Here is a 60,948-nt window from a genome sequence, read left to right as displayed (position 1 = left end):
AAATTGGTAAAATTTTTAATATAGATTATATAGCGTTCTTCTTGGAAGGCACGTACTGCAAGCGTAAGACATATTTGGAAAAAGATTTCTTCATCTTGCCACTGATGCCAATTATGTTAATGTACATGGTCAGATAACAGAGTTATACGCTAATATATCCATAGAAACAATATTCTAGGGCAGCTTTAGTCAGCCACCCACCATTTATAGTCTGGCACTAGATGGTAGATGATTTTAATACTGAATAATCTTAAACCCATAACCTACTTTGGAAAATTATTCCCGAGGTAGGCACTGGTGGGCATCATGACTAAAACCTTAGGTCAAATTTATGTGTATTATCTAATTGGCATTACAAAATACACTAAAAAATATGCAGCTAACTACAATTCCACAACACTCTAAAACACTATTTTTTAATGAAAATTAAGCTATTACCTCCTCCTTCAAAATACACTATAATATTTTGCTATACGTATTAGTTTCGCGATGTTTTGAATATATTTACTTGCACTTAAAATATAGGTTGTACTCACAACAAAAAATATTAGTCAAATATTCCGATTTTGAAGCTATTCTTAAGAAGATCGCGTTCGAATGAAACAAATACTAATATATTTTTAAATAGGACCATGTCATAGCTGTCAGAGTTGCAAGATGTTGTACCAAAATTTTGACATTAATTTTTTTATTTTTGGCCAATCGGTGGATCCACTGTGCCATAAAAAGGAAGTCGTGAAGGATCCGATCTTTTCATCAGCATTTGAACCTATTCCATCGATCCAATAGAGATGAAATCACAACCAACGTTGTTAAAAGTCTCGTCGTAATGATAATGTCATTGCCATCTCCAAAATGTGCAGAAAAACGGTTTTTTAATACAAGGGAAGATCAATTGCAAAATTTTAGGTACTTGCTTTGAAATATGTGTGTTAGATAAAAAAATATAAGCATATGGCGAAAACCAAAAATGTTTTACAATCGATGAATCCGAGTTTCACCCATTCAGAATTCGCGAACTGTTAACATATTCTATATAGTATGACTGAAATTCTTTTAAATAAAGTGTTTTAGGAGGAAGTTTAGTACTACTTTAAATCGTATCAAGGATTAACCCTACGATCCGTAACCAGGTACCCGGGTACTTTTTTGAACTTTAAAGTGCTGCTGTTCCTTTATCAACATGAAACTCCGGATCATCAGAGATTTCGGCTAAACTTAGAGGCTGGATAAAAGTTGATCAAATTTGGTTAAATATATTAACTAAAAAACGAGTTTAAAGTTTTTGTATACGGGGGTCCATAACCAGGTACCCGGGTACTTTTTGAACTTTAAAGTGCTGCTGTTCCTTTATTATTGAAGATATCAACATGAAACTCCGGATCATCAGAGATTTCTGCTAAACTTAGAGACTGGAGAAAAATTTATCAATTTTGGTTAAATATATTAACTAAAAAATTCCTTTAAAGTTTTTGAATGCGGGGGTCCATGACATTTTCTACCTAAAAACACAAAACCAGTCCTTTTTTGTGAGCCTTTCTAGCCTAGAAAATGCTCATAGAAACCAATTTTATATTACAAACATGAAATTTGTACAGTTGAGATGTAAAAACTAAGCGATTTTAATAATTTGTACATATAAATATTAATTTATTTGAATATAAACGAAAAAACCTCCCTGGTTATGGACTCCCGTTCGTCCAGGTGGTTATGGATCGTAAAAGAGAGATAAAATAAAGCTTACTACTGCCGCACCGTTTATAGAAAACCACGGATATAACGAACAATTTGTCGCCATTACTTATTTTACTTGCAATGAAATTGTAAACAACAATATTTTTTTACATTTATTATTTATTTCCTCAAACCAAACTTCCACAATTTTAAGACTTTTTATTGAAAATTATCCTTATAAAATCTGATAAATATCAAAAAACGGGCAAAATTGGGTTTTGAAACCTAGTAATACCAATGCAAAAGACTTCCAGTAATGTGTTCTAGGTGGCAAAATCACGGCCAAACACGGCCAATTTAGTATAAATCTATATGAAGTGAGTTTAAGAAAAATTAAATATTTATTTCTGACTTTTTGTGTTTTCTGGTCGCTACACAAAACGTTTAAGCTATATTATGTATTAAATAAATTCCTCTCGGAATTGCCAATCTATTCCATTTTACATATATTTATATTTGGTTTATTTTTCAACAGTTGTTAACACACTGAAATATGCCTTATAATTAATGTTTTTTTAGTTTTTCGTCGAAATTCTCACTTTGACTGCAATTTAAACCGCGATAATGGCGCTATTTTGAAAAATGTCTTTCATATTAATAAATTTTGACATGTTCTTTTTTGAATGCCCACTAAAAAAATATTATTACTAAAAGTTGCAAAATCGACTTTTTGCGTCAAAAACTGGGAAAATTTCCTATAGTGCAATGTAGAACCAGTAAGGAAAGGATCAAAGTCGGGCAGGGCCAACTATATAATACCCTACACCACTGTGAATATGTAAAATATAAATCGGAGCTATATCAAGATCTTAACCGATTTTGATATAATTTGGCACATTTATTTCCAGACCGAATTCAGTCACACATTCCAAATATCATTGAAATCGGACTTATATATCGTGTTTGGTACAGAAAATACGTGAAATCGGCCGAAAATATATATGGGAGCTATATCCAAATCGGAACCGATTTCGATATAATTTGGAACACTTATTTCTAGACCGAATTCAGTCAAACATTGGTGCACAAATACGTGAAATCGGGCGAACATATATATGGGAGCTATATCCAAATCTGAACCGATTTCGATATAATTTGGCTCAATTTAAGTGGCGAAATTTCGTGGCCACTGGGAACCACATATGTAAAATTTCAGCTAGTACAAGCAAAAAATGTGGCTAAGATCCCTAAAATACCTTAAATCGGGAGGTATCGTTATATGGGGGGGACTATACCGAACCGTGGACCTATCTTGACAATTTTTAGTGGAGCAATTTCGCGGCCATTGGGAACCTCAAATGTAAAATTTCAGCTGGTTTGGACAACAAATGCGACTAAGATCCTTAAAATACCTTAAATCGGGAGGTATTGTTATATGGGGACTATACCGAACCGTGGACCTATCTCGACAATTTTTAGTGGAGCAATTTCGCGGCCATTGAGAACCTCAAATGTAAAATTTCAACTAGTTTGGGCAAAAAATGTGGCTAAGATCCATAAAATACCTTAAATCGGGAGGTATCGTTATATGGGGACTATACCAAAACTTGGACCGATATAGCCCATCTTCGAACTTGATCTTCCGACGGCTAAAAAATGGTATTCCCCAATTTTCAGCGAAATCGGTCAACAAATGCGACCTGTATGTTACGAACGGACGGACATGCATAAATCGACTCAGAAAGTTAATCTATGTATATCCCTAGAAGGAACTATGGGTCTATCTCGCTTCCTTTTGTATGTTACATACAAATGCACTAACACATAATACCCCTTACCACATAGTGGTGTAGGGTATAAAAATAGGTGTAATTGGGTTGAAGCCGACACGTTTTTTTTTATGCTCCCTTCCGATTTCTGACTTAACCTTACATTTTATAGACATATGCCCAAAGAAAGACTCAAAGAATATTTCATGGGCAATATGATACTAGTGTATCATTTTTCGATATATTCACTGCATTCACCTAAAATTGATGCTGACGTTTTGAAGCCGGAATTTCGGGTTTTTTCTAATTTTTTTTAATAATTCGGACGCGCAACAAGATTGATTTTACGTCGTTTAATGCATATCTTACGAGTGTGCTCTTTAGAGCATCCTAGTAATTGGAGTATAAAGGTCAATATTTGATGGGTGATTTTTTTTAAAAAAATATTTTTTGCGTTTAACATTTACAAGTGTCATTCAATTTCCTTTGTACCCCGCGTGAATTTAGTTTTTTTACGCGACGGTTCTAATGAGCTTTTCCGCGATCTAATCCATCCACTAAAACCGCGGATATAGATACCTTGAAAATCGGAAACTCAGCAAAAATATATTTTAACAAATCCGCGTACTAAACCGCGATTTTCTTTAAAATTTTTTACATAAATGGAATCCTTTACTCGCGATTATAATATTTGCGAAAACATGTGTCATAAAAAAGCAGAGTTACGCGAGTAATATGGGTGTTTTGCCAAAAATTGAATGTGGAGGCACATCCGCAGTTATTGAAGAATCTATTTGAAATAGGTGTATATTGACGTATTTTTGATCGGCGCTGATGAAACCGGATGCGCATCAAAATCGTATGCACATTGCGCGACTTTTACCAACTTTAAGGTTTTTTGCAGTGCATGATGCAACTGGCGGCACACAATGGCCGCTGAGTGAAACATAGAAATATGCATAACTTTAACTAATTCGCGAATTACAGGCTTTTTAATTTTCATATCTTTTAAATGATAGTAATTTCAATATTACTCTTAATTTCCTATCCTTATAAGTAATCAAAGTAAGCAGTTAAGCTTTCACGATGGTAAACCATATATTTTAGCAGAATACTTTAATTTGTGTATTAGATTTTAGCGAAATAGTTGGATAACTCTCAAATATTTTTTTCTAGTTTTTCGAAACAAACCAAAAAATATATTTGTAACAATATTTTCCAACAATGAGTTGTTTCTCTTTTGTTTATAATTTTGGTTCCCCTTCTTTTTACGCGTTGTCTAGTTTCTGTACGTATTTTTAATTTAGTTTTTAGAGGTTTATACGGACCTGAGTTAGTATAATTAGAATTTATTGCCAATTTTTTTTAATTTTTTGGATTTTCCGCGAAAATTAAAACACATTTTGGAAATTTTGGTACATCTACGGATGGATATCAAATGCTGTTACTGATACATGCTTACATTTTCTCAATACAAAAAATAATAAATTTTAAAATATTTTTTCTTTATAAGAGGATAAAAACCGCTATAACTTTTGCGCGCATCGGCCAATTTCGTGAACGCGAGCAGATTTGAAACCAGATTTTTTTCCTTTAACTCTAAACCAAAAATCGTAGATGTGCTCGCGAAAAAATTTTTAATTTTTTTCAAATGCAATTGCAAAGGAATTTTGTTATTTGCCATATACTCTCGTTAGCATAAAGGCTGAGAGTATAAATATATGTATGGGGAATTTTGAAAATATGAAAAATTTCACGAAAATCGAAATGTGCAGTCATTGACAAAAATTGATTTTAAACATTAAATCTAGAAAATTGCATTCAAGCCTATTGTGGTTTTGTAGTTTTTATAGAATTCGTCTTCTTCAAAGTGCGATAACTCCACAACCTTGGCCAAAAAAGATCTGAAAATGCACTGAAATGTTTTAAAAAATCAAAAAATAAACAAGATCAAAAACCACATTTTTTCTAAAGTGATCAGAATCCTCAACATACTCTGTAAGGGATTTTCTATGCGTAAAAAGTTTTCTTAAACACTGTACACTCAACGTACACAAAACCCATACGACAAATTGACATACATACATGCCATATCTGTACATGATTTGCCAATAGACAAACATACGGAAACAGACAGATACGAGTACATACAACACATGATGTGATGAGTTTTATTAGTGAATAATGGCAAATCATTTGCCAGTTGACACTTCTTTCTACGACCATTGTGTGGCTGCTTATGAGCAACATTAATGTGGGTCATTTCTCAGAGGAGAAAAGAGGCAGTCGCCGACATTGGATAAGACACGGAATACTCTAAGGAATTTCCTATACAATTAGCTTATTAAATTCGATAAATGGCACATCATTTTCGAAGATGGACATGCCTTCTGCTAAGCATCCTTCCCTTAATGTTTAATTATTCTACTTAACTTAACGAAATATTAAGCGTTTAAATCATGTATGAAGCTACATTCCACAATCAAGAAAAACTTCCGGTTTCTTGTCAGTCATTGCCATTTTTTGTGCTGAAAGCAAGAAGGTGTATTCATTGTGTGTGTGAGTGTATTTCCGTTGTTTCCATGCCAAGTGACGCCGGTTAATTTATGAGCTCATATGTAATTACATTTTTCATCTTTCAACTGTGGAGCGTTTCGTTGGCAAACACAAAGGCTAGCTAACCCCTTGACATATAATGTGTGTATGCTTTTCCAATTCCTTTTCCTAGACAAAGGATCATCTGTCCCTTAGTGCCATGGTTGTTGTTGTTTTTCTACAGTTTTCCATAAATTATGTTGGTGGCAACGCAGTAATTATTCAAAATTTACATTTTGTAATTAATTTATTAATTTGGCCGCTTGAAGGGTTTTTTTTTCATTTTTAAACATTTGCTAGATTAACAATTCAATTTTGTGTGAGTTTAAATCGACTGTCTTTTACAATACATGCATACGAATATGTATGTATATAGAAGAAATTATTCTTTGGGGATTGAAATATATTATTCGAGGAATTGAACTTATATATGGGCTTTATAAAAAAATGAAACATAAAAATGAATGAAATGAATTAGTTTCAAAAATTTTTTTTTAATGGAATATGTTTAATAATTTCAATCCTGATATTTTAAATTTTTCTCACGTTTCCAATATTGAGTTTTAATGTAAAACTTAAAAAAAATTGGCTTGGCCTAAGTTTTCTCAATGCTGTTCCCTTAAACAGACAGGCCTACAGGAAATCTTACACAATTTTAATACCACTATGCAACATTGAGAATGCTAACAACTTCTAGTATGCATTTTTTGAAAGTACATATTGTACTAGTATGGTTTTGTCCTGTCAGGTTCAGTTCGGCCTCCACTAAACCGGGCTAAAACTACAGTTTTTTGCATTTATCGGGCCTTTATCTCAGAAACGATTAGGAATTTGGCATTGCTGCTTTTGACGATATTGTAGCCCTAAACTAGTAGAACTTATCTTTGAAACAGGAAAACTCCATTTAGGGCGTCAAAATAGATAAAATATAGAAACTTTTACATAATTGCTGAAATTCTGGTCAGCATCAGCTAAACTATTGCGGGTTGAACCAAATAATCTTTTGCAAAAATCTTCCAAAGTTCTTAGCAATTCTTCAGAACATTCTGAAACACTAAAATGCTTACTTCATGTAGTTTCAGCGGTATTTTGCATCATATCTTTTACAACACCTATTTCAAACAATGTTCACACCAACAGTTTATTCTCGAAGTTCGGTTCTCACTACATTATTGACATATTTATTAAATGGTCGTTGAAAAATATACTGAAAACATCGTGATAGAGACATTTTACAACAATGGCATGTTCTGAAGAGTTGTGTATTATATTCCAGCAAATATTTTTCCAAAAGAAAACACTAAGAAAGAATTAACGGTTTTGGAGATATAGTGCGAAATGTATACAATTTATGGAAGCTTTCGATATTTTACAAAATTAAAGGCAATAAATGTAGCTTTTCGACTTCATTATTTCTCCAAATATGTTACTTTTGTCCTTATCTACAAATTCGCTTCAGTGGTCAAATGAAGATTCACATAGGTTTCAGAGATATAGCCCAGAATTGCTTTAAAAACTCAATATTTAATCATGTTTAGATGGGGCCATAAAATCCGAGCTGGATCTGACACAACAAACGCAACCATGGTATTTGTCGTTTGGGTCTATACTTTCAAAAAATTCTCAGCTCAAATTGTTTGCACAAATTTACCTTAAAAATGTTGCACAGTGTATTTTTACAGTGTTTTATTTAACATGCTTTTTTGTCTGCATGGTTCAAATCTAGTAAGTCATTTTACCAATCGAGCTAAAACTGTGCATACCACCGACGAAATGATTTTCGTTCCCATACCATATTAGCTTATGTTACACATTTTTTTCATTTTTGAATAAAATTTTAAAATGTTTTAGATTTTTAAAGAAATATGTAAAGTATTTGGGTCAACTACATTGGTTTGCTTATTGAAAGTATGAAATAATGAAGAAGTTAGGTTTTTTGAGCAATTTTCTGCGTAGTTGTTGGTATGTTTTAAGGTGTTGTTTAAGCGTTTAATAGTAATAGGTTGACTCTAAGTGTTGTTGAGTTCAGACCAAGATGTTTACTGGCTTGTAAACAATATCTAGAAAAAAAAACATTCTTGTGGTCCTTATTCTTTATTATGTTTCAAATTTGCAAAAAAAGAACTATACCAACCATTTTTTATGATAAAACTTCTGTTCCACCGCTGTCTCGTTCGTTGAGATTATTAGAAACTGGTCTATTGTTACAAATTAGTAAATGTCTATTGTACAAAAAAGGATTTTTCTGTCGTACTTTTATGTTTTGTTCTACCTTTCGAATGTTAATAAAACCAAGATTAATGAGCTTGAGGTCAATATTTATATTTTATTTATTGCATATTATTTTCAATATTTCGAAATTACATTGAATTTCAACTTCAGGGATTTTTTTCTGTCGATTACACTGTGCAACATTTTTGATGTGATCTTGTGCAAACAATTCGAACTGATAATTTTTTTAAAGTACAGACCCAAACGACAAGAAACCTTAGTTGGGGTTTTTTGTGCGAGATCCAGCTCGGATTTTATGGCCCCATCTAAACATTGTTAAATTTTGAGTTTTTAAAGAAATTCGGCGCTATATCTCTGAAACCAATGCGAAACTTCTTCTGACCTCTGAAGCAAATTTCTAGATAAGGACAAGAATAATTTATTTAGAGATATAATGAACTCGAAAAACTGCATTTATTGCCTCAAATTTCAAAATATATGCAAAAATTCCACAATTTTATACATTTCGCACCGTATCTCCACAACCGTTACTTTTTTCTGAATATTTTCTTTTGGAAAAATATGTCATTGTTGTAAAATGCCTCTATGCTGTTGTTTTCAGTACATTTTTCAACGACGATTTAATAAAAATATCAATAATGTAGTGAAATCCGAAATGCGAGAATAAGCTGTTGGTGTGAACTGTGTTTGAAATATGATACAAAATACTGCTGAAAAACATGAAACAAGCATTTTAGAGTTTCAGAATGTTCTAAAGAGCTGTTGAGAACTTTATTTGGAATTTTTGCAAAAGGTTACTTGGTCCAACTACCAATAGTTTAGCCCATACTGACCAGAATTTCAGCTGTTATGTAAAATTTTCTATATTTAATAGATTTTGATGACGTAGATGGAGTTTTTCTTATGTGGGGTTTTCAGAAGATAGGTTCTAGTAGTACAGGGCTACAATATTGCTAAAGACAGCAAGGAAAAATTCCTATTAGTTTCTGAGATAAAGGCCTTAAAATCCGAACTGGATCTAAAAGGACAAAACCGTACTAGGGTTTTTGTAGTCTAAATATGCATTTTCAAAAAATTCATACTAGAAGTTGTTTGCATTTTCAGTGTTGCATAGTGTTAGTCTTTGAATTGTATTTTGGGAACATTTGTAGAAATGTTCCTTTTTCCTGCTTTGACAAAGGACTTTGTGACGACAAACGAAATCAAAAAAAAAAAAGAAAAGAAAAAACTGTTCGGAAACAGATTCTCTTTTTCGTCAAAATCTCAACAAGAATCAGTCGGCTTTGCGGACAGGAATATACCCTGAGTCTGTGTGAACTGAAATTTTCATCTATGGACAGATTGAATAGCGGCCACACAACCAAAATCCTTTAACCCAAAGCTATGTATTAGGAGATTTTCAGAATTGTGTAGCCATTTTCGGACGTATGAACTTGGCGACAAAATGTGGATTATATCATTGATCACAAGTGTTGCGGAGAAGGTACCTGAAGAAATGGACCGGACCGACATAGTTCATTTTGGAAGTAGATTTTAGTTTGGAAGTCATTCCTTTTAAAAGATTTTGCTCCCACCAGTCATTTCAGTTCGTCACAGAATATTTTTCAGTGTTTTTTAGGAAATATGGACTTGCCCACGAAAAACACAATACCGTTCTAAACACAAGGAATACCTTCAGTAAACATTTCTAAGCATCCTCGAACAGACCTTAAACTGCATTTAACAACTATTTTGATCGTTTTTGAAGGATGAACCGCAGTATAAGGTTCGAAAGTTGTCGTGCTCACCAGTCACTACACATGACGGCCGTAGGTGTTTTTTACAGCTTTCGGGCCATTTTGTCTGAAAGTATGAACTTTCCCCTGAAACGGACAAACGTAGCTAAGTCGACTTCAAGTTTTCTGAAACAGATTTCTTCAAAACACACTAAAGGCTAAAGGCTGAGAGTATAAATAAAACCATTTAAAAATGTAGATTGGGAAACATTTTGTTCATGGATTTTTGCTAAAAGAATGTATACATGTATTGATCTTGGATTGGACGCCAGAATTTCATTTTAAAAGAATTCAAGACAGGTTGCCAGAGTTTTCCTAGTTACTGATCAATTTATGAGAAGATCCACGATCGGAAACCAGAATTTCTATAAGAGAAATCCGACGATTGGACGCCAAAATACTCTATTTACATGCACGATTGGGCAATAGAATTCGTCATTTACATACCCGCGATTAGGTGCTACCATTTCATGATTGATAGACTCACTATTGCTCAGAATATTTTTTTATCAAGAAAACCACTATCAGCCTTCAGAAATTCTTTGTGATAAGATCTACGATGGGACACCAAAATATCTTTAGGGAAATAACGATAGATGGTTTCCTTATGACAATAAAAACGATTGGACACCTGAACTTCCGAAATTGAGAAATTGACCATACTCTGGAGTGGAAAATTGAAGCCTGAAACAAGGGGAAATTGACCAAGAAATCTTATGCCATTTTAATTAAAAAAAGTAATGAAAATTATGTCATCAGTAAAATAAGCCTAAAATAAAGTTTAAATAATTGCTAAATAACAAATTTTCGCTAACATTAACTTTAAAAATTTTAGTCAGGTGGGCCCCCCCCCCCCGAAATGAAATCCTGGCTACGTCCCTGTTGGATACAATACATTAATATGAAGCCAAAATCAAGACGGGTCTATTTTTCCTATAGCCTATATATAGCGGTACCAACCGAATGATTTCAGTTCTTTTGAAGTTTTTATTTAAATTTTTAGAGCGAATTGACTGTAATTTGGCATTTGGAATTCCCAATGGTCCAGAAACCAAAATTGCATTTGGGGTCCCCAGCAGTCGGAAATCTCCTGCAGCAAAAATTGTCGAATAGATCCAGATCCATATAACGGTACTACCAGATTCAGATATTTTGAAGTTTGTATCTTCATTTTCGTTCTAATGGCTGTAATTGGTTATGGGGTTATGGTCAAACAAATTTATTCACTATAAAAATTAATTAAAATTAAGTTTTATTTATACATTTTTTTATTTATAAATTCATTAAAAAGTAGAAGATAATTTTTCTCTCAAATAAAACGCTTGCAACTTAATTTTGTCACCATTCTTAATTTAAATACAAGCAAAACAACAAAATTATTTTCAATTTTTAGTGCATTTATTTTTATTTTAATTAATTCTCTTTCGAGTTGAGCTGTAAGGCCTTTAGAGATACATTGAAAAATTAGGAGTCTACCGAAGTCCCACGCATCTAACTATTACGCTACGTTTTTCGGGTGGTAAAGCCGATCTTCAGGTGTATTAGGATGTTGTTGTTGTGGCAGACGAAGGCAAAGCTTGGAAACTAGTATATATATCGCACTTCATTGGATAAATGTATATGCGAAATTATGTCAGTTAATTGAAACTCCAAACTTTTCCTATAGTCTTGCTTGGTAATCCCATTTTTCAATGTTCACAAATACTACGGTAAGTTTTATTTCTACATCATTAGTAATTGCTCTTCTATATTAGAAGATTTTATTTGTTTGTTTTGACCATCAATTATTGTCTACTAAAGTTTTGACAAGTTGATGGTGGCTTAGAACGCTAAGACGCCGGCAACCTTGACACTCAGTTGTCGGAGACCCAGGTTCGAATCCCAGCCTGGCTCATGCTGAAATTATTTTTTATTTTTGCAAGACTATAGGAAAAGTTTGGAGTTTCAATTAACTGACATAATTTCGCATATACATTTATCTAATGAAGGTTCTAGTTTCCAAGCTTTGCCTTCGTCTGCCACAACAACAACATCCTAATACACCTGAAGGTCGGCTTTACCACCCGTGAAACGTAGTGTAATGGTTGGATGCGTTGGACTTCGGTAGACTCCTAATTTTTCAATGTATCTCTAAAGGCCTTACAGCTCAACTCGAAAGAGAATTAATTAAATGTCACTATTTTTATTTTAGTTTGTTTTATATTATTTTATTTTATATTATATTATATTATTTTATTTTATTTTATTTTATTTTATTTTATTTTATTTTATTTTATTTTATTTATTTTTATTTATATATTTAGTGAGTTTTAGTTTATCAAAACTCACTATTTTTTATGAAATTTCCTGACTTATTTATTTAATGGAAACTTGCTTGTGGGGAAAATCTCCCTTACAAATATTCGGGTAAACTCCCTTCTCTATTTTGGTGGAATAAATCAAACAATAAATAAATAAATCAACATTCAAAAAGACCAAACTTCTGTGTAAAATGGACGTAATTAACAAAAGACAAATGTAAAGGTTTTACCAAAATGTTGCTTTCATGTCCTTTCAGGGATATAGAAGAAATTCGGTCAGAAAATTTGGTTGAGGGAGGTTTGTTGTTTTGCATAACACATCTTGTAGACAATAAATCTTTGTTACTTCGTATGTGTGAAATAACAAAGGGACCATGATTCATTTCGGAGTCCCATAATCCGTAAGGGGTGAGGCAGACGACCGTTTTCAATAGACACCCATTTCATCGTCATTTCATCACAACCTGTTTTGCATAGCAAAGAAGCTGGAAACTCACATTTCCATGTGCTTTTCAAAAAATAATTCAAATCAATGTTTGTTTGTGTCCCTTAATGTACAAAAATGTTAGAAATTTCAATAATATGTTCAACATTTTTAGTTTGTGTTGCAGGAATTGTTTGGTCTACATTTGAGTAAAGCCTGGAGTGAGGACTGGACTGGCCGAAAATGTCCCACCACATTAAAGGTAACTATACAAATATTTGTGGCAACAACATAAACACAAACTGCAACCCGAAGGCAGTAACAGACATTTATAACTGACCCTTGGTCTATCAGCTACTTTATACAGAATCCTAACATAAACTATGACGAAATGCAAAGCCACTGTTGATATGGTAACGCCACCATCATACATATACAAGTATATATGTATGTAAGGGGAAAGGCTTACGGTTTTTATTGAAAGTTCAGTAAAAATGGTTAAGTTGTGGTTTCCATTGGCTTTGAAATGTTGCCAGTTATTAAGTGGGAACAAATACCAACTATAACCATTTCGAATAGTGGCTGCATTCGTGGTGGTCCATCCGTCCATTCAGTATTTACTGCCCGCATTTTTATTTCTAAGCAATTATCTTTCCCAAAAGCACAATACTCGACAGATGAATCAGAGAATGCGAATGGAGATGTGGACAAAATACTGTGAGTCTGTTTAATGGCCGCACACACCAAACATTAAGTACTTCTCTGGCATTAGTAAAATGTTTGGAATGTTTAATGAAGCCACTATAAATCAAGTAAAGTACGATGAAATTTTATAAATGCCACCATTCCCGTCGTGTCCAAAACTAATAACTACAGAAATAGTGGACACCAAAGGATTTTATGTTATTTGCCATGACATTTAATCACTGTCATCTAAATCTGCTAATAATGAGTTTTATGTACATTTTCAGTCACATGTTTTTACAAATAGTGATTTAGTTTGCAAATTGGTTAAATGGCAATTAATGTGGAAAAAGCTAGTTATTATTATGAATTAGGGACTAGAGAGATAAACAACATAATTTTATACAAATTTCACAAACAAAATTAAAAAGGTTTGGGTTACCGGATTATTTACATAAATATGCCTTGAACAGATGCAGCATCGCCGATTCGACGAAAAACTTTCTTCAATAAGACCTACAAGCGATACAAAGTTTCCAAATGATCGAAGATCAGTTTTATACACAATTGTTAAGCCGTTTGAGTAATCAGAAAGAGTGGAGCTAAATTTTTCGGTGCGCACGATAACAGTTGCACATCATAATATATACTCTACACTAGAGCAGATTCGAATATGGAATATATCAGTCCACTCATTCGGGTACTTCCCACACAAATTTTCATAAATGCTTTCACAAGTGCAGCATGTTGTGCTCGCAGCCCTTATTACAACAGTAAGATTTTTCGGGGGTAATGTGATAGCAGACCAAAAACTCTTGTTAGGCTCCAAGAGCTCGTGATATGCTCCTTTTGGTTACAAAGCTTAACATGGTGCGCCTGAACAAACTTTAAATGAAAGGTGCTTACACCTAGGAAGTTTTTGTGGATTCTAAAAAGAAACAAGTAAAAAAGTATCAGTCGGCTTTGCCGACAGAGATATACCCTCAGCCTGTGTATATTGAAACTATTTTTTTCCAAAATACGTATGTATTTAGGTGGTTTTAAAACTATTGGGCGTTTGAACCGACAAAAATGTTGATTAGGATTAAAGATCAAAAGTTTTGCGGAGGATATACTAAAAGGAATGGATCGACATTGAGCGTTATGCCATAGGGGGTTTTTACACCCTTCGGACCGTTTTCTCAAGAAGTAGGAACTTGCCCCTAAAAAAACTTTTACCATCGTAATTGAGGCAGCGAATGCAAGTTGCTTCAACAAAAATCAAAGTGATTCGAGAGCAGGTCTTAAAGTGAACTTATCCGAAATTTTGTGTGGGAGGTACCGGATGGAGTTGACAAATATAGTCCATATTTGAACCTGATCTATATCTGGTAGATATATTAGGATGTCTAAAGTGTAGACCAATTCGGCCACTCCCTTCAAGAGTTACCGTACGAACAATTTTTCCGAACATTTTTGAACTTTTGTGGGTGAGGTACCTGAAGGAGTGGACCGATATGGCTTATCTTCAAACTTAAACTATGTATGTTTGGACAAAATATTACTTAGACCAATTTCGAATTTTCGGGCAGATTCGTTCGAGAGTTATCTTGCGCTACAACCACCTCACACGGTGTCATAGGGGTTTTTTGCAACTTTCATGCTATTTTCTCAGGAAGTATGGACTTGCCCCTGATGAAACTTGTACCGTCGTATGGAGGACAGTGAATACAAGTTGCTAAAACAAAAATCAAAGCGATTCGAGAGATGACCCTAAACTGAACTTTTCCAAAATTTTGTGTGGGAGGTACCCGAAGGAGTGGACCAATTGAGACCATATTGGAACCTCATATTACTCTGGTAGAAAGTTTACGCTATACAAAGTATGGACCAAATCGGTCACTCCCTTAAAGAGTTATCGTGCGCACAAACTTTCCGAACATTTTCGAACTTTTGTGGGAGAGGTACCGGAAGGAGTGGACCGATGTAGCTCATCTTCGAACTTAAACTAAGTTTGGGCAAAATATTACGAAAGCCAAAATTTCAACCGAATCGGTTCATCCGTTCGAGAGTTATCGTGCGCTCCAGCCAGCAGGACAGACAGACAGACAGACAGACGGACGGACATGGCTAAATCAACTCCAAATTGTCTGAAACACATTTCGTCCAAACATACTTGGGGTCTAAAACCATTATTTCGATGAGGCACATTTTCATCGTATCAAAGTGTATATACCCTCCTTAGCCTAAAGGCTGAGGGTATAAAAAATTAGCAGTGCAAATTGATTGGTCTTTATGATATTTTCGTAGGTTTTCCCATTTTTGAAATATAGAAGTTCAAATTGGGGCAATGCACTGAGTGTATCGCTTCATTATAAAGCAATGTCATGCACGATGCACCTGAGAAGATTTTGCGGATTCTGAAACAGCGATGTTCATAGATGAGAAAAATCCAAAAACAAGTAAAAATCGATGAAGGCATTTTTAAATAAATCGCGTCAAAGTCAACAGTTTTTTTTTAGGTTTTCAGATCCAGTTTTTAGGTCAGATCCAGTTCGGATTTTATGGTCTCATCTACACTTTTTTCTCAGAAACGAATAGGAATTTGGGCCTGCTTTAGCACTATTGTAGCCATAAACAAGTAGAACCTATCTTTTGATAAAACCGCATAAGACAAACTTTATCTAGGGCATCAAAATCTATAAAATATAGAAAATTTTACATAATCGCTGAAATTCTGGTCAGTATCGGCTAAACTATTGGGAGTTGAACCAAATAACCTTTTGCAAAAATCTTCCAAATAAAGTTCTCAACAATTCTTTAAAACATTCTGATACTCTAAAATGAAGTAAGCAATGTAAAATGTTTCAGCGGTATTTTGCATCGTATCTTTTACAACACGTATTTCAAACACAGTTCACACCAACAGTTTTTTCTCGCATTTCGGATTTCACCACATTATTGACATTTTTATTAAATCTGAAAACAACGGCATAGAGGCATTTTACAACAATGACATGTTCTGAAGAGTTGTGTATTATATTCCAGGGAATATATTTCCAAGGGCATATTTTTCCAAAGAAAATATTCAGAAAAAATTAACGGTTTCGGAAATACGGTCCGATATGTATAAAAATTGTGGAATTTTTGCATATATTTTGAAATTTGAGGCAATAAATGTAGTTTTTCGAGTTCATCATTTCTCCAAATATTTTGTTCTTGTCCTTGTCTACAAATTTGCTTCAGAGGTCGGAAGAAGATTCGCATTGGTTTCAGAGATATAGCCCCGAATTTCTTAAAAAACTCAATATTTAACCATGTTTAGATGGGGCCATAAAATCCGAGCTGGATCTGACACAACAAAACCCAACTAGGATTTCTTGTCGTTTGGGTCTGTACTTTCAATGAATCCTCAGAGCAGGGCAGAGATATGATTGGGTCTGTAGGAATGTCTTAAAAACAATAGAGCTCAAGTAAACACGAAAATTTCTTAAGTGCGCTGTAATTTGACCATTAAAATTTTAGTAAAAACTTTAGTTATTCTTCCTAGCAATACTTTTCATCATAAATCTGCACCACTAATTACAATTTTTTACTCCGGAAAGGGCTGAATCCTCATATGGGCCTTGAAACAAAAGCGCAGAGCAATTTAGGTTCTAAGCGCAGATGAGTTTCCTTTGTATAAGTACTACAACATTTTTAGTGTTTAGCATTTCCATATTAAATATTAGTTATTTGAACTTATTCCCTAGCCGCATATGTTTTGTTTCAGAATGTGCAAGAATCTGCTACAGTCGAAATCACTTATAACGTTGTCGTTTATAACATCATATTGCTTATAACGACGAAATCCAAAGGTCCCGAATTTCTGCCCTTTATATTACACAAATAAATACCGCTTATAACGTCATATCGGTTCCCTGCAAACATTTTCTATCGCGTCGCAAGTCGCAAGCGAGCGCGCTTAAAAATATTCCGCGAATTACCAACCTAAAGTAATTGTTTATGCAATGCGAATCGCGACCAAAATTCACTGACGAATAATATGGAAGATTTAAGAAGAAGAAAATATAAAGAAAAAGTTAGAGGAAATTTATTTTTCATTCTTCTTTCTTTTTAGTTTCTTTCATTTGTTGTCTTTGATTTTTACCCCGTTTGTTTTCTTACAATTATACGTGCCGTACCAAGTCAAAAAATTTAGTAACAATTGCGTGATCGGGGTTCGGATGAATAATATATTATTCGCCTTCACTATCAACAGCGAAACGTTATACAAATTCGCGGAAATATCGCCGAGAAGCATAGCAGAAGATTCGTCGTAGTGATTGATTATAAACAATATTTTTTGAGAATCGTCTACGAATGGCAAATTACTCGCGTGGGCGAATTTTATATAAAAATTAGCTAAAAGATCGCCGGAAAGAAACGCAGCAGAATCATCCCTTAATATTTTGTTGTATTTATATTTATTTCAAACTCAAACAACAATAAAATACCAAACATATGCACAACATGTTCGAAGATGGGGTTGGAAAGCTGAATTACAACTCATGTGTAGGCGGTCTCAAGTCAATTGAGCTTGAATGTTTGCCACCCAATGTCACATCTGTTTTAAAATATCCACTATCCTGGCAAGAATAGAAAAGGATCAAAGTACGAAATTAAATGTGTTGGATGCCGTGTTATTGTTAGATTAAGCGTGGAAAAATGTAACGTCTTCTGTCATTCCAAATTTATTCTATCATGCGATATTGTTAATGATCCTTTGAACGATTCTGAAGACATTTATCTCCATTCTCATTTCTCCCAACACGTAGAAGATATTGATGAATTAGTTGATATCGATGACGATGTTTTCACATCTGCTATTTATAATGGCGGCTTTTGAAACAAATTTAAATGGAAGGTTATTGCACCTGGGAAGTTTTTGCAGATTCTGAAACTACAATGTTCATAAATGAGAAAAATCAAAAAAGAAAAAAATCGTCGGAGCGCTTTTTAAATAAATCGCGATTCAAGTTGACATTTTTAGGGGTTGTTTAGGTTTTTGCGATTTTGCTTGGAAACCGCAAAGTCTATCAAAATGGAAATAAAGAAAAATAACATACAGGTCACTCTTATAGAGAATTTTGATAGCTACAACATTCTCTTTATTTCCATTTTGATAGGACTTGCAGTTTCCAAGCAAAATCGCAAAAACCCTAAACAACCCCTAAAAATGTCAACTTGAATGGCGATTTATTTAAAAAGCGCTCCGGCGATTTTTTTTATTTTTTTATTTTTCTCATCTATGAACATTGTACTTTCAGAATATTCAAAAACTTCCCAGGTGCAAGCACCTTCCATTGAAATTTGTTTCAATAGCACCGTGAGAAATACTACAGAACCAGAATTTCTATTGCCGTCAGTGTCAGAAGCGTGTCTAGCAATAGAAACTCTTCAAAAATGTATTTACTTAGAAGATGAACTGATAAAAAATGAATTGAATTTATGTATTTACTTAATAAAACAACATAATACAATTTCACCTCTTTAATAAATATCGTTTAAAACGACTATCGCTTATTGTGCCCGATTTTGGTCGGCCCCTTGTTATAAGCGATTTCGAATGTATTCTCGAAATTGTTGTTATTTTTTTCCGTTGTAATTTTTTTAACTGGAAGGACACACACAACAAAGTAGATTAAAAGAAAAGGAAAAATGTTGGAACGTATCCGTTGGTGCTCTCTAAAGATGACTGATGGACACGATTACGAATGGTGTATCCAACTTTACGGACACATATCACATCGTAATTTTTTTAAGTACTTCAAGTTCCAAGGTGGTCTATAATAACCACTCCTTCGGGTAACTCTCTGAAAAAATTCTAAATTTTCGCTTAAAAGCCTATAAAGATCTGTTCGAGTATGGTTTTAAAATTTTTTCCAAAGGTTCTCGTTTTTGTCCTGTTTACAATGATATTATATTTTTCGAAGACAACATGCTTTCCAAAAGCTCTAAAAATCATACGGTGATCAATTATAATGGTTTGTAGGCACGATAACTGTATATGGGAGTGACTCACATTGTTCCAACCTTTGCACATCGTAGCATTTCTCTTAAACATGCCTGAAGTTCGAAGATGATATGGGACAACTTTTCCGGTATCTCCACTACAAAAGAAATTTTCAAAAATTTTTTTTAAATTGTAACCGAAGTTAGTATTTGTTATTTTTGTGTGGGCAAATTATATTATAGAGTGATCGACAAAAGTGACTTGATATCATTCCATTCCTCTTTTATTTGCAGACATCAAGAAAATTGTCGACAATATTATCTCCAATGTATACATTTCATATATTTAAAAAAAATTTAAATCGATTTGTGCGAGTTCTTTCTTTATATTTCAATAAAATAAACGTTATTTTAGTGATTAATAGGCAAAAGTTCATTCATCCGTACTACAGGAAATCATTCGAGATATCATTTTTGAGAAAAAATGTCGAAAAGTCATAGCCGTAATGATCACCCAAGCACAGCGGTTTAGGATCGTTTTTTCCTGGTCAAAATGCTGCAACTTTTGAACGGATAGATACATTTTCATAATTCTTCTTTTGTTCGACAGATAAAACAATTAGCTGCTGGTGAATCAAAATCTGTCAAATTCAGACCAATAGCTGCAGAATTCATAGTCAAAGTTTTAAGCTATTAAGGTTTTTGTGTTTTTATGTCTTCCTATCTTTATAAATAACAATCAAACGTCGTTCGTTGGTAATAGCATCAGTTGAGAACGGCTGTACCGATTTGGATATTTATTTTATTGTCAGGGAATGTACAGGGAGGGCGAGGGTACTTCCCCTATACCTTATTTCTTGGAAAATGTTATATTTACAATAACTTCGAATGTATCGGATTGGAAATTAATGTAAGAGGCAATTGTGGTTGCGTCTGCCATCTTATCTACTTTTTTAGGACACAAAGACTTGACCACGCCCACTTTTTAAAATATGTTACATCTACAAAACTACTGAAACGATTTTCCTGAAAATTGCAGGTCATATAAAGGAGAGTAAAGGAGGAGGGGGACACGTCAGTGAAACCCTGAATGGCCTTAGCGCGTCTCAGGAACTAGGATGAGGATGTCAGCACGTATTCCCTCTGAAACACGGTGTCCAAAACAAAACATAAAGGTACCTTCACCTAGAGAAGAAGGTTTTGCTGTAGGCCAATAACCCATACAAGTAAAAAGAAACATTATTACAGAAACGATTACAAATTCATATCAAACAACCCCTCTTACGATGACGACCTTTGGCTTTAAGAAACGGATAATGATTGGTTCATGGAACGTTAGAACTCTCCCTGAACCATCCAGACTACAACAAGTATACAGAGAGATGAACAATTATAAATTGGATATTCTTGGTCTAAGTGAGACAAGACTGATACAAAGTGGGAGCATCCCACTGTCTAATGGCTATAAATTCCTTTATTCTGGCAATGTATCACACCGAATTCATGGGGTAGGACTACTCCTAACACGACAAGCTAGCGAGTGTTTGATTGATTATCGTGCAATTTCAGACCGTATAATCACAGCTACATTCAATTCTTGCTTTTGGAAGATTTCCATAATTCAATGCTATGCACCCACCCAACCTGACAACGATTCTGCAAAGGACGAGTTCTATTCACAGCTTGACGCCACCGTGAGCACAATCCCAGACGGATATATATAAAAAAGTCGGATTCTGCACGCACCGACGTCGAAAAAGCTACAACAAAGCGGAGTATAGAATATCACCTGCAAGCGTCAAACATCTTGCACGCATCGACAGAGAACAATATTACAACAACATCGCAGACGAAGCTGGAAACATGCGTCAAGTCTACTCGGCAATAAAAAAATTAGGTGGTAATAACATCAGAAGCACTGCCTCTATTAAGGATAAAAACGGGATTGAACTCACCACACCAACCGAACAGCTAAATCGTTGGCGTGTATTCTTTATAGAAAATCAACCAGCACACCACCAAAACGAATATCAAATGATCTCCATGCTCTCGAGACGGAACCCAAGACGTGATATCCCAACTCATCCACCAACTTGCGGGGAGATTAAAACAGCACTTGAAGCTTTGAGAAACGGCAGATCCAGCGGCCCCACGTTATACCGGCTGAACTAATAAAATATGGTGCACCAACTCTGGCGGATATACTAACTCCTATCATTCGAAACGTTTGGGTAACCGGGCAAATACCAGACGATTGGAAAAAGGGGGTCATAATAACAATTCCAAAAAAAGGCGATCTAAAAGAGTGCAAAAACTGGAGAGGTATCACTCTATTAAACTCCATTGCCAAACTCATGGCAACATTTATCCTGCATAGAATACGCCCAGTCCAGAGAATACAACTCGTCATTATATTTAGTTTTTATTGACTTCGAACGAGCCTTTGACACTGTGTCACGAGACGCGCTATGTAACATCCTGGCTCCCAATGGTATTCAACTCGCCATTATATTTAGTTTTTGTTGACTTCGAACGAGCCTTTGACACTGTGTCACGAGACGCGCTATGTAACATCCTGGCTCCCAATGGTATTCCCAACAAAATAGTGGAACTTATTCGGGAGCTCTACAGAAACTCTGGCAGCGGCGTACGTTTTTATGGTGAAGAAAGCCCACCTTTTTCTCCTACTGCCGGTGTTAAACAAGGATGCATACTATCACCAACCTAATTCCTTATAATGCTCGATTATGTGATGCAACCAACAAATATAGAAGCTCCTTATGGCATTAGATGGAACCTCAACGATCGTCTTAATGACATTGACTACGCTGACGATATTTGCCTGATACTAAACAAACTGGTAATAAACGCAGCAAGCATAGGTCTCAAGGTAAACATCAAGAAGACAAAAATGATGACCGTAAATGGAACTGCTGTAGAAAATGTCATGGAACCAAGTCAAGATTATCGCTAATGACAAAAGAAGATGGAGAGAATTCGTAATCGCCCTATGTTCAACATGAACCTTTGTAAATATATTTATTTGCAATCTGTATTTAGATATATGTAACAAATAAAAAGGACATATATACAGGAATGGCCCCCGATGAAAATAGGATGTATATTTTCTTAAATTGCGAATGGAGCGGGGTAACACATCTAAATATTCATTAGAGACCCTATAAAGTATGTATATTCTATGTCAACGATATAACCATGTCCGTCTGTTCGTCTGTCCGTCCGTCTGTTGAAATCAAGATACAGCTCGTAATTTTTAAGATAGAGTCTTGTAATTTGGTATGGAAGTTTCTATACCAACATCTGCTATTGTTTTCAAGAAATATCTATTTCTTTCTCCATAAATTTGAAAAATTACGTATTTTCTGAAATGGGGAACAATTGCCGTCTTAAGGATTACACGAGGCTGGTTTTTGAACATTTGTAAGCAGCGAATTCAAAGCTTGGAAAGACCTTTGAGCGACCAAATTCAGTTCCTTTATCACTCCTTTGAACTAAAATTGAGAACATATGGGACTTAACGATTTATCAAGCAATATTGGCCAGTTAGTATTATAATTGATATTTTTATTAATTAAAACAAATTTGTCTAATATTTATTTACTAATATTTTGTTTATTTTTTACTTTCTTATTTTTCCAGTTCAATCATATATAACATTCAATTTATTTGAAATATTTTGTTTTTGTTTTATAGTTTATAGCAATTTTTTGAGAGCCCACATAGGGGACTCTTTTACTTATAATACCTATTATATTATATGTATTATTTTAGTAGGCTTGTATGTATGTAAATATTGTAGTCTTAATATACCTATGGGTTGTTATATACATTTAGTTTTAATTAAAATATATGTAGTTGATATTAGAGGAATAATTAATTAATATTATTGCACTTATTTATAAGAGAGGGTTAGCACTCAAACATTTTGAAAAATTTACAAAACAAAAATTAAAAACAATGTGGTTGTCACATTTCATAATATTATGTAAATCTCTTATTAGATTTCTCCTTTATATAATTTTGATTTAAAATACTTGATATATAGTTTCAAGTATGAATAGATGTGTGTATCTCATATCCTAGGTTTATACTTTTTTCTGGACACCACTTACTATCTCACATAACTAACGAATACTAATAATCACAAGTGTTTACTATTCGAATACTCTGCATAATACCTTAGTTATATTTGAAAATTAAAAAAACAAAATTTTAAAATAAATACAATTTACAAAAATGCATTAATTTCTGCCAACTATGTCTCGAAATACTATTCGACAACCTTATATCTAAACACTTTAAAAGTTTATTTTGTTTTCTCGAATATTTCTGCTAAATATTTGCTACTTTTGAAGAAAGGGTATATTTACAATTCAATATCAATGGCCAAGTATCTCTGGACAAAGAAACATTGCACATAGGATTGGATCTATACATGGAATCATTCATTGTGGTAATCTAAATCGTATTTGTTTGAATTATTTACAAATAATGCATTGAACGCTTTTGAATTATTGGCATTACTATTTAAATTGGCGTGGGCATAACTGTATAATCCTGATGTAAGCTGGATTTTACAGAATCGTATACTGGTCTGCCGGTATCTTCGGGTAAAGCATAAACATCGGGTGGCACGCACAGCGATTGTAGTTTAGAGATATACGAATCAAATGGTTCTGGATGAGGATAACCGGCAGGATGATGTACTGTATAGGGATGATGTGCGGCTGTTGTATGTGATGGTGGTGGAGGCGGTGGTGGTGGCGGATGCATTCCGCCGGGATGTGATGATGTTAGCGGATGCATAGAGCTGCCATACATAGATACGGCGCTACTTGCCGATATTGATGTACTGGACAAGGGACCAGGTGTTATTAATGTGGGATGTGAAGCATAGGCTGAATGTTGATTTGAAACACCGGAAACACTTGAGGCAATTGCCAATGAGCTGCCTGGCGTCGCAGAGGTGCCATGACCAGCTGGTGGTATTCGTACATGTTCTAAGAGTGTAATCACATTGTTGCGCAAACTTTCATAATAATTGTTAATGTTGGAAGAAGAGGAAGCAGATGAAGTACCCGTCGTTGTATCGTATTGGGAATTTACTGTGGAGGAACTAGCATTTCCTACACCTACATCAATACCAGATGTTGCGGCGCTTCCTACTCCTCCTCCACTTGTTCCCGCTCCTAGGTGACTGTTGATACTGGTGAAGGAGTTCGTGAGATTGTTGGTGTTGCTGTTAGCGTTGCTGCCGCTATTGGTGGAGTCCGCGATTGAACTGGTCGTGCCGCTGGAGGAGACTGCAGCAAGAGCAGCTGTTCCTCCAGCAGTGCTAGTCACCGAAGCGAGAGAACGCTGTTGATGAGCACTCAGCGGAGAAGTCTCCTGAAAAGAAAAAAAAACAACAAAGTTATTCTAATGAGTAAATTTCGCGCTTAATAAAGAAAAGTTATGGTAATGTAAAAAATATGATTAGCAAAATGAACGTAAACTGAGCATTTATTAAAATAGACAAATTCTCGTGATAAATTTGAAAAAAAAAAATTTACTTGATTTTCTTAATTTTCAGTAAGATAATACACAATAAAATCGAAATGAAAAATAACATGCAAGAAACAACAACAAATTAAAAACAATTAAAAACGATTTAAGATCGGGCGGGGGCCATACTAAGACTAAGGCGGGGCAATCCTTTTAGCACTATAATATCAAGTTTCAGCCTTTTCGGGGGATAATACCTTGAAAAATCTGGAGTACTCGCTCTATGAGAGGTATTCAAAAAAGTGGACTAATGAAGACTAAATATCAAATTTCAACAGTTCCGATGAAATAATGAACATAAAACCTTCGAAATACAGAAAATCTGAAGATGTCGCTTTGTGTGGGCTATACCCAAACGTGGACCAATATAGCTCATTTTCATTACACAACATTCTGTACTTGATTATAAAGCTCAATATTGTATGTAACTTGATTTCAGTACCGAACAAGAATATATGAGTATGTATATTAGACTGGTTTTAACTCAAAGAGAAAAAAATCGAAACGTTGAGGCCCCAGTGGCACTTGTTAATATATTCCGATTGTGCTCAAACTTCAAATCTAACAAAACTACACATTTTATGGGGGTGCCGCATAAAACATCCGACATCGAGAGTCTAAAACCACTCCAATGTATATACTTTATAGGGGATCCGACGACGCGTTAGAAACGCGATGAAAAAGTGGAGAGTATAGGTATTACTCAGCTGTCTACTGAATGTGAACACATATAGCGACAATAGCCTCCGAGTCGGCTATTTCAGATTTGACCCCGTTGTAGTTCACCTGATACAGCACATATCAACTTCAGGATACTAACGCCCCTAGTAAATACAGGAACGACCAACTGAACAAACGTGTTTCCTGCGACGCACCATGGTTCAAAAATCAGATACTAAATTTAGAGAACAGCATGAAACAAAGTTTCGTAAAATGATGCCTGAGAGCCCATATATACTTTTGTACCCGTCTCGTTTCGTCCCTTTAACACTGTGTTAAATTCTTTGGAAATTACATGGGTAAAATTCGAAGTTCCGTCCACTCCCTGGGGTACCTCCCCACAAAAGTAATTTTTTTTTTGCAAAAATTATGCACACGATAACTCTTGAACCGATGGGGTCCATACTTTGTACATCGTAATATTTCTACCAGACATAGATCAATTTCGAATATGGGCTATATCGGTCCACTCCTTCGGGAACCTTCCACACAAAATTTCGGAGAAGTGCAGTTTAAGACCTCTTTTCGAATGTTTTGATTTTTCTTGCAACAGGTTGCACTCAAGGCCCCTATTACATTGGTACAATTTTCTTAACTGGCAAACCCATGATTCTTGAGAAAATGACCCGAAAACTATAAAAAAAAACCTTTACTGGTTACTTCTGCGTTATCCCACACTTTGCATGTCGTAATATTTCTTAGAATAATTTGATAAAATTCGAAGGTAGTGATTATATCACCCCACTTTTCGGTGCCTCCACCAAAAAGGTTGAAAATATTCCCTAAAATGGTACTCGCTCTATCTCATAAACTGAGCAACCGATTCGGTCCAAACTTTGGATCTCCAAATATGGTGTTCAAAGTCAGTGTTTCAAAATCGTTGGAGTACCACCCACATAAAAATGTTCAATATTTTTTTTAAGTGTGGTTAAGGGTCTGTGCGTGGGTCCTTTGGAAAATTGTACTGAAGGTACCCCTAGTGTCCCTGTGAGCAACTGAAATGACTGGTGGGCGTGATATCTATCGAGGGGAACGACTTCCAAAATGAGACCCACTTTCAAAATGGCCTATGTCGGTTCATACCTTGAGGTACCACCCCCGCAAATCTTTTGAGCTTTAATCCAAATCTATATTTTTGTCGGCAAATTGGGCAAACCCGACTGATATTTTTTCTATACAGTTTCCAATTATAATTATAGCTTTTTACGCAATTGAAATTTTTTAAGTTTCAAGAAAACCCATGAAGTGTATTTTTTTAATTTTTGAACAAATATTATTTTTTTTTTTTTTTTTTTTTTTGAAAAATGAAAATTTTGTTAAAAAAATAAAACAAGTAAAAAAGGATCAGTCGGCTTTGCCGACAGAGATATACTCTCAGCCTGTGTGAATTGAAAAATTTTTTTCCAAAAACGTATATATTTAAGGGGTCTTATTTTGGGTGTCATTCCCCTCGATAGATATCGCGACCACCTGTCGTTTCAGTTGGTCACCATATAATTCAGAGGTTTTGGACCATTATATCAGGAAGCATGTATTTGCCTACGAAAAACATGATATCGCTGTAAACGGGACCACTAGGTAAAACATTTCAAGGGATCCTCGAACAGACCCTTAACCGGGTTGCTCTGTTTATGAGATATCGCATGTACTATCTTAGCTAATATTATCGAAAGCGAAAAATACTGGGTACTTCTGAGAAATTGAAAAACCCATATTGGTAAGTTTTATATTTTTATGACAAAGTGTTTTTATATCTGTGGTCCTTTGCGGAGCTCTTCTCTAAAATTATATGATGCTAATTCTTACAGAACTGTAATGGATGGGTCAAAGCTCTAAAAAGCTCTTAATTGCAACCCCCAGCTCAATAGAAAGCCGGGAAAGCCTCGATATACATGGATTTGTACGGCCAAAAGCAAAAACAAATAAGGACCTCTACTTAGATTAGATACGGGCAAAAAATGTTATATAAAGGGACATTCATTATAAATCTCTGCCGCTCAATTTTTAGTGTTTTAAAGGTTTTGCAAACTAAATTCGATGATTTTCGTTTTGGAGTTTCAATTGGATAGATCACTTAAAGGCGAACAATTGTCACCACGTTTGTCAATGTTTTGGGAGGCCCCAATTAAACATAACACCCGATTCTGAATATCTTGAAGGTTAATTCCACCATTTAAACTCTTTCGTGTTATAATTGGGTATCATCGATTAAAGCAGAAAATGTTCAATTTTGGTCCATACACATTTGTCATTATCAAATAGATCCACCCAGATACATATATTGTATACTATTTTATTAAATCTAATTATTCGGTTGCGTATCCAATGTATTTTTAATATCACGTTTTCTACTAACAATATTTTAATGCGGACAAACTTTGGCCATAGCAAAAAATATTACAAGCCATCACCAACCAATCGAATTAATTTTAATTCAATTTTATTGCTTTTCAATATGGCGACAGCAGAATAAAAGTACACAGTTATCAATTCTCTCTAGCAAAATAAGGATCTATTGAATTCCAATCGAATCGAATACGTGGGTGGAAGGGTGTTTGTAGACATACATTATTATGTACATACCAAATACATTATATACATATACGGTAATAACAAGAAAATAAGAAATTGTTACCAATAAACAGCATACAATAAAGTGTTGTGATGTATATAAAAACACACATACGAACATACATACATATAAGTGAAAATATGCCAATATAGAAAAAGAAAAAAAAAATACTTCATGCGTATACATATGTTTGGACATGGGGTTGGGGATAGTGGGGGGTTATGTATACAAAAATATGAAAAACATACACAAGCATCGAAAAGAAAGAAAAAAAAACGAAAAAGGAACAAATTGTGACGCCCTTTTTCATTGTTTGCAATGCCAGATGAAAAAAAATATTGAAGATAAAGCTTTTTTCTTATATCATATATGCGCGTACACATACACATGTCGAGACACACATACACAAGTTCCATTCCCTTGAGTTGGTGGGGTTTATGCCTATATTCTAGAGGGATGTTGCTTGTGATGAAACACATAACGTTTTCCATTGGTATTTGTTGAAATGCTAGGAGCCTCCCGCAAATACATACATACACACTGAACATTTACGCATACACTGATACAGAGAGAAAGTTTTGTACATTTTATGTGAAGCCTGCCCTCTTGGGAGGCCAAAGGTTAAATGATGGAGATAAAACAGTCTCAAGTGATGGGCAAGAACGAACGAATATGGTTTGAGTTGGGGAGACAACAAATTTCTATTTGTTGTTTGTGTTGTTGTTTTTTTTTTCTCTTATCGTGAGGGTATGTGTGAGGAGAATGTTTGTAAAAGGTGTGGTATTGGTTGGTGGCTAGTTGTTATATTTTCTGTTCGTCAGAAGGTGGAGTATTGACGTTTTGTTGTTGCTGTTGGAATGGGGAGCAGGGGAAGCTCCAAATTTCCATTGCATCTTTGCGCGCATGGACATTTTGATGTGTATTCATTACCTTTAGGGATTTCTAGAACATTTAGGGGTTGTTGGCATATTTGTGAGTTATTTGTTGTTGTTGCTGCTGTTGACTGGAAAGCCACAGCTGCATAAGAGAATTGCATTTGTAAAGAATTTTCATTGGTAGACCTCAATCCAATTATATGTGTGTTGGGTATGAGGTGTAAAACGCCATTTTGAAAACTTCATTTGTAATTCGTGATAACCAAGAGGGAGCTGGGCTCCACATGTGATAAAATGATATACTTATAAGCTTTGCCTGATAATCATTATGATTTTGTAATAAATAGCAATTAAATATTTGGAATTATCTGCAGAATGTCTTATTTTTAGATTCCTAAATTGGTATTCAAATGAAGCAGACAAGACTGACTAACTTCCTCAGACAACCAAAAAACAAACTTTTTCTTAAAATACCAAAAAAAAGATTATTAATTGATAAACTTTTGTTGGGGTGGTGTTGTTGGACTAGCACGTTTTTGTTCGCCTGTGCCACATAAACCCACAAAGTCAAGTTAGTAATAATTTAAATAACAACAGCGTCGAGAACATGGCAATGGAGGGGGCGATTTGGCAAAAATTAGAACTTTATGTTTGGGTTTTTGAGTTTAGCGAGTTTGGCACAGAAAAAAGTTACGGCGGCGCGTTAAAACAAACTTTGTTTTATTGTTAGAAAACTCCAACTTTTGCAGCAGTTCACTCGCCCGACGTGCACAGAGTAGGGGGCTCTAGAAAAGTTTGGATTCAACAGAAACAAAATCAAGACTTTTGAGACGTCCTTGAAAACTAATTTAAAAGAAAGTTTAGACAAACAGCCATTCACAAACTCACACGGATACTTTCTAACGCTTTGGCAAACAACTAAAACAAATCCGGAAGTAACACAATGAATAAAGAAAGTGCAAGAAACCAGAATGACAAACAAAATGAAACGAAAGAACAAAAAACACAAAGAGAATATTGTTTTTAATTGGTTTAACTACGAGACAAACAGGCAAAACAAACAAACAAAAGCAATATCACAAAATAAAATGCCAAAAAGAATTAAACTAGGAAATACTTATGTTGCCTCAACGAACCTGAGCCTACGTACCCTATCGCTGGTGTTCAATTGTGACTCCATGGCATTTATGTCCGATTTGAGACGCATCATCTGAGATTCGACACGGGCGTTTTCACGCTGCAGTTCTGTGATTTCAGCCTCTAAAGTATTAAGATCCTCATTTGTTTCATTACCAGTTGTATTGGAATGTATACCTGCTGTGGCGGAGGATGATGACGATGATGATGCGGCGGCACTGACCGACTGTGACAGGCTATCGGGCAGCATACCGGCCGCCACGCTGCTCGAAATGCTGGACGAGCTATTTCCATTGCCCAGCGGAATATTTGACGAAGTTGATGAGGCTGAAGCGGATGCTGATGCAGCTGCTGCTGCCGCTGCAGTGGCAGCAGACACTGAGACCGATGATCCACCACCCACTGCATTCATCATCATGTCCATACCTAGGTAGAGAGATAACAACAAGAGAAAAAAACAACACATGAAACAAATTGTAAAACTGCTGGCATAGCCGATAGGTGGTGAGCGTGTGCTAAACAATTTTCATTGTCTTTCGGTTCGGGGCGTGTTGTTGTGATATTATTATGAAGAAAAAAAATCAGGAAGATTTATCTCATCTGACTTGCTTACCTCACTTCTCACTTCGTCAACCCTTAGGCACTTGACTTGATTTCAATTTTGGGCTGTACTTATGATATGATTGGGTCTTATATTTTGGTATGGCTTTACATAAGTTTTTTTGTAGTTCGGATAATTTGTTATTGTGGTTTAGTTATTTACATGTATTTTGTCTTGTTTAGAGAAGATATTCCGCACCGATACAAAAAGTCGCATAATCTAAAATAAAAAAACAAAACAAATCATCATCAAAAAACGAACGAACGTATGAACGAAGTAAACTACTTCGGTTGGTTGGTAAGGTGGGGAAGATGGAAAGAAACAAATTTGTTTTTTTACTTCAAATACCAACAAAAATCAAAAATAGTATATAGTGTTAGTGATACTAGATGATGGCGGTGGTGTGATGTTACCAGAAAATAATACGTGTTTGAGAATACAAAAAAAATTGTTAGCACACGCACACAACTAAAAAAATACAAACTTTTATACGTGGCACTACAATAACGTCCAAGGGAAAATTCAAAAATATAACGGCACAATATTACAAAGGATATGAGTACAGATATCAGCATTTTACATAAAAACTCATCTGATTTGAGCACAAAACGAAAAGGGAATTCAGATTTTATAACAAAACTGAATGAAAGAAGACCACGAAGGTTTCTTTTGGCATAATTGTTCTGTTCCAGAAACTGCAAGAATCTAAAAATTTTTATTACGATTTAAATTTTTCCTTTATGATATCCAACAATATAGTAAAAATTAGCAAATCCTTGCAGTTCTGGAACAGACATAATATTATTGATTTGAAATTATTCCAAAAATTAATGGAACCTTGGGAGCATGGCCATCAAGAGAAAATTTAAACTAAGGTTTGATATTTAATTAATAAACATATTGCATTATTGCGCTTCTAATATTAGAGAAAAAATTACAGTAATTTTTTCAAAATTAGTATTGGTGTGAATTTTTTATTTTGACATTTTCTCCTTTAAACGTTATTAAATGTTGCCATTTTGTTTACTAATGCTACTTTACTTCATATACATAAATATAATGTCATATTTACCTGTATAGCCTTTGGGATACACCATGGTGACCTCATCGAATTTGGGCTTTTTTATGGCCTGTGAGGCTGAACCACATCCTGGTGAAAAAGAGCGAAAGTAGGCCTTGGATTCTAGATCTTCTGATAAAGTAGTGGCATACGTACCATCAAACTTCATGGCAGTTGCCGCGGCCACAGCGGCTTTGTGTTGTTCAACAGTACCTCCAGCTTCAAGGACGCGCATTTTATTGCGATTGGCAATGGGACAACCCGATGCACTAGAAAACCACACACACACATATAAACACTATGTAAGTAAAATTTCTAAAAACTAACTCTCTTTTTTAATGGCTTACCTTCTGTGGGATAAAAATTTACCAGTAGAATGACCGGAACCATCACAACCAGGTATGGGACATCTATTAAGAAAAATATTAAAACTCATGGCAGTCCATTAAATTTTTCCAATCACATACCTCAATGGTTCTGAATCTTGACCATCACGTGGTTTACTCTTTGGCTTATTGGCTCTGGGACAACCTGACAAACTGCGATGTGAAGAATAATTACCAGTAACATGGCCAGAGCCATCACAGCCGGGAGTTGGGCATTTCAGTTCTTGTGAATGGGGTTGTAAGTGATTGCGATCCGTCCGTGGACAACCGGTCAAACTGTTTAAAACAAAAGTTTAAATTAATCTCTTATCTTCCGCCGCACAGCAAACACACGAATGCCATTGCTTTGATTTTCTTATCAAAATTGAATTCTTGGCAAAAGTTTGTCCCGTTAATCCCTTCAATCAATTGGCAATTGAAAAGGAATTTCCAATTGTAAAAATAGTTTTGTTAAAAAATTCGAAAGTTTATCTAGCCGAGTGGCTGATAACCAACTCATTCCGTTTTAAACAAAAGAATGGTCATTGTTTCATGGCTGAGTGGATATGAAAACAATCGAAAATCTCAAACAATCAAAAATCTCGACGTAAGGACAACCTCTTTAAAGCAATAAACCGGGTGTTAACAGGAAATAGGAATGGAGGATTACTTTACTTTTAACATACAAATTAGATTTTTAGTTTTGCCACACATACATACATATCTCTCAAAACGAGATGTGAGAGTGTGTGTATAACAACTCTTTCTCTATTTTAAATGAACCTTTATTCTCAAAGGACTGTAAATTTTATGACCGTCCTGTTACGGGTTGTAGCCACACATCTTAATAAATATTAAAATCTAAACGACAATGTGCCAAGTATAACTAACCCATGCAAAAGGACAATGGAAGGACTTTAGTGTTACATTGTAAATAACATGACTACACAGAAACACACATCATCGTTCTTCATTATCATAATAATGATTTTTCTCAGTTTTTTTTGTTATCCTCTCAAGCCATAAAACAAAATTAGGAAGAAGTCGAAAATGTCCTTACACACAGACACGCTCACACTTGTCGCACACAATAAATCTAGTTATAGTTTAAGCATTTTGTATTAAAATATTGGTTGAAAACTTGCCATTCAACTAACCTATCCTTGGACTTGTCATGCTGTGGTATGTGCTGAGGTGGTGGCATGGAATAACAGGATGCTGGACTTGTCGAATAACCACCCGATACTGGAGTCGGATATCCGCCTGGACCAACAGCAGTGGCATAAGGATTGCTACATTGATATGCGGCGGCTGCTCCATAACCATGATAGCCAGCTGGGGGATAATCGGACTGCACTACCATACCATAACCAGGATGGGGAGAGTAACCTGCAAACAAAAGTCACAGAAAATGCCAAAACGAAAGGAAAACACACATTGATTATCCCTTCCCATACTTCACATCATCCACGCAAATAACTTACCACTGGGATCCCGATAACTATCAATGTAATGGGAGCCACCACTGTCCGGGGTTGATTCACGACTATAGGGCCGGGGACCACCAATATGACCAACGAGACCAAAGCCTAAAGGACGAGTAGGACCACTAAAATCAACAGGTTCCATGTGAGGAGATCGAGGCGTACCATTTGCTGCTGCCGATGTCGGCAATCCGGGACCAAATCCTTGGGGATGGGCACCTACCACTACACCATCGGGATGAGCTCCATACTGGGGGCTGGTGATAATGCTGTGCGGCAATCGGCTAACTGTCAGATCCAATGTTTGACCCTGTGGACTTGGCACTTGGGGACTGGCTACATTCGGGCTGGCACCTGGCTGGGGACTACCTGCACCTATTCTCTGGCTGTATTGGTTGTGTGAAGCTGGCGAATTGAAACCCTGAGGACTGGACGATGTTACAGATGTTGAACCGGAAAGATCTACCACAGGTGCTGCGGAGGGTGAAGGCGAACCACTCTGTTTGGGTTGCTGTTGTTGCTGCTGCTGCTGCTGGCTTTGTTGGGGATGCTGTGACTGCTGAGCGGATGTTTGTGATGGCTGTTGTTGACTTTGTTGATTCTGATATGCAGCCGCTGCAGCAGCTGCTTGGGCAGCAGCCATTTTCACGGATAAATTTATGGCCGAAAATCCAGGTGGCAATGGACCCATGCTGGGGTCATAATGATACATGGGTCTAGGATAAATGGGACCACCATTTGTCATCTCATCATGTTCCACCTTGGCCATCAGCAGCTGTTGGTCTTGCAAATATTTCTGTTGTTGGGAGTGAATATCATCAGCCGATTGGGAAAGATATGGATACATATTGGCAGGTCTTTGACCACCACAGTTCGGGTCATAACGTTCAAAGGCAGTACTCAAGCCACTGACACCACCCGACGGTGTTGAGGAATCTACATAGGACGAAGACACACTGGACGATATCGATGTTGGAGGATTGGGATCATAGCTTCGTGAACTGGGCGAAATGTTGCCGTTATTGTTGCTAGACAACATATCACTGGCACCATATGCCGACGGTGGTTTACTCAGGCTGTCACTACCGTTCGACACATGATGACCATAACGCATGTGCTCATATTGTTGTTGATGTTGTTGTTGCTGCTGCTGGGGGTCCGCCTGTTGTTGCGAATTGGTTTGCTGTGAATGGTGGTCATTGTGATAGGAATCACTCACGCCATCACCACTGGATTGTGTATTGCCTGCAGACATCATTAGACCGGAAGAACCCTCAATGAATGGACCCCGTTGCTGATGCATTGTTTGGCTATTGTGAGGACTTTGCTGATCGCTAATGGCATGTGACTGCATACCCACGAAACGATTCATATCGTTGTGTGATTGTTGTTGCTGCTGAAGTGTTGTTGTATTATTGTTGCCAGCACCACTTTGGCCACTACTGCTGCCATTGGCCGCATTGGCTGTTACCGAGGAACTTGTGCTATTGGAATTTGCACGTCCCGAGGCATTTGTGTTGTCGTTCGATAGATACGAGTGCATTGGACTTTTATTGTATTCGGATTTAATATTTGGCACTGGACTGAACTCGGACTTAATGATGGGCATATTGTTGCCGCTGCTAACGTTGTTGCTGATGCTGTTGTCCCGAGAAGGACTTTTGTGTGCAACGTTGTTTCCGTTACAATTGCTATTGTTGTTGCTGTTGCTGTTCAAATATTGAGTTGTAGAGATTTTTTCCACGGAATCTAAAATAGAAAATATGGAAATTTGCAAAGAATTTACAATTATGAACGTGGGTGAAAGCTGGTAGAATAGAATACATAATACGTAGGAAAGTGAGAAAATCATGAGAAAACTTCTAGGGAGACTAACCGACCTTTGTTAAAATTCAAATTATTTCGTTTAGGATCAGTTTCATCCCCACCATTTAGCAACAATTTCAATTGTTTCTTGGCTAAACTTTTAGCAGCCTGCGGACAACCGGATAAACTGCGATGAACACTGCGATGTGGCTGAACATGGCCACGACCATTACAGCCAGGAGTGGGACATTTTATAATTTGTTCATGTAATGCCAATACTAGAATTTTGAGAGACAAGAGAGGTTTTTCAAATCAATTGAGGCAATTTTTTCGGCATGGCATCAAAAACTACTACATCAAGAAATTGTGAGGGGACAGGATACACATTTAGAAGGGAGAATCTTGCGGAAATGTATGAGAATAGAACGACCTCCAAAAGGGGGAAAACTACTCGAAAGGGGCTACTAATTTAGAAGAAAGTTATCTACAAAGAGTGAAGATGACCATGCATTACACACACACACAAATAGAAAGAGATTAGTCTGTAGAAGTTACACACACATGCTATTTTTAGTAGGACAGAGAGTGAGAGAATAGAGATCTCAAGAAAATTAAATATACTTTTTTAAGAAACATTTAAGAAACTTACATTCTGATGTGACTTTATCACGTTTGGGACAACCTGACAAACTGTAAGTGATATAAAGAAAATAGGGTTTTTTATTCCCTTGCTCTGCAAATGTCGGGCAGAAAGGGTTCTCAATGAAGCTATACATTTGCAAGGTGAAAAATAATTAATGCAATTTTTTAATATAAATACTTTGATTTGTCTACCCTATTTAGGTAATTTGAAATGTTTAAATTTGATGTATTGCTAAAATATAGCCTGCATTCGAGAACTCTTCCCATTGCCTTTAATTTGAAAAAATCAATACCTTCTATGATGGGAATACAATCCAGTTATATGACCCTGACCGTTACAATTGGGAGTGGGACATTTGTTGCCATCTAAAATTGAGCGAATGTGAAGCATGATATTGGATATGTGATTCCAAGATATGTCAAATTAAAATATAATTTGCTAATGGAAAACGAAAATGTTAATTGTTAAGCTTCTTTTTACTCCTCTACATATGAATGAAATCTTTACTTATTTCGTATCTATTCCTTAAATAATTTACTCAGGAAACTGTCAGGGGTACGAGGTGAAATTTTTAAAGAAGTAATGCCACTTTTTGCTAAATAATTAATTAAAATTTGATGGAAAACTGTTTTTGAATTATTTACTTGCAAACATGTCAAGCGCACACACACAGACACATATCAATGTTCACATAACCCAAGGCTCCTTCCTCACTCTCTTACTTTTTTGATCGAAATGTTGTAAAAACCTGTCTAGCGTTTTTTTCAAAACAAGTTTGTTTAACAAAAAATCTTTGTAACAAACTGCCTGTCTCCCTGCATATATATGTATGCATGTATGTGCGTAAGTGCGTGTGTGTCTAATGTTGTCGCATCCTTATTATAAAATTCTAATAATGTATATGAGTAGTTGAAAAACAAAACAAACGAAGGCACTGTCATACTTTGAAAGGGTTCTTGTGAACATTTTTTAGAAAGTATTTTCTCTTGTCTGCCACTCAAGCTCAAAATGAATGCAGCACGCACATATACAACGATAAGTGTAAGCTTGTAAGGTATAGATGAGGTGTGTGTGTTTCAAATTTTTTGTGGAAAAACTTATCTTCTAAATTGAATTTAATTAAAATCAAAATAACCCTTTCTTTTTGAACATATAACATTTAACCTGTTCAGTAGCTGGTTTTTGCGCTTATTAAGAGAATGAAATTCCAAATACCTCTGTCATGAAATTTAAAATAACTACACTTAAGGAAAAAGTATTTTTCAATAAGCCTCATATCGCCACACTTGGGAGATGAAGTCACTTGTAATAATTCAATGGAGGTAACGATTTTTTAATCTTGTGCAAGGCTGATATGAGAGTAATGTGAAATATTAGCGACAATATTCCAATTCGATTCTTCACTTAGCATCGATGACATTTCAGTTAGGAAAACTAATTTAATTAGAAACTTTTCTGGCACCATAATTGTTCGTTACTGAAACATCTTCTAATATTGAAAAATTGTAAGTAAATTCCCAATCCCGATATTTAAAATACCTTTGAAAAATATGGCCAATAAATCTCTAACGCCTAATAGAGGATTTTACCAATATATTTGTTTATTTATTTAATAATTTATTGAGTTTTTTATGGATCCAAATAAATAACGCCACATATTTTTTGTTTGAAGCTTATAGATTAAGATTTGATACAAGTCTGGCAAATCCCTCTAATATAATTATCTGAAGTCTTTGCTACATGGATAACCCGGTATAAATTCGGTCAGGAAACACAATTGATCAGTTCCAAAACCTGTAGAGTCCACTATTTTTGAAATTTTAATAACATTTTAAAAAAATTTGACAGAAATTGCAAAAATAGTAGATTCTTGTAGGCTCTGGAGCAAAGCAAATGTATTGCTTTGTGCCATACCAATACACACTGAGAGATCTACCTCTAAGGTACATCTGTCAAAACGTTAGTATCTTTCGTAAAGGCATCTAGGACAACATTCCATTGGGGGATATATAGAGAACTCTCTGAAAAGCGTAAATAAGCAGAAGGTCTCCGAAAGCATAAACGGTTATGAAAACAGAAAATCTATAAATCAAGATCTTCCCGCCATGCAGGAAAATGAGAGGCAACTTATCAGACATTTCATTCTGTTTAGCAACGCCCACAATCAAAACGCATTTTTCCTAAATTGCATTCGCACCATACGAAAAAATATAGTTGAAACAAACTTATTTCGAGCAAAACAAACAAATATTTTTAATACGTAAAAACACAAAGAGAAGAAGAGCAGATTCCATATCATTGAGCACAGGATTAGTTTGTTTGAAAGTTATTTAAACTAGCGTAGTTTGGAGTTTGTTAGACCAGAATCTTCTTTACTGTCAGCTCTGAGGAAGTTTTTCTTTAATGTTACGGTGGGGAACCGGAACCTCGACGTTTACTCCAAATATTATTTTGACAAATCTGTCGACAAATATTTTGATATATTATGCTGTGAACACAAATTTTGGGGCAGAGATAATTCCTTTTGGAGATGAAAGCCTTGGTGAGTATATTAAGAACCCCGAAAGTACATTGTAGGAAACGAGTTAGAAGGTCGAAGTGCTATACGAAAATAATCCTCATGCGATTTGACTGAAGACATGTCATCTCAAAAATAAGCTAAAGCAACAGTGAACAAAGATATAACGCTAATTCCTGATGGCTTACAGGGTCTCTAGCAAAAACTTAATCACGCCATAACGAGGAAGTTTGGCTCACGGCGGATCTGTCCTTCGGGGTTCTTAATGTACTCACCAAGGCCTTTCTTCCCCAAGAGGATTTTTCCGTGCTCCAGACTTTCACCTCCATTTTGTTGCACAGATTACATATACATATGTTCCTACAACATTCCGAAAGGAACAATAGGGACTTCTTTCGTATCAATGAGTGCACGTGATATGGGATCCACTTTTTATCGCTAAGTCCGAACGGCGTGTCTTACTACATCACTTGTCGAGAAGTTTTTTCATAGCTGAAATACTCAGAAAATTCCGGCCAACATAACTCTGAGGGGATTTTCCACTGCCGACGTGATTACCACTGCACCGCGGTGGCTCCCAACTTCGAGGATTACAAAATATAATATCTTTTTAGAAGTCAAATGAAATCTCTTTCAATTTTTTTAAAGAAATATTTTAAGTAATATTTATCTTCAAATTCCTGGAAAGTTAATTTTGACACATCGCTACAATCTTAACTGCAAATCACACACATATTTTATGAAATGTCAATCATTTTGAAATCAAGTCCCAATCCCTTTTACACAAATCTAAGCCATCAGCTAATTATCCTTTTTTAAGGGAGAGCTTCCCCCAAATCTTCAAAAATCAAAAAACCCTAAAAATAACATTCAAGTCAAAGTTAAGTAGCAGCAGCAATAACAACAACAAACAATGACATTTTTGTTATGAATTATTAGTATTTTTAGATTTGTTGTTGTAGTTTGTTGACGCTTATTTGTACGGGAGGAGGAGTAGTAGAAAACTATTTAAAAAGTCATTGAAATTTGTTACCAGAAATGGATAAGCATTAGAGTACACACACACATAGGCTTTTTAATACATATCAAAAAACCCTTCATTTGCATCCTTTGTTCTTTTTGCATAAGAGTGTGTGTGTGCCTTTACTAAAGAGCTGCCATAATGACAAAATAAATATGCGTAAGTGGTTTTATGGAACGTGTGTGTGTGTTTGCCACACAAGCAGAATAATTTTTATTGTTGTTCGTTTTACCAAAGAATTTCCTTAATTTCCCCCTATGATAAATACGCGTGGTTGTATTTTAGCCAAGTCATTACAAGACCCAGTCATGTGAATTCCTTGTCTACTCAAACACACACGTCCTGGTTATGAATGCGAAGCGCACACGGAAATTAGTGTGACAAAATTGTTATTATTGAAGTTGCCTAAATCATGTTTTGTTTTGGAACTATTTTAACAACCTCTAATGCTTTTTACCATTCACAGCCAAAACAAGCTACTTGCATTCTGGCACAACATTATGGTTTTAACCAGCTTAGCTATGCTTGACTGCCGTTGCTTTCATTTATTTGGCATTTGAAAGGAAGCAGCAAACATTAAAAGCCTTTGACTTTGTTCGATGTCTTCTTTATACTCACATTACCATTCATCTAAATGCCTAGTTGTCTGTCTGTGTCCTTTCATTGTTGCTGTTGTTATTGTTTTAGTTTTGATGCCGTACAACTTGTCTTTATGCGTTTTAAGTGCTGGCAAAATGTGCAAATAATAACAATACTTATAATTATAATGCGTGTGTAAATAGATTTAACTACTACCAAACACAAACACACATAGAGACAGACATAAATATATAAGATGTTGAGGTATTTGTAATAACCTTTTATACACAAATATATCTGTCATGTCGCAATTTATACGTGATGAGCAAGGTAAAGTTCAAAGGGGAGAACGTACTTCTTATTGTTTCTTCTGCTTGTTTTTTTTGATAAATATATGTCTGGTTAATGTGTTGCCCTTTCAATGCTAATGGAGGAGGGTGATGTCGTTTTGTTGCTATAGGATGAGATAAATTGAAAATGAAGGCAATCCTCGCTGTCTTATTGCCTTAATTACAGACTAAAGAACATGGAGAAAGTGGAGGGGAGTTTTTTCTGCATGTCGACATAATTCGTAGAGGAAATGATAATGGTGTGATCTACAGTATAGCACTTAGCAGATAGAGAAGGAAATCTGTGAGAAAAAATATAAAGTTCCACAGGAAAATAGTTTGCTCATCATATAACTTACTAAATCGTTTTTAAATTCTCGAAGAATACCCAACAAAACGCGCTAATGAAAATCTCTACAATCGTAAACTCCATAATTCGTATATATGGCCTTAGTGTCAATTATCAGGATTCTACTGTATATATTATTGATACCACTCACACAAAATCGTTCAGATTTCGTTCCCATTTATGTAAAATTTTTCGTAGGGGATTTCGTTTAGATTTCGTTTGGAATTCGGAGCGAAATGTTTGAAATAAATTTCTCTTCGAATATACCAATATTTTTCTTCCGATTTCGGAGCGAATTGTCACAACAATAACCACCGTTACTTTGTGTATGTGACTAAAAAACCAGAAGAGGTTGGTTTGTTTTAATTTTATTGTCGAAAAAAAATTATTGGTTATAATATTCGTATATGGCGAATAACAAAATTCCTTTACAATTCCATTTGAAAAAAATTAAAAATTTTTTTTGCGAGCACATCTACGATTTTTGGTATAGAGGTAAAGGAAAAAAATCCGGTTTCAAATCTACTCGCGTTCACGAAATTGGCCAATACGCGCAAAAGTTATAGCGGTTTTTATTCTCATATAAAGAAAAAATATTTAAAAATATCTTTTTTGTTGTTATGAGAAAATGTATGCATAAATCGTTAACAGCATTCCATATCTATTCGTGGATGTTTAAAAAGTTATTAAATTTATTATTATTTTCGCGGAAAATCAACAAATAATAAAAAAATTTTGAAGTAAATCCAAATTATTCTTTCCCAGAATCCGTACAAACCCTCAAAAAAAAAATTAAAAAATATATGCGGAATCTAGACAATGCATAGAAAAATATGATACCAAATTTATGGAGATTGGGTACATAAATTGCATATTGTAGCAACAACAAAAGAGAAAAACTTATTGTTGGAAAATATTGTTGCAAATATTTTTTTGGTTTGATTCTAAAAATTCGAAAAAAATATTTGGGAGTTCTCCAACTATTTTGCTAAAATCCCATAGAATAATGAATGTATACTGTTAAAACTTCATCAAAAAATATGGTTTACAATCGCGAGAGTTTAACTGATTACTGTGATAACTTATATGTGTAGGAAATTAAGAGTAATATTGAAATTACAATCTTTCAATTAATATTAAAATTAAAAAGCCCGTTATTCGCGAATTAGTTAAAGTCGGTTGATGCGCATTCGTTTTTGGATACAGCGAATCAATCTCTTTAAAAATTTGTGCATATTTCGATGTTTCACTCAGGGGCCATTGTGTGCCGCCAGTTGCATCATACACTGCAAAAAACCTTAAAGTTGGTAAAAGTCGCGCAATGTGCATACGATTTTGATGCGCATCCGGTTTCATCAGGGCCTATCAGAAATACGTCAAAATATAACAATTTTAATTAGATTCTTCAAGAACCGCGGATGTGCCTCCATATTCAATTTTTTGTGAAAGACCCATATTACTCGCGTATCTCTTTTCTTTTATGACACGCGTTTTCGCAAATATTATAATCGCAAGTAAAGGATTCCATTTATGTAAAAAATTTTAAAGAAAATCGCGGTTTAGTACGCGGATTTGTCAAAATATATTTTTGCTAATTTTCCGATTTTCAAGGTATCTATATCCGCGGTTTTAGTAGATGGACTCTATCGCGGAAGGCTTCATTAGAACCGTCGCGTAAAAAAACTAAATTCACACGGGTTTTAAAGGAAATGGAATGACAGTTGTAAATTTTACACGCAAAAAATAGGTTTTGTAAGAAAATTCACGCATCAGATGTTGGCCTTTCGACTCCAATTACTAGGATGCTGTAAGGAGCACACTCATGAGATATGCATCAAACGACGTAAAATCACGAGTTCTATAATCGTGTTAAGAGTTTGGAATATTATCTTCTTGCACGTCCGGATTATTAAAAAAATTCAAAAAACCCCGAAATTCCGGCTTCAAAATGTCAGCATCAATTTTAGGTGGATGCAGTGGATATATCGAAAAATCATACACTACAATCTTGTTGCCCATGGAGTATTCTGTGATTCTTTCTTTGGGGATATGTCTATAAAATATAAGGTTAAGCCAAAAATCGTATGGGAACATAAAAAAACTTGTTGGCTTCAACCCATTTTTACTAATTTTTCTACATTGATGCCAACACAGCTTCCACGAAAATTAATTTTAATGGTCGACATTATGGGATCCCTCCTAAAACACTTCATTTTAAAGAATTGTAGTCATACTTTATAGAATATATTAACAGTTCGCGAATTCTGATAGGGTGAAACTCGGATTCATCGATTGCAAAACATTTTTGTTATTCGCCATATACAATTTTTAAATATTTTAAATATAAATGCAACGTATAATAATTCAAGTTAGTGTTGATAGACGCAACATATACATACAAAGTTTACATTGTTCTACTACATGTACTCGATATTCATACGGCATTATTTGCGAAATCGTTCAGAAATCTGTACGAAAATTCGAAAGGTTCATCCGATTTTCATACGACATTATTTCCGAAATCGTTTATCTGTACAAAGATTTTTAAGAAAAAAATTTCCCTTCCGAATTTCCCATGGATTTTCTTGCGATTTCGTTCCGAAATCAGGCCGAAATCGATCCTATTTTGATTCAACATTTAGTTTCAAAATTATGTCAATCACTTCATACAACATTCGTTCGAATTTCGTACTTTACGGTCGGTACGATTGGTTTGCTGGGTATGTTCCCGATCAGCTAAGCTTTTCTCCTATTGTGTACGTTAGGTGCTCAGCTGAACACGCCCTTAGTAACTTATATATAGTAGTGTGAGTGTTCGTTCAATTAAAAGAGCTTTAAATGTCTTTACATTAAATTTGGGATATTAGATACTGTTATAGGCGCAAATGACCAAAAAGTCCCAGTAAAAGTGGGAGCCACATGAGCAGAATAATACATTACAATGTAACGTAAACAACCTACCCTCTGCATTGCCAATAAGTTAAAAAATAATGGGTTATTTCTATATCATTTTACAAGGCAAAAGTAATTATTTTACTCGTTACTAAGTAATTAGTAACAGTGGCACAGAGTGCGTGTGTCCAGCTACAAACCGCTTGTTGAGAGTTCAACACTCACCGTCGGCGAACGAGATTTTTTTTTAGCAAAACTACGAAAAGTTGTTAATGAACATGTGAGCATTTAACCAACCCTTTATGCTCCTAAGCGTGGCACAGCGTGTAATGTATTTAGCTACTAATCAAAGGTTCTAATGTTCAAACCCAGCAGCTGGCAAAGTAAAGAATGTTGAACATACATGTCATCCCAAAAATTCTTAAAATAAAATATTTGTTATTATATGGTAATGGAAGCTTTTGCTGGGATTCTGCAAACATTCAGATTTTGGTTTAATATATGTAAATGTACTACAGGATTTTAGATATTTTTAATGTGTTACTCAAATTTGTCTAATAAGTCTAATCCAAATATAAAAAAAAATAATTCTCTTTCCTCTGCTTAATCATAGCATCGACGGTATTGTTTGATTGACTATAGCCATAAAATGATTGGACCAGATCCATAAGGCTGTAGATCTGACACGATCTCAATCTTAGTGGAATATCTATAAACCCAGCGGTGTAAATCGATGTTTTCATCCTTTTTGTCAACTAAACGGCCGATTTTGTTAATAAGACTACATCGGAGGAAGAAATGAGAATAATACTGGCCAATAGATGCTTTGGTTAAATACCGACGTTGTGGTACACATATTTGGATGAGAATCAGTCCGAACAGATGATTTCGCTGATGTGTATGCCAACAATTTAACATTACAAAATTCCATCAAACGCCTTTTGAATTTACACCTGCTGACTTATCAGAATGGGAAGAACAAAACTGTAAGTTGCAGTAACGCAAGAAAATAATCGCGCTAGATAACTCTTATCAATTTGGTTGGAATATACAAAGTTACGTTGAATCTACCTAAGTGCTATGTAAAATGTCAATGCGGCATTAACAAGTGGATGAACTCCGATCAGCTGATTTCCAAACTTTTCTTACCGATTTGAAATCAAATCGCATTTATAGCTCTAGTGGGAATGTTCTAAAAACTTTAAAATCACTATTTACGATAACTGGTTTCCGTCTTGCGATTTTTTGAGAAACAAAAAAGGTCTTAGGTGCGAAATACCATAAAGAGGGCACATTATCATAAGCATATGGTAAACTTCTTAGCTTCATATTATCTATCTATTCCGATTACTTCAGTTATTAAGAAAATTAAACCTTTGTGAATAAGGTCAACGACAGCTACATACATGTTTGGTACCCAATTCAAACGCACTCTCATTTACATCCCCTTAAATATTTCCCCAAAACACCACATAATCACCTAACATACTTAATCATGGTAAACTCAATGCAACAAGAAGTTAAGCACAAGTTTACGCCAATTCATTGATAACCAAACGAAAAAAAATGTTAACCAAAAAACTTCAACAAAAATAAATCAAAAGCACAAACAAATCACAAAAAGACTTACCACGATTCAAGCTGCTCGGTGAATAGGTGCGTTGATTAATTACGCTGGCACTGGAAGAAATATGCGTTTCGTTGCCAGATGTTACCATAGATTTTGAAATGTCCTGCATAACGGAGGCGGCACGACTGCCTAGACCAGCGGGCTGTAGAATTGTATATTGTTTTGTGGTCTCATCGTTTGCCGACTTTTGTCCCATATCTGATTCAAGTTTTATGGGTTCCACAGGAGAAATACGTTCCATTTGTGGCCGATTAGATAAAATCGAAGCTGTACTATGGGAATGCTGGTAACCCATATAAGAAGATGTAGTGACGTCTGATACCCCACTGGGATATGCATTCGTTGTGTACGGATTGGCACCGGGATAACCGTTGCGTTTTATATCTTGCGGCGGTTTAAATGCAGAGGCCGGAGAAAATGCACTCTTTTTACGATCATCATAGGACATGGATGTAGTATCTTGTTCCTGATTTTGTGTATTCAAACGAGCCTGATCGTTTTCTTTTTGTCTGTGAAGGCGAGAGAATTCAAAACGATTATAAGTACCATCCTGAGAGTGTGGAAGGTTGTAATGTTTTGTTTCATACTTTTGCTTTTCCTCAAAGAGATTCTGAAATGCCGGAGGTTGTTCATCCTGGTCATTTAAGCGATATGGATTATTGCGTGCTTCTGGCCAACTACCCGAAAGGCTTTTTAAAGCTGCTTGGGTTTCTCGTATTAGCGTTTCATCATCTTGATCCTCATTTACCGATTTTCCCATCATATCAAGGCTACGTTTCTTTTGAGGCAATACCAAACGTTCATCCAATTTGTTGTTGTTATTATTGTTGGCGTCATCGTCACGTGAGGAGCGTTTTTTACGTTTAGCAGCTGTTTCATATTCTGTGTCAACTTTGTTAGCGTTGTTATTTTCGACAATTGTTGTCGTTTCCTTGGTTAAGGGACGTTTTAATAGAGCCATGTTCAAGCAGAGCTAAAGCAAAGGGTGCTGGGGTTGGAGGACGGACTGCTTTTCTAGTTTTCCTGCTGGGTTATATTTCGTAAACTTGTCTAAAGGGGCGTAAGGAAATGTTAGCAAAATTCATGGCAAAATAAATAGTAAGCGTGGAGTAATAATGAAAGACAGAAGGATGTTTGATAGGATATGGGATTATGAGAAGGATATGACTAAAACTTAACTTAAGGACATTTATATTTTTAGTAAATAATTCCGAAATAAATATGTATAAAATATTTAAAATCTTTTCTCATAAAAACATTTCTTGTTGCATTGAATTTTCTTCGGTATCAGTTTCAGCGCTTTACAAAACAAAAATTTCAAAATATTTCAAACTTAATAGTAATTACCTATTCCGGATTTGTGCACATAAGTCTCATAAAAGTCAACAGCTTCGATAATTGTTAAAATTCGACATAGTTTTGAATTTCCACCTTTCACGAAAGTTTTGCACGGCTTGATTTTCCTTTTAACTTTTTCTTAAACTTTTTCTTTTTCGAAACACTTTGACGGACGTCTCACTTAGTTTTATGGCCACAATAGTTTGTTTGTCTGCACTTTGTTGTCAATTTAATATTGTTAACTTTTTTTTTCTTTTGTTCACTCTTTTTTGGGGGAATTTTTATTGGAGTTTTGAACTTTTTTTCTTCTTTTGTTTTGTTTTTTTGTTATGGGCGTAAGTTTTCTTTTATTTCCTTTTTGGTTAAATGAATGCACTTATGGGCAAAACTTTTAGCAACTTTCCGTTAGTTTTACTAGACGATGCGTTTGCCAAGTTGGTCGTGGGTCGGCTGAAACTGAGTGCCTTGCATTGGACCAACATTCGCTGACATAATAAACTTCTTCTGCAGTCATACACGGCGATGGCCTTAAGATTTCCAATACCACCAAGTTCTACTTCGGCTGTTTTGAATTTTCACATCAAAATCGCTGGCAACAAAAACAATAACGCAATTTTTTTATTTAGTTTTGAAATTGTTTCTTTTTATTTTATTATTTTTATGTATTGTTTGGCTGACTGACTGGGTGCTTGTCGGTCGGTTGGTCGTTTGGCCAGTAATCAAAGTTCAGTAGTTCTGAAATTGCTGGGAAAGCACCGTGCCTGTGATGGTGTGTGCGTATGTTTTATTTTATTTTATATTTCGAGGAAAACTGTAAAGCGCGCGGTGTCTCTACCTGTTCTAAGTTCACAACTTACTGGCATCAAACTGGCCGAGCAGAGTTTTCCAAAGTTGTCGAACTTTGTTTTCGAATGCAGCAGGCTGGCAGACAGCAGCATTCGTTGGCAGTGGTTGTGGATGAATGGTTGTTCGTGAATGTGCGCTCACATATGACAATCTTCTATACCCAATTCAATAGTATTTGGGGGGGGGCTGAATATCCTTAAATGTTTGCCTTTGCGTCTCCGTCTCTCTGACGTTGTATTGACGTTGGCAACTTGTAACGTTCAACTAAACACACGTTAAGGAACACAGTGCCTTCTATGCTGGCCATAGACACAAAGACGACAAAATCCTAAGCGTTGGCTGCAGAGAGAGCTGCAGAGTCCTGTCAATGGTGGTGGGTGGTGAGGTGGTATTTCATTTTCGGAGTAGAACCCCATGCGTATACAGTTTGGAATAGCACAGCACCCACACATACCATCAGGCATTCAATTTGCTATATAACACTTACATTCTCAGTTTTATTCTGCGCATGATCCATCCCAATCCTGACTGTTCTTAACTCCGAAAATTCCTTTGCAGCACGTGCAAGTCCACAAGGAAATACTTGCACTATACGGCAGCTGTATTTCCCCTCAAAATATAACACTATCTTACTACCTTACAGCTCCTCCCCCTCATGAACCATACCAACGAAATCCTCTTGAACACATAAACAAACAAACACCCACCCATACATGCACCCCAAATCAGCTGCATGTTTTAATTGTGAATTCCTTCATGGTTGTGGCGATTTTTTGGAAAACTGTTTTAAATAATAATCTCAGGCAAGAAGAAAAAAAAAACGAAAAAACAAAACAAGTCAAATAAGCGAATTTTTAAACACTTTAGCTTTTCAATAGTGAATTTCAAATCATCTATTTGTTTCTTAACGCTTAACTCAAAAACAACAAACCATCATCGTCGTTACCAACGTCTTAGCCGTGACAATAGCTTGGTAAATTAAACTAAGAAATTCAAAGCACAAAAATTACTTCACACCGTCGGATCAGCTTGGATTATTTGTCGCTTCAACATTTAGAATTATTAAAAACTACCGGAACTAAAATAACTTCTTTTATTCGTTTTGCCGCCGCACCAGTTATTGGATTTTAGATTTTACATCTTCTTAATAGAGTGTACCATCACTTTATTGAGCTCTCCGAGAACTATTGCAGAATTTTGGACGATATATTTGCTTCATACATTACAGTGACACTATTCTAAACCAACACATTTTTTTTAATAAAACAAAACTTTTTAAGAAAATAACGTTGCAGTTAATTATTTATGGGGAAAATATATATCATGCATTAAACTTTACGGATTCCGAGAAAAAGTGATTTAGTGTATTGTTAAGATATTCAATATTGGACAAAATATTTCAAAATTATTTTTCTACAGTGTAATTGTTTTGGAAAGGTCCAGAAACAATTTATTCCTGATCTTTCATTGCTCATACAATTTGATGATTATACCTTTATTCTACAATACTCGAGGAAACTGGATTGGTTTTTGTGGCAAACGCTGAGTTAAAAAGGACTAGATATGATACTTACGAAGGACATCTGACTTGTAAATTCATATATAGCAGATACAATTTGTCTTACAAGTGTCAATATTTATGCATCAAAATACATATGTAATGTTCGTCAATCAATTTTCTGATAATTTTTCTAAAAGTACATTTATTTTTGGTCATCAAAATAAAACATTCCCGTTATTTTCGTGAATAGTTGCGATAACGTAAAAAATATGATAAAATATTACATCAATAAATAACATCGTGTAAACAATTGAGTGCTCCCAAATGATCGAAAAATTTTAAATTTTTACGGAACCTCCCTAAATTTTTTACACATACCTTGTGTACGGGTTCGGGTTATACACATGATTTTACTGGACTGACAAAAATTTTAGTTCTTAATACAAAATATAACAACAAGCCATTAAATTGGAACTTTCTATTCGGTTATATTCAAAATAACAGTTGTTTTTTAATATGAACTCAATAATAATAACCCCCATTAGTCTATGGGTGGTGAGACTTCAGCGATGTGTACTTCTGTTAAAAAGTGAGTGTATTAAGTGTACATATGTATACTAAATCGGTTGTTTTAGTATCAGATTATCTTTCATTACATTTGATTCTCGTTCCCAAACTATTAAATATTAATGCGTTTATATTGGCTTTTGCTTATTAAAAGTGGTAGTTAAAAAGTTTTTAATGAAAAATATTAGAAGAATTTAACATTAGAACGCTGAAAAAATGTTCTGTTTAATCGTCAATATTTTTAAATCTTGAATACCTGGATCCTCATGGATTCTCATAATACATTTTTGACGTATTGGAGAAAGTCCACAAATTTAGATGGTAGTCTTTAATGTATTCTGCGGTCTATGATCTAAAAAATAAATCAAGTCGGGGCGGCACTGATTAAAAATTACTTTCATTACTTTAATGAGTTTTTTTTTTTTTGGTACGTGTTTTAAAATCGTTGAATTTGAGATTCACAATAAGCTTTTCTGTAATAAACCCAATCTTTATAACACTGAACTCATATTTTTCTACGCGTTGTCTGGATCCTGCACGTGTATTTCCTTTATTTTTTTTAGAGATTTTTATGCACTATGAATTAGAATAAATAAAATTTACTCTAAGATTTTTCATTGTTTTTTTTTTATTTTTCCGCGAAAACAATAACAAATGTAAGAAATATTTAAGCATCTATGGATAGGTATTGACTGCTATTGACGATTTAAACATATATTTTCTAATTACAATTAAAGGAAATTTTTAGATCTTTTTATCTTTATAAGGAAATAAACACCCCATAACTTTTGGGCGCAGGACCCAATTTTGTGAACGCGAACAGACATGAAACCAGGATCTTTTTCAAATTTTTTAAATGGAATTGCAAAAGAAATTTGAAATTTATCATATTACTAAAATGTATCCGATCCAGCATTGCCAAATTTGACGATTTATCGTAATTGTGACGATTTTTTTTTTTTTTTTTGCCTAAAATTAGGAAATGACGATTTGATGATTTTATGCACTGCAATAACGATTTTTCACGTTAGCCAAAATTGTATAAAACTGGATAACTATATTTTGCCCAAAATTTAGCGAAATAATTTAAAGAAAACAGTGTTGCAAACTCGATTTTATGAGTTTTTGTAATGTTTTTAGCAATTTCAAGCCAGATTGGATATATATATTTTTTCTCTTTATATCAGTTTAAAATTTTCGTTTAGGATTGTTGGATGAAAATCCTCTATCTCGTTGTGAAAAATATAGGAGTTAAGCTTTCTGCGCTTTTTAAGAGGTCAATTAGTCAATCATGACCGAAAGATATGGACGGTCACACACTCAATCAGGCGATATTTGTGCAAAGCTGTCATTCAAAACTGGCGCTGTATTTACCTTGCTGCATTGTTGCAAACTCGATATCCATAGGGGAAACTCTCATCGGGTGAACATAAAAACGGCAAACATTTATCTTTTGCTGGAAATTTGATTAAAATCGGTTCAGTTGTATTGGAAATATAACAAATTAAAAAAACAGGCATGGTTGGGTCTTTATGCCCCAAAGAAGTTCCTAGATTGTAGATTAATCCGTAAATTCTTAAACCAATATATGCGTAATTTTTGCTAATGTTTCGTTTCTTTTTTTTTTTTTTAATATCGCATAGGGGCGGTACCCCGTCCCTTCTGGAATTCAATAAGATAGGAAAATCGGTTCAGTAGTTTTTGCAGAAAAAATTTGTATTGGAAATTGAAAAAAGTGGGCGTGGTAAAAGTCGAGTTATGAAGGCATTTGATTTTTTGTTTCATAAAGACTCCGACCCCTTTGATATTTAAGAAAATATGCATCCTATTTTCACCGGGGTCAATCCTTGTACATTCCCTGAAAATTTCAGGAAAATCGGTTTGGGTCCTAAAAATGTAGGTAAGGTCGGAGACACATCCACAATTGTCCCTCAAATTAATTTCCAAACCGATACATTCGTAATTATTGTAAATATAGTATTTTTAAACAAATTGGGTATAAAGGAAGTACCTTGCCCCCTCCGATACTAGATTTTTAGCCTATTTTCACCAGGGGCCATCACTATACATTCCCTGACAATTTCAGATAAATCAGTTCAGTAGTTTTTGTAGAAAAACCTAAGTTGGGTTATGGCGAACATTTCAATAAAAGAATTATACAAATCAATCCAGCGGTTCTCAACTGATGCCATTACCCCTACGAAATTCAACAAAATTTGTAGCCCATTTTAACAGGGGCCATCTCTGTACATTCCCTGAAAATTTCAGAAAAATAGGTTCAGTAGTTTTTGTTGAAAAGATAAAAATTTAAAAAGTGGTCGTAAAATTGGGCGTGGTCAAATGTTCTTTTTATAAAAACCTAGGTCGGGCTATGGCGAACATTTCACAAAAAGAATTATCCAAATCGGTCCAGCCGTTTTGAACTGATGTCATTACCAACGAACGACATTTGATTTTTATTTATAAAGATTGGACTATTTTTATGATTTATGATTTCCGATCAAAAACTGTCGGCAACGCTGATCTCATAGCAATACTGAGTTTAGACCACATGTATTATTGGACGAAATCCGTTTCCGACAAACTGAAGTCGCTTTAGCTATTTCCATTCCGCTCCCATTCAAAATTTTTCGCTGAATTGATGCGGACGATAACTTTCGAACGGGTCAACCGATTTGGTCCAGCATTTGTTTCTCGTAATATTTCTTCCAGACATACACTTCCGCTCATCTGAATAGGTTTGATTTTTTTATATGTTAAGGTATCTCCTGATGTGTTTGTACTATAGATCCATTCTATATGGATCGCAAGAAAGAAAAAAAAAGAATGAAAGAAAGAAAGGAAGTAAAGACAATATCCAAATTATAATAAAAATTTACAAAAAATGCAAATTTGTTGCGATCACCCGAATAAGTTTGAATCAAATAAAATGGTTTGTTTTAATTTAGTAAAATGGAGCATTCCGGAACGTGGGTTCAAGTCTCATCCTGAAAAAGTTACCATGAACTTTCAAATAAAATCAAGAAATATTTCAACAAAAACGTTTTATATCCTTGCTTTAAATAACTTTTTGGTTTTGTAAGACCCTTTCTGAGCTTCGAAAGTTATCTAAGAACAAAAACCATGTGTTAGCCATAATATTAGGATCGATAAACTACCAAGGTCAATGAAAATACTTGGTATTTTGGTTTAAGTTTCATTATATAACTATCCTTGCAGTACAAATTTGGGATTTTTGACATGCCCACAACTCCACCACAGTTGACTACATGTTTCAAATTTGCTCGAAAATTGATCTGGAAAAATGTATCTTCGACGGCAAGTAACGTAGAAAATTGTAATTGAAATTTAACACAAAGGGGTATGATATTCCCGACTTTTATGACGGACTGCAAATGGCCATTACAAACCGAATATTTGAAAAATATGATAATCGGCTACAGAGTTAAAAAACGATGGAACACAAAGCCAAAGCAACCAACAATCGCCCTACGGAATATATAAATTCGGGTACCCCCTCAATAAGTGAAATAAGAAAGGAATTGAAAATCTGCCTGCAGAATTTTGCAAATGCGATCCAGAATATTTCGCTGAAATACTCTCGCCACTTATAACCAAAATCTGAGAAACAGAAACGATCCCGTCAGAATGGAAAATAAGCCTCAAAATAAAAAACCCAAAGAAAGGAGACTTAAAACTTTGCAGCAACTGGAGAAGCATAGCCTTAACACCATCTATATGCAAAATTTTCAACAGAATTATACTCATCCGCATACTCGAGCCACTAGACAAATGCCTCCGTAAAGAACAAACACAGTTCAGACCTAAGCGCTCCTGTGTGGACCAAATAAATAGTCTGCGATTGATAATCGAACAGTGCAACGAGTTCAACACGCCATTGTATTTAACCTTCGTCGATTTTGAAAAAGCTTTCGGCGCTCTTTACATAAACAAAATCTGGAAAGCATTTGAGAACAAAAGCGTCCCTACCAAAATAATAAATATGATAAAAGCACAATACACTAAAACTATCAGCGGAGTTAAACAGGGATGTCTGCTTTCTCCACTCCTGTTCATAACCACTCTTGACGAAATATTGTCATATTCAACAAACCAAAACAAAGGCATCCCTTGGAGACTACATCATCTGGAATATGCCGACCAGACAAAATATGCAATCGAAAATCAATCAATTATCAGAGCAAGCAATCAAATTTGGCCTACACATAAACGCTGAAAAAAAGCAGTAGCGCGTTCTGCATCCTAAAAAATATCTGTAACTCTGGGGTATATTCTCCAAAATCAAAACTGCACATATACAATGCCGCGTCAAGTCAGTAATACTGTATGGATCTGAAACCTGGCTAGTGAATGAAAATATTAAAAATAAACTGCAAATTTTCACCAACAGATGTCTTCGCAACATTCTAGAAATATGGTGGCTATGGACCATTTCATATGAAGACCTTCTTCAACTGGCTCAACAAGAAGATATTAACACACAAATAAAACAACTTACATACAACTGGATTGGCCACACACTCCGTAAGCCTTTCGATGATATATGCAACGAAACATTGAGTTGGAATCCTCAGGGTAATCGCAGCAGAGGACTACCAAAATCGACCCTGCATTCTTAATGAAACCGGAAAATCATTTAATGAGTTAAGATATATTGCATCGGATAGAGTAAGATGGAGATTCTATAAGGTGGCGCAAAAGTAAACTTCCGATGTTTTTTGGCTGTAATTTAAAAATAAATGAAAAACTTTGATTCTTCTTGTGGATTATTTTTATTTGGTCTTTTAATTTTTTTACATCAAGTCGAGAATATGATTTCAGATAAATGGCCGCCGCCACAGTTTATTGTCTTTTCAGCCCTTTTTATGGCATTTTCCATCACTTTGGCCAAAACTTCCGGCGATAGGTCCTCACATTCTTGACTGATATTGTGTTTAAGAGCTGAAAGAGTCTGAGGCTTGTTGACATAAACCCGCGACTTCAAAAAACCCCACAAAAAGAAGTCCAGGAAGAAGGCCAGGAAATCTGCGACAAAATTCACGTTGTGCCAAAGTCACCGACCGATTATTGGTCAAATAAATAGTCACTAATATTCCGCGTTCTGGAGCAGTGTAGCGTAACATTGCTTATTAACGTGTATTTCGCATGTGTTTACTACACAAATGTCAAAACAGAACTGACATTAAGGGTCAATCGCAAAAATTATAGCATTTTCTGATAGGAGGATTACTTTTGCGCCACCTGCCACAAAACATTGAGTTGGAATCCTCGATCGCAGCAAAGGACGACCAAAATCCACCCTTCATTCTTAATATAACCGTAAAATCATTTAATGAGTTAATATATGTATGTATATTGCATCGGATAGAGTAAGGTGGATATTCTATGTATATAGTTTATGTTCCTGATGGAATGCGCTAATAAAATAAAAAATAGATACATATATACAATGAGATAGAAAAATCCGCTAAATACAAAAAAAGAAACAAAGAATTCTTTCAACTCCGTAAAGATGCAAGAGATATGGTAAGTACTTGAAATAGGAAATGTCAATTTCAACAGGCGAAAAAGAAGGTTCTATAAAAATCGATTATTACCACGTGTGAACTGACAGCGCTGCCTCGAAGAATTTATAAGAAATTGGTCCCTTACAGAACAAGGAGAACATAAGATGGTCGCATGACAATGGATTATCATTTTGGAAGAAAAGGGAAAACCTGAAGTCTTAAAGTTAATAACGTTTTAACGTACAAAATATTGACCCCAGGTCCGGAAGAAACTGAACTCAAAATAATAATAATATAAAATTTGTCCTCTAAAATATGGGGATTTTAGTTCAGTTTCTTTTAGTAAAAGTAATATTTTAGTAATACATAGTAATATATTAATCTTCATAGATAGATTGATGTTATACAGTGATTTTGGGAATTGCAATAGGTTTTCTAGATTTTTATAGCTCCCATATATATTTTACATATTCACAGTGGTGTAGGGTATCATATAGTCGGAACCGCCAGACTTTGATCATTTCCTTGCTTTGAGCTTTTCCTGAGCTTTTTTCAAATGTTATTTTATGCCAGAACATTAGGAGGAATGTTTCGAAAACAAAGGATTGGGTATTTTTCTTTCGCTGTGGCAAGAATGCTTGTTCAGCCGATGAACACTTTCTTTTCGCTTGTCCTTGATAAGTTCGTAACAATTTTTTCAATCAATACATCATTAAGGTCGAACGACTGGGAATTATGAAATTTAAATAAGGCCATGTTTATATTATAGCTTTTTGCAAGGTAACCTTCTTTATGAGGACTTATTTGAAATATAAGCAATAAAATTGACATTTGAAAGTGGGTTTGTTAACTCCGTTTATATATAAACGTACTATAACATCAAAATATATAATACGTACAAGATTTCGATTTTTCTTCCAATATATGGGGTTTTTAGTTCTATTTTTTGTTTTCTCTTTTTTAGGTGTTGATAACACTATGCAACACTGAAAATGCAAACAACTTCTAGAATGAATTTTTTGAAAGTACATATTGAGACTACAAAAACCCTAGCATGGTCTTGTCCTGTCAGGTCCAGTTCGGATTTTATGGCCTCATTTAAACTGGGCTAAAACTACAGTTTTTGTATTTATCGGGCTGTTATCTCAGAAACAATTAGGAATTTGGCCTTGCTGTCTTTGGCAAAATTGTGGCCCTAAGTTAGTAGAAATTATGCTTTGAACTGACCACATTTCATCTAGGACATAAAAATCGATAAAATCTAGACAATTTTTCATAATTCCTGAAATTCTGGTCAGTATCAGCTAAACTATTGTGAATTGAACCAAATAACCCTTTGAAAAAATCTTCCAAATCTTCTTCTCAGCAATTCTTCAGAACATTCTGCAACTCTAAAATGCTTTCTTCATGTTGTTTTGCATTATATCTTTTACAACACGTATTTCAAACACAGTTCACACCAACAGTTCATTCTCGCATTTCGGATTTCACCACATTATTGATATATTTATTAAATCGTCGATGACAAATGTACTGAAAACAACGTGATAGAGGCATTTTACAGTAATGGCATGTTCTGAAGAGTTGTGTATTACATTTCAACGAATAGTTTTCCAAAAGAAGATGTTCAGAAAAAATAAACGATTTTGGAGATAGGGTGTGAAATATATACAAATTATGGAAAATTTCGATATTTCATAAAATTTGAGGCAATAAATGTAGTTTGTCGAGTCCTTTATTTCTCCAAATATTTTATTTTTGCCCTTATCTACAGGTCAGATGAAGATTCACATACGTTTCAGAGATATTGCCCTTAATTGCTTAAAAAAATCAATATTTAACCATGTCTAGATGGGGCCATAAAATCCACGCTGGATCTGACACAACAAAACCAAACTTGGGTTTTGTCATTTGGGCCAGTACTTTCAAAAAAACCTCAGCTCAAATTGTTTGCGCAAGGTTACCTTAAAAATATTGCAAAGGGTAATAGTAATATTTTTATCTTCAAAAATCATAGATAAATAGATTGGCGCAATATAGTGATTTTAAAATAACATATAATTAAAATAATTAAAAACAACAAATGTAATCTTAACTTAAGATAAGATAGAAGCATTGACATTCAATAAAGTGGCATCTAAGGTTCTTGGAATAAAAAACATAAATTCATTCTTAACCGTAAACGCCACATTTGAAAAAGTTGCCTTAAGAAAAAAAAGAATTGCAAAGCAATATCCCAAGGACATCATCTTAAGAATTCAGCATCGTATGTGATCCTATGAAGAGTAAAACAAAAAAATTAAAGAAGTCACAAATCTTGATAAACACAACGCTTAATGAAAAACTGCGAGTTTTCAATTTCTTTAAATTACCACAATATATTTACATACACATAGCCCAGAAAGTCTGCGTTCACCTTACTACTTTTCAAAAACGATGCTAGAACTTTAATAAATATGTAAATGAGATCAGTTTTTCTTTCATAAATATGTTATTGGCACTCTTTACTACCAGAATAAAAAGAAAAATTCCAGAAAATATATTATTATTATTACGAAGATAACGGTAAAAAAGTGTTACAACTGCTAAATTAGAGCCCCAAAAAGTCTGCGTTCAATTTGTATGTTGCAATAATACCGTTAGTTTTTTTGATTTTTTTTTTGCAGTTTTCTCCCATTTTTAATCAATATTGTCACAATTGGTCGTTCTGTGATGTCGTTTGCACACTTAAATTAAAAAAGTAAAATATTTCAAGAATGGAAAACAAGGGCAAAGAAATTGGCATCGATAAAAGGAAAATTCTAGGTAAATAATGGAAAAAGCTATCAAAATATTGGCAAAACTGTAGGTAGAACATATTAGTCTATACATAGAGCGATAATTAACTATAAACAAATCGGAATTTTGAAGTCAATGCCCAGATCTGGACGGTCAAAGCTCAGGTTTGGATGGTCAAAAATATTATCGGAACGGGAGGAGCGTAACATAACTAATACAGTTAAAACAAACAGTACGATAATTACTTCAAAAATTGTTGAAAATGTGAAAATGACATCCAAAAAAAGTATTTGTGCCAGAAAAATACTGCATAAAGCTGGATATCATGGTATAGTCGCACGGCGAAAGCCGTACATATCACTAGTGAACAGGCAGAAGCATAATGAATTTGCTAATGAATACATAAACAAGCCTCCAAGTATTCCGGAATCAAGTCATATTTTCGGCCGAAAGCATGTTCTATATGTTCGCAATGAAGGGACTTCAAACTGTTTGGAGAAAGCTCGAACAGCGCTTGAACAACAAAATCTTGTTGTACACTGTAAAAACTGGCGAGGCTGCTGTTTTGGTTTAGGGTGTGCAGCAGCTTCTGGAGTGGGCCAACTTCTATTTATTGAATCGACAATGAACAAGAATGGTTACCTAAGCATCATGAAGCGCAATTTGAACCAAAATGTAGAAGAAGTACGAAATTTTGGTTGCAACAACATAACGTTTCAAAGCATACTGCTGAGATTGTAAGGCTTTGGCTCCTATATAATGCCCAGATCTGGGTTTTGACGTAAAAATTCTGATTTGTTTATAGTTAATTATCACTCTATGTATAGACTTATATGTTCTACCTACAGTTTCGCCAATATTTCGATAGCTTTTTCCATAATTTACCTAGAATTTTCCTTTTATCGATGCCAATTTCTTTGCCCTTGTTTTCCATTCTTGAAATAACTTACTATTTTAAGTTAAGTATGCAAGCGACCTCACAGAATGACCAGTTGTGACAATATTGATTAAAAATGGGAGAAAACTTAAAAAAAAAAATTCAGAAAAACTAACGGTATTATTGCAACATACAAAGTGAACGCAGACTTTTTGGGGCTCTAGTTTAGCAGTTGTAACACTTTTTTACCGTTATCTTCGCAATAACAACATATTTTCTGGAATTTTTCTTTTTATTCTGGTACTAAAGAGTGCCAATAACATATTTATGAAAGAAAAACTGATCTCATTTACCTATTTATTAAAGTTTTAGCATCATTTTTGAAAAGTAGTAAGGTGAACGCAGACTTTCTGGGCTATGTGTACGTTGGGCCATGGAATTACAATAAGGTTGAAAGCAGCACCCCCTCTACCTTAGAAACTGTCAACATCTTTGTGTGGCCTGAACATTCCCCAAAATAATGCCACTAATGGAGTTGGTGAAATTAAAAATGCCATCAAATGTGAAGCGGGAAATGAGCCCAAGCAGTAGTCTGCCGATAAAGAACTCCTTGAGAAACTTAACTCCATTTCTTACGCACTCCTTTGTGGCTAAAAGAAAAAATTATGTCTACGACAAAGAGACATTTGGTGTAAATGAAAAACAAAACAAAAAACACGAACAAATGAATGAATGGAAATCCATTACAGACAAGCTCGGCAATGAATCAGTCATTGGAACAGTGACAGAAGCAGCGGCACCACCACAAGGTCCTGGTAAAAACAAAACCGATGAAAAAAAATCCTGCGGAATGATTGACGGCACATAATTAAATTAATTGAGTAATCCTTTAGCATCAACAGAGAACAACAGCAGCATTTGAACATAAACACAAATGTTCTTGCTAAGGCGGCTGGCTGATGCTGCTGGCTCAATGTTTGATGCCATGGGATGAAAGAGTTAAAATCTGCTGGGGGTGGTTGGGTGTTCATGTGCGGGTATGTGAACAAATGGAAGACGGATTTATGTTCGCCAGAGTACTAGCATCTTAAGTTGCTTCGCCTTGAATAATGTCGTCGTTTAAGTCTGCAACATATTTTCAATAAACATGACAATGAGAGGTAATGGGTGATGGGCGATGTCGTTGTTGTTGCGAAAAAGTGATGGTCCTACAAATCCAAGTAGATTATTGCTCTGGGGATGAGGCTGAAGGTTATGTGGCTGCTGTTGTGGTTTCCCATGGCAGAGTGTGCCTCTTCAACATCATCACCATCTCATCGTCAGCATCGCCATCATTTTTCTCCTGCCATCTTCAAGGCAACCGCAAGTAACGACAATTTTGGCATTAACAAACGACTCAAAACGACCAAGATGACAACAATTTCTTAGGTGCTATACTTGATGTCACTACTTCCAAACCAAAAATATCAAAATAGTACGGATATAAAGGACCTAATATGAAGAACGAAGCCTTTCATTTAATTGAAAATGAAAATCATTGAAAATATTTAAAAAGTTGGAATATAAGTATGACCATGTAGTGTGCAGGGGAGATTTGAATTTGGTTGCAGAACAAATCCTATTCAGAAGATTCATAGATTGATAAAAATTTTCATGGGCATAATGAATCTGTCTTAACCGCCAAAAATCCAAAACTAATTATATCCTACACGACAATGTGGAAAGGGTATTATAAGTTCGTTTTTCCGTAAATTATGTAACATCGCGAAATATTCGTTGTAGACCCCCATGTGGTATACCAAAGTTCATATCTCGACGGGGTAAAGCGATTTTGACATGTGTTTCCGTCCGTCCATTAAAAATTGTAATCAAACTCCAGGCCGCAATTATGTGCCAATCATCACGATATTTTGTATGGAGGTAATATTCCCAAAAGAATAG

The 60,948-nt window shown here is 35.0% G+C and overlaps 1 protein-coding gene across 3 annotated transcripts; it reads right to left on the bottom strand.

Annotated features, from left to right (window-relative positions):
* Window positions 1-23,034: 23,034 nt before the first annotated feature.
* LOC141399447 (uncharacterized) lies at window positions 23,035-47,936 on the bottom strand. 3 transcript variants are annotated; one of them, XM_073978206.1, is made up of 14 exons: window positions 46,920-47,936; window positions 46,160-46,622; window positions 45,573-46,081; window positions 36,547-36,619; window positions 36,261-36,301; window positions 35,686-35,889; window positions 33,806-35,554; window positions 33,479-33,710; window positions 32,424-32,618; window positions 32,304-32,366; window positions 32,113-32,225; window positions 31,969-32,046; window positions 30,309-30,721; window positions 23,035-24,835 (listed from the first exon to the last, which is right to left on the bottom strand). In XM_073978206.1, exons 2-14 carry the CDS (start codon window positions 46,531-46,533, stop codon window positions 23,975-23,977), a joined length of 4,905 nt encoding a protein of 1,634 aa, XP_073834307.1. In that variant the 5' UTR covers window positions 46,534-46,622; window positions 46,920-47,936; the 3' UTR covers window positions 23,035-23,974. The 3 variants fall into 3 exon arrangements, with proteins under 3 accessions (XP_073834307.1, XP_073834308.1, XP_073834309.1); XM_073978207.1 differs by lacking the exon at window positions 35,686-35,889 and having other exon boundaries at window positions 31,969-32,225; window positions 33,467-33,710; XM_073978208.1 differs by lacking the exons at window positions 35,686-35,889; window positions 36,261-36,301; window positions 36,547-36,619 and having other exon boundaries at window positions 31,969-32,225; window positions 33,467-33,710.
* Between the last annotated feature and the right edge of the window lie 13,012 nt (window positions 47,937-60,948).

Source organism: Musca autumnalis, unplaced genomic scaffold (assembly GCF_047663935.1).
Source record: "Musca autumnalis isolate F117 unplaced genomic scaffold, ASM4766393v1 scaffold_3, whole genome shotgun sequence".
Lineage (NCBI taxonomy): Eukaryota > Metazoa > Arthropoda > Insecta > Diptera > Muscidae > Musca > Musca autumnalis.
Note: the sequence above shows the minus strand (reverse complement) of the source record. Positions and strands in the feature narration are given on the sequence as shown.

What these genes read in the sequence shown, in the direction of transcription:
- LOC141399447 (XM_073978206.1), bottom strand. Translation starts at nt 46,533, where the DNA reads ATGGCTCTATTAAAACGTCCCTTAACCAAGGAAACGACAACAATTGTC. An exon ending in TTGTATTCCCATCATAGAAG is followed by an intron (nt 36,302 to 36,546) that starts GTATTGATTTTT and finishes TATCACTTACAG; the next exon opens with TTTGTCAGGTTGTCCCAAAC. An exon ending in CAAGATTCAGAACCATTGAG is followed by an intron (nt 32,367 to 32,423) that starts GTATGTGATTGG and finishes TTTTCTTAATAG; the next exon opens with ATGTCCCATACCTGGTTGTG.